Source organism: Bos mutus, chromosome 26, assembly GCF_027580195.1.
Source record: "Bos mutus isolate GX-2022 chromosome 26, NWIPB_WYAK_1.1, whole genome shotgun sequence".
Taxonomy (NCBI): Eukaryota; Metazoa; Chordata; class Mammalia; order Artiodactyla; family Bovidae; genus Bos; species Bos mutus.
In genome coordinates, this window is record NC_091642.1 from 42,744,578 (window position 1) to 42,816,666 (window position 72,089).

Sequence of the window (72,089 nt, forward strand, 5' to 3'; positions counted from 1 at the left end):
ACTGAGTAGAAACTTGCCTGCCTTCACTGTAATTACTCTCCACGACTATGAAAGCAGATCCATGGGGGAGTATAAATTTAAACCTAAGAATTGCTTAAGGAAATATTTTTCACTTTCTTCTATTTAGAATTGCTTTGGCCCAAGAGTTAGTTTGAAGCTAGTATGAATTATAGTCACATCTATACTTCTCATGAGATGAATATATGTAAAAATAAGATCTGGCTATTTGTTTTCATTTATTAGACATTTTTTTCCTTGCATCTTTCTACTTAATGAAAGTGAAATTAAAAAAAAAATTTTTTTAAACAGAGTGGAAATACAAAGAATACAACAGTTCCCAAATTTAGCTGCATACTTGAATCACCTAAGGATCTTAAAAAAAAAAAAACAACAACCTACTGATGTCAGGCTCCGACCCCAAGACATTCTGATGTAATTGGTATGAGGTGTGACCTTGGCTTTGGTGGGTTGAAAAGCTCTCCAGGTGTTTCTAATGTGCAGTCAAGTCTGGGAAACACTGTCCTTGGAAATAGGAAAAGTAAAACATAACATTGAAAGCACGAGGCCTTTCAGTGTTTCAGCTGTAGCCTGGAAGCCTTCGATACCTGATCGGAGTTAACAGAACTGGAAGGTTACAGGGACTCGTAATTGTTGTTGGAATTTACCTGATTTTGACTGGAATCTGGACTGATGATTTGGATTATAGAATTCCATTCAAGAGTTAATAAACTTTTCTATGCTTTGGTGTTTATGTTTGCCCTTTAGTCTTGCAGAATTTTACAAAGGCCAAGGGATTTTTGAAATGGAAATTGAGTACTGAATGTCTTTCACCACTAATGAGACTGCAGTGGTTCATAATAGGTATTCTGTGTTTGGACTTTGCTTATTTCTGTTTTGAACAAAAAGCCATCCTTTACAAGTACAAAAAGAAAACAGCGCCTTCTACTCCCATCTCCATCCCGGTTTCTGTAGCACTCTCACATCAGATGTTCTAGAGAAGAGGCCCCAAACTCTGGAGATTTTGATAAATAGCACCTTTGCTGAAAATCTGAAGACTCAGCTTCTAATAGTCAGGGATGGACATGAGGTTCTCCTGTGATAATTTTCAAGACCAAAGGACTCAGATATGGTAAAGCAGTCTGATACTTACTGAAAGTAAAAGGAAGAAAAGACAGTGGATTTCTCAGCAGATTTAGTACAAGTGGGTTAGAGAGTCCATGGCTGAACGTAAGATGATACAACTGTCTCTGAATGCTGGATGGTGGGCTAGGTGCTGCAAAAACATCAAAGAAATATGAGTAATTCTTCACTCCTCTCTTAGTTTGAAGTGACTTTTCAGCCAATTTGAATAGGGAAAAGTATCATAAATGGTATTCTGTAGATTTGATTTAATTTTTACAATATTGGAGATGAGCAAAATGAGACTGAGAGGAAAATAAATCAATATGAACAAGTAAGGATGTTTAAAATGAGAAAAAGTCATTTCATGTTGGTATGACAATTATCTTCTGGGGATCCTTGGGATTGGTAGGAGTTCTAGGGAAAAAGAGGTGTGGGCTAATGAGTTAACAAACAATGGGCCTGGATTTGTTTTAACAATAGCTGTAACAGATCATATCAATTACCAAGTCCCCAGGGGATGAGAAGATCCTGACCCATAACCAAATGACTGGATGGAATTTTCAGACTGACATGATGCTGATTCCCTTAAACCTTGGACAATCTCTCACAAGCTCCAGGCTGTGAACATGCCCCATGCAGTGGGCAATGGGAAATGGACTTGGAAACGCATCTCCTACCTTCCCTCTGTCTTTTGTGACTGTGTATTAAAGCTGTAAGCCAGGGGCTAACACTCTGGAACTACTTGGCTCCCTTGGTTGGTACTGGTTGCCCAAGTCTGTTTAGCTCCTGAATTCTTGCTGGCTAAAAGGTCTCTCTCTACTTTGTCAAGGTTTGTAAACATGCTCCCCAAACCCTCAGGAACCCTGAAAGAAAAACTTTTGGGGACAATAACTCTTTAGCTATCTGTTAGATAAATGGCTCCTTAACATTGCATTTAGTTAGGAATAAAGTTCTCTTAGCATAATTTTACAATTAGTATAAGCTGTACAGTCTCAGGACAGGCATCACTTGGGACAAGTATTGTGATGAGTGGGGGACTGAGTTAGAGGTTTATTTCTTCTGGACTGAGTTTGTGTGTTTTATTCTTAAGACAAGATGTCTTCAGAAGGTTCCATATCCATCCCCTCGGGCAGTCACTGCAAAAGTGGGGTAGACCTCATACGCTGCATATGCTGCCAAGTCTTGTCCCAGGGTCACCGCTTGCTTGAGCTGGGCTGCAGACACAGATGCAGTTGGGCTGGGGACAGCGTAGCCTGGAGGAGGAGGCAGAGAAAACTTCATGAAGGGGGTTTAGATTTGCTTCCTTTTGGCTTGTTGTATTCTTTTTGAAAGATGACAATTTAGCATGGTTGCTTAAAGCCCAAAATTAATATGTACATTTTAAAAGGTGCCCTCTGAAGACATAATATCTGGACTCATTCATTAGGGAACAGTGTTTCTCCGAGTAGGGTCAACCACCTATGTCAGAATCATTTCACTTTTAGAAAACTAGAAACATTGCGGATAGATCCCAAGAAACAGATACTTCACAGGATGCTGAGATGAGAAAAGCTTGAGGTTCAGAACTTTTTCAGAGGGTCTCAAAACTTATAAAGGAGGGTTGGCAAGGCATGAGGGGTGGGCTCTGTGGGTCCGGTTCTGCTGCAGCCCCACCTCACCTAAACAGAATATTAAAAGCCATTGCTGTACTCAGGATTGTAAGGACTGCGTAGACCAGTAGGATAAATATTTAACATTTTAGCACATTTCTATGTAGCAGCATAAAAGCAAATACCTAGTGTGGCCATATTTTGACCTAACTGGACAGGGCCAAAAATACCTAACCCCACCATCAGTCTGTCTTCGGTGTATGTGGAGGCCTTGATGCTCATCCTGTCAGAGAACCAAGGGATTTGAGTAATAAGGACATAATCATGTACTTTCCTATTACTGCTTTTCTAGCTGATCAGTATTCCCTTTTGAAGAAAAGAGCGTAATGGCTGTTATCTACAAGCAATATTTCCCTGTTAATGTTTTAGATCAAAACCTGGTTCTTTCTGAGACGATTCCCCAAATTGTGAAAGATAACAAGAAAAAGGGAAAAGTGTGCTTAAGCAACAAATGGGAACCTGATTTTTTTTTACTTTTTAAAAAGCCCATTGGTTTCTGTGTTGTGGAAGTCTGCCCAACCCCAGACACATTGATTTCTTTCTGGTGGCTTCTCAGGAAGTGGTGGCAGGAAGCTGGCTGGACTCGTTTTTAAAAAATTGAATCCTCTGCCTGGCTCGTGGCCTTGGGGCAGTAATGCTGACTAATGCACGAGTGGAGTTTGGTACATTTTCCACGGATATGAGAAATGTGTTAAGAATTACTTTCATAACTTTGGAAACAGTATTTCTAAAGTAAGTAAGTAAGTAAAATGTGTGTGTGTGTGTGTGTGTGTGTGTGCGTGCGTCGCGCGCGCATGGGGCATAGATTTTATCTTTAGGGATTTTGAGTTTTCTTTTTCAATTTGGCTAATTTCTAAAGTGCAAGAGTATTTGTGTTCCAAACAGAGTCTTCCCTTGGAGCCTGTTATTCTTTGCTTGACTTCATAGTGAGTTATAAAATATCATCTCAAGTTCTTCGGCATTCCCAAGATGATTCTCCTGCTCTAAATAATTTTTTATTTCTTGTAGGGGCAAATAAAAGTGAGGATAAGAGAAAACGTTTTTGAGTAAAAAGCAAATCCTTTCCAGTGTGAAAGCAAACTTTAAAATTCTTCTGGCAGTGACTCATTTATTTTTACAGTACATGAATTAGATGTCTTTGGGGTCCAGCTCTCTGTAATGCAGGCCTTTAACTTGCTGCAGGTACTGAGAAGCCTGACACGAGTCCCCAGAAGATGGATGAGCCAACACCCTGTTGTGTGGAAAGCGAGCACAAAGCTTATGGCCCCAGCACAGCCCAAGTGGGACCTGGCCCTTGGCAGTGGCTGCCGTTGGCTTGGTAACCTTAAAGGCATGCATCACACATCTTCTCCACATTCTACAGAACAAAGCTGGAATTGAGATCATACTTGTGTGTGAAGTGTGATTAGTTTTAGCTTCACTTGCCAGAATGGAAGACATATTGGCAAGTTTTGAGAAATAAAAGGAAATGAGAGCAGGCTCAGGTGTTATGGATGTGAGGCATATAGCAGTTCTCGTACCCACATGGGATCAGTATATAAATTAATCAATTGATAGGAATGTCCTATTTCTAGGTCTAGTCTGATTTGGGCTTATGGGAAGTATGCCAACAGCGACAAGTCAGAATGATATCTTTCTTTGCAAGATACAAACTTTTATTAGTAAGAGTGGAGTTGCTCAGACTAACTGCTGAAGGAAAATTTCCAAAAGACATTTCTTGTCTGGTCCTCTTTAATCTCTAGAGGATTCATTTTAATTATTAGCATTTGTTGTGGGTACATAATAAATGGGGGAAAGTCTTTTAAATGTGATCCTGAAGGCATGTTGAGCTACAGATAGGCTTAAGGTGATCAGCATATGCCCCAGACCCAAATTATACAACAGATAAAATAGCCTGATTATCCCCTTATTGAAAGGGTCTCTCTCTTTTCTCTCCCTCTCTCTCACATACAGAATTTACTTCAAATAATAAAAAAAAATCTGCTCTACACATTTCTTTCAGAAAGCAAAGTAATAAAAGTAGGACTGAGTAGAACTGAAGATTAGAACTGAGGAGGGAGTCCAAGGATTGCTTCAAAGCTGATGGACCTTGGCCAAGGGCTAATCTTTCCAGTACTTGGTTTCTTCATCTGTACAATGGGCATGATGGTAGAGTCTGTCTCTTGTGGTGTTGTGAGCATTGCTGAGATAGGTGAGTGCCTGGCAAATAGTTAGAGTTCAAATAAATATCAGCTATTCATAGGCAGTTCTAAACTCTCTTACTAAAAGTAAAAACCAAAACAAACCAGAGGCAGAGTGACTGCTTCGTTCTCAATCACACGGATGCTGATAGCTGAGCTAAGACTAGGTGTCCCCACCCCCGCCGCCCAGCTCTATTCTCTCGCCTATACATTAATGGCTCACTAATCAGATTTAGAGTACATCACTGACAACTCTGTGAGTCCGTGGTACCCAAGAGGGTCTCCCAAACACTCTCTGTAGGGTGTCATTTCTGGCGCTATTTTTTTCCAAACCTGGAAACGCAGTAGCAGAAGCGGCGGCAGCAGCTGCGGTCTGGGCATCGGCTCCATCAGTGGGGATGCCCAGGGCCTGCAGGGTGTACTCGGCCGCGTATGTCTTTGCTTCATCCACATAGGCACTTAGCTTCGGAGGTGTGAAAGGATGGCTGGAAAGCAGAGTCAGTCAGGGTGCACATTTGATTAATAAATGTGTGCTGCTGAGACAGATGAAAAGCTAAGGCGCTGTATGCTTTTTAAGATAATCGGATAATGGAAATTTGTGTGGGTACTTATCTTTCTTTTTGCTTTTAAACGTTTTAAGTATCTCTGCATGTCGGAATATTTGTGAACTTATTTAGAACATGGGCGGGATGATACTCCTGGAACATACTCGCAACTCATTATAAACCTTTTCTAACATATATGTGAAACATGATGGTTCCTAAAACGTGTAGAAATGCAGGCTCAAGGTAAAATTCTGAAGGTAATAACCACTAACAGAGAGGTTATGTCTTTCGTCCAAGATTTAAATGGCAGAGGATGGTGTTATAGGTATAAAATGGTAATTTCATATAGTTCAACCCAAATACTACACAGATAAAAACATGGAAAACAAAACAAAACAAAAAAACATGGGCTATAGTTTTCATTTCTATTCCACTTAGTATCCTCAGTTTTCCATTGCTTAATGAGACTACCCAGTCTTCACTATCTCTGAAATTTAGGGGCTTTGAGATACTAGTCTCATAGCTGGCACACATATCCCAAATATACATCTCAACATATGCTTTGAATAAAATGGGTCGGTAGTAAGCTTGAATATTTATCTTCTTTAGATAGGGATACATATACACTACATTTACAAGAGACTCTTATTCTAAAATCTAAATGATGAGAAGTTACCCACATGGCAGGATTCTGGCTGGCCAGGGCAGGAATGGTTATTTTGTATAAGAAGAGTTGTCTTTGATCTTGTCCAATGGCAGAGTGAAGTTGATACACAGGTTGTCCCCAGTTATTTTTCTGACAAATTTCTTCCAATATCTACAAGAGTGGGGGAAAAAAGTGACTTTTCTTTCAAATGTCACATTTGCATTATTTCTCCAGCTTTCAGGTTTTTAAATTGAATCTTCAGAGTTTAAGCAAATATAAGAAGATATAAAATGCCACGTAAAATGGCATCATAAAATTTAAGATGAACTCAATTTGAACTCCATTTAAAATGTTATATCTATTAATTCATAAAAATTATTTTCACACCATTTATTCTAATATGCTTTTAGTTTAGTCCATTAGCTCTAACTTTTTACCAATACTTTACTTTTACGATTTGATATATTCTTTTTTTTTTAAATTGATATTCCAGCACTGTGTAGCTGGATTTACTCATTATTACTGTGAATCCTTCTTTTTATAATGGGTTAGGAGAAGGCAATGGCACCCCACTCCAGTACTCTTGCCTAGAAAATCCCATGGACAGAGGAGCCTGGTAGGCTGCAGTCCATGGGGTCGCTAGAGTCGGACACGACTGAGTGACTTCACTTTCACTTTTCACTTTCATGTGTTGGAGAAGGAAATGGCAGCCCACTCCAGTGTTCCTGCCTGGAGAATCCCAGGGACGGGGAAGCCTGGTGGGCTGCCGTCTATGGGGTCGCACAGAGTTGGACATGAATGAAGCGACTTAGCAGCAGCAGCAGCAGAGAAAATAACCTAAGGATTTATTCCTATTTCATGGCATTTGTCATAGGGTTTTAACTTTACATTTTCACAAAAATAGAGTTAAAAAGTTTGATGGGTATTTCTTGATGGACATGCATAGATGGGCGTTGATAGTTGCCATGTTTTTGTTTGGCAAAACACCACTTCTGGCTATTTTTACAATGATCTGATTTTTAGAAGCTGCCTTCTGTCGTTACTCCAAACCAAATCTTTCCTAACGGCACATATTTTCTTCATCCTGAAACCATTTTTTTGTTGGCCCACAAGCCCTGATGCTCCCACTGGGCAGCAGATTCAGTAAACTGTGCAACATAAGGCATAAATCTGAAAAAATAACTCCCGGGGTAGAACTGTTCCCTAGACTGAGTTCATGGATCTTATCTCATTCGCTCAAACACTCGTCCAGCAGCAATGGCACATTTTCTTGTTTATTAAACTTTTAGGTTGTTTCTATTTCCTCTACTAACTTTTGCTTTTTAGTACTCTTAGCTTTGTAGCATCTTTTTTCATCTACAAAGTGTTCTCTAAGGTTCCAGGGCAATAGCCAGTTACTTGAGCTAGTAGATATTTCGCCTGCTTGTTTATGCCCATCGTGCAGACACGTGTAAAGGATTTTAACTCTAACCCCTGACTTGCAGGGCAGCCCTAGTACCTCTGCTCTTCTTGTTGGAAGTTCATAACCCCTCCAAGAATTTGTCAAGGCTCCATCTAGGCTGGTTGGTGGCGGCATGAGCCTTAATTTCTAAGCCATAGTTGCAGAAATTCAGAGAGATTAATTTTTAAAGCTTTCATTAGTTCATAGAGATGGTTACTGATGGTACTATAAAGCATGACCAATTTCTCACCTGGGTTAATATAAAAGCGGAGATCATTACACATTCTATAGTAGCTCTTAGAACTATTACATAGAATTTATGACAATGATGGGGCTTCATATGAGACATGGGTTCAGTTTCTGGGTCAGGAAGATCCCCTGAAGGAGGGCATGGCAACACATTCTAGTATTCGTGCCTGAGAATCCCATGAACAGAGGAGCTAAGAGGGCTACCATCCATGGTGTCACAAAAAGTCGGACATGGCTGAAGTGACTTAGCATGCAGCATGCACATGGCAATGATTCTTTTTTTTCCGTAAAATGTTTCTGGATACCCCAGTACTTTAATTAGATTGCTTATTTTAGGTTTTAACCCAAGATATATTGGATGACTAGCTCTTGTGTTTTCTCAACAAAGCTCCATCATTGTACTTAACTAGATTTTATTGGAGTTATTTATGTGTCAGGATCCTCTCACTGGATTGCCATATGATTTTTGATGGCAAGAATTATGTTATATTTGCTTTTCCATCTTTAGCTCCTAGCATAATATTTGGTGCATAATGCTGGCCCCTCAAATGGTTTTAAACAGACACATTAATACTGTTTACTACTCTAATGGGCATCCTTAAAAAAAAAAAATTACCTGGGGAGGGTTACAGAAACTATAGATGAGCTCCTTTATATGTATAAGAAAGCTATTAATCCTACCAAAAATAATCAACCAAAAAAAAAAAAAGAAACCATTCAAGATGAGCTTTTAGAAAATCAAGTTTTCTACTCGATTGTAATCATAAGGCTACTTCCATAAATTTGGGGCTTATACCTTTGGGGTGGGAGTCAGAAAGTTTCCTTTAGGATGTGCAAACTGTCAACTCGATATTGATTATTCAGCCAAAGTATCTTTGCAGAGCCCAACACATAATGCACATCCAGAGGGAACAGTCTGAGAGTTAACACAGATCCCGTTTTGTTTTATTTTCAACCCTGCGAGTCAGTTTCCATACTGGAACAACTTTTATAGCTTTAAATTTTCCAATAATAAAAATCATACCCTCATGCAGGAGTATGGAAACTTAAAACTGTGAAATGAAAGCAAAAAAATTTACCATAAAGCCACTGCCCAAATATAATCACTGTAGAAGACTTGATTTGATATGACTGATGGCATATCATAGTTAATATGAGTAATGATACACCATAGATTGCACGGTGTTTTCACTTTAACAGTGTTTCCAAGAAAAGATGTTCTAATGAATCTATTCATTCCCTGTTGTGAGTGCTCTTCATTTGCTAACCAACCTTGCTTTAATTTGTTTTCTTTTAAAGTACTGGTCGATAATTCTTAGTAGTACTCAGAATTTTTGCATTTCAGTGAATGATTATTTAAGATGTCAAATTTTATAATTAAGAAAAACAAGAAAGAGTCTGAAGTAGACCAGTGGTATTCAGTGCCCACTGTAGTCTCACAATATGTTATGTTGATTGGTCACTTTATCCATGTAATAAAACGAAAACAAGACAACAGCCCCAGGTAGGAATCAAGTCAAACCCATTGATGAATGGTGAATGATTGTCTTTGACCCAAGTTATTCAAACTATCCAAGCTGCCTCTGGAATAACACTACATACCTGGGGAGCAAGTTTAATTCCTTGAGGCTTTAAAGTGACAGGATTCATCGGGGTGAGCTCCATCCCAGGTAAAAGGTCATAGAGTTTGTCTTCTCTCTTGTCTCCTTTGACCTGGTATCCCCGGCCCAGGCCTGTGTAAGCCAAATAGCCACGGCCGCCCAGGCCTCTCACTCCCGCAGCCCCTACAGGTACATTCATGTAAATTTCTAGGAATGTAAGAAGGCATTAAACTGAATCAAACCACCAGAAAATCACCCTGAATCTTACTGTAATGGAAAAGTTAGCCCAAGTCACATTGATTATTGCCCTGAAGATGGATAGAAAACTCCAGGATTCTAATGTAATGAAACTCAACATAATACAGCATTTACCATAGGCATCTTTTTTTTTTTTTAACTATATGAAAGAAAGCAATACTATCAAAGCTATGGATAAGTACACATGCCACTTTAAAACTTGGGTATAGAGAATATTTTTGCAATTTCTGTCTTCAGTTAATTTTGTGTTGACATTTTTTTGTAGACTAATAAATGTTGGGAGGTATATATTTTCACATTTCACAGTGTAATATGACCACATGTATTAAAATAAGTCTTGCCTTTGTGTCTTTGACCAGTAAATTAGAAATGAATTCTAGTTTCCCTAATGTTACATTCCTGATGACCTGTTGGAAAACCAATGTTTAGAAAATGTGTTTTAAAATACACCATTTTCTTATATTCTATTAATGTGAGGCTTAAATTTCCGTTGAGTTTCATTAATAGATTACTTTTGATTTTTTGTTTTGCCACATTGCTACTTTGATTTCCTATTAGTGTTGTAAAGAGATAAAAAGTTGATTACCCTTCATCCATGAATATCATTCATTGATTTCTTTCTTGTTATAAGACAGGTATTTTTCCCCTTGGAGTACAGTTTGTTTTTTTCCTACATTACAACTGGTTGACAACTTATACTTAATGTAGGGATTGTTTGATGATGTGATTTTAGATTATAAATGTACAATGGTTTAATGACATAATTTGTCATCAAACATATAAAAAGTTTGTCCTGAATGGATTTCCTTCAGGAAAAGGTTCCTAAAGGTTTCTTTTATATTACAACTTTGGGTGAAGTGATTGTATGATGAGTATGGAACTTTCAAGGCAGTTGAAGACTAGAACTCCTAGGATGGACAATTCAGTTCTCCTGAAAAATAGTAAAACACAGTAAGATAATTGTTTCCACAGTAATCTGGATATGCCCCTTGCTTCTAGTCAAACCCAAGAATAGATTTAAGTACACAGTTTGTTGTTGAATTGCCCAGACTGTTGTCATATTTGGAAGACAGAATTGAGATTCTGTTGGCATTGATTCCTAGCAGAACCATTCTGAAGGATCCCATTAGGCAAAATCAAGACAGTTTCTTGAAAAAATGCTTTCCTTATCTTTGATATTTTTGTGAAATAATTGAGCTCAGAGAACTGCTTGAACATTTGGAATTCTCATAGGATTCAGTAGGAAAGATTTGTTTGGCAATGAGATTGAGAGTTGTTTATTTATTTATTTTTTCTATCTGGACTTTTACTATTTAGTTTCCCATATCCTGGAGAAACAAGTTGATTTCCCTAGTAATGTGGCTTTTTGGAAGGCATTGTACATATTTCTCAGGGGAGGTCAGAGGACAGCATCTCATGTATCTGTTAGAATATATTTATGATAATTTGGGATTTATATGTGGACACGATGGCACTGAGTCACCATCCAATCCCATGTCTTGAGATGTGAGGTGGTTGGTTTCCACTGAACAATACTGCTCTCATGTGAAAGTTTTGTAATGAGTCACATATGTTTGTAATATGGTAGTACAATGACAAGGAAGAAACTAGTAATTGTAGATTTGAATTTTAGTGTGTGCATATTTTATGGGCCTATGCAGTGATCAAATGCATACCTTAAATTCATTTACACTGTATTCTGACCAAGTTTTTCAATAACCAGTTGTAATGTGAAAAAAGATTCCTAGGAAAGGAAAAATATTAATGTAATATTTGATTTTCAATAAGGAATTTTCCAGTTCTTTTCTCCCAGTAGACTCATCCAATTAGACATAACTTAGACACAAGTCTATTGCAATACACATAATTTGAAATTGCAGAGCTTCATCTAAGACAAGAGCTGATTAATGTTACCTCTAACAGAAGGGGCCCGGATAATGGCCCTGTTGCCAAGATGTCCTTTGGTGGTTGGGAAATGAAGGCTGGGAATCGCTGTGTAGGCCTGGGGGGCATAGAAGACAGGCGCTCCAAGGTAGGTGGTGGTGGGATCATAAACATGGCCCAAAGAGTAGGTATACTCTCCCTGCAACATGGCGCCCCTTCCACCCGTTCCTCGGGTGTACCTAACGTAACTGTCCTTGTCCACTGGTTTGGCTAGGGTCACTTCAATGGGGGACCCGTCCAGCACCTGTTGTAGACAGTAAGGAAAAAGCATGTGAGAAGATATGAAGACAACCAGGTGTGGCTGAGTCCTAGTAACACATCTCCTTCTAAGGGTTTGTCTATTTGCTGCTATGTGTACTCTTTCACTTATCTGTTTGAATGGAAAATGTTGCCTGTCACGTCAGTAAAGAAAGGATGTTGCAGCCATCAAGCCATCACGTTACAGCTGCCCCCAGTGGTGACCTCGAAGGAACTCAGGATGGGAAAGAACAGGACACTGGCTCTAGATAGCTGAGGTGCATATCAAAGGAGTGATTTCAGTGAGCCCAGACTCTTGCATCTTCCCATACACTGAAAAGTGCTAAATTCCTTAACTTGAGATATCAGGTTTTCTTTACCAGGTATCTTTTGTTGTTCTAACTACCTGGTCTTTGTTGCAAAACTTCTATATATCTGGCTCCTCTCTTACCTCTTCAGAGTAGTCCTTTATAACTATTGAGAGGCTGTCTCCCAGGCTGCAAGTCCTCAGAATATCCTCAAAATGAAACAGTTCTCAACTTGTAGGTTGTGTAATTTTTCCACTCAACATATGCATCATCTTTTCATAGGTTCTTTTTTTGTGTGCCAGTTGAGTTTTCCCTGAATGGTTTGTTGGTAAATTGCATATAATCTGTCAACAGGCCAATAATTGGCCACTGCCTATTGACATATTAGTTACAAATCTATTAACTGAATACAGTCACTGAGACAGAATTATGTAATATTTTTATGGGATGTATTTTAAAATACATACGTATATAATTACATAATTCTAAGAAATTTTAGGTTAATTATGGGTGGAATATAATCTCCAGTACCTAGCACAGTGCAATGAAGATGAAAGGAGATCAATAAAATATCTTATCAACTGTTCACACTTTGTTATGGGGAGCCTAGTCAGGCCTTTCCAGTTGCCAGCCAGCTAAGTGTCTTACTCTTTGGAGCTACATAACAGCTGAGTTTGTACTGGAAAAGAAGAGAGGCTTAAAAGTAGGACCCTACTTAAGGAAGTGAAATCACTGAGTACTGCATTTGTCCTCTATAGATATTTACTTAAGAAGCAAACTTTTGATCTGCTAAACAAACAGGAATAGCAGGTCAGTACTAAAGTTTCTCAAGTCAAGTGCTACTTAAAACTTGTCTTCAAAAAATTTTTGAAGTGGTTCTTTTCTGATACAATTTTTTTTTACATTTTGCAAACAGATCTGGATGTTGAAAATAATGGCCATGTGTAGATCTACAAGTGTGATTTGCTTTTTAAAGTGTTGTTTGCATACATAAGCGACAAAGATGGCTCTCAACAATTACTTGATACATTGCTATATTTACTATCAAAGAGACAAGGTGTTTTGAGGAGGCATTTGTAGCTTCTTTCAAATAAGAATATTATTTTTTTTTAATAAAGAAAAGAATTATTAAGTGTTCTTGCAAATATTCCCTTTCACAGCAGCTGATGGTTTCATGGGTGATTCAGTGGTTCCTGGATCACTGATGTCTGCTGGACAAAGTTCATGCTTTATGATCACCCTGATCATTTGGGATCAGCCTCTTGTTCCTAGTTACATGTAGGAGATACCCCTCGTCCAAGGTAAGGAGCAATGGCTGCACTTTGCTGGAGCAGCCGTGAAGAGATACCCCACACCCAAAGTAAGAGAAACCCAAGTAAGATGGTGGTTGTTGCAAGAGGGCATCAGAGGGCAGACACACTGAAACCATACTCACAGAAAACTAGTCAATCTAATCACACTAGGACCACAGCCTTGTCTAACTCAATGAAACTAAGTCATGCCCGTGGAGCAACCCAAGATGGGCGGGTCATGGTGGAGAGATCTGACAGAATGTGGCCCACTGGAGAAGGGAATGGCAAACCACTTCAGTGTTCTTGCCTTGAGAACCCCATGAACAGTATGAAAAGGCAAAATGATAGGATACTGAAAGAGAAACTCCCCAGGTCAGTAGGTGCCCAATATGCTACTGGAGATCAGTGGAGAAATAACTCCAGAAAGAATGAAGGGGTAGAGCCAAAGCAAAAAGAATACCCAGCTGTGGATGTGACTGGTGATAGAAGCAAGGTCCAATGCTGTAAAGAGCAATACTGCATAGGAACCTGGAATGTCAGGTCCGTGAATCAAGGCAAATTGGAAGTGGTCAAACAAGTGATGGCAAGAGTGAACGTCGACATTCTAGGAATCAGCGAAATGAAATGGACTGGAATGGGTGAATTTAACTCAGATGACCATTATATCTACTAATGCGGGCAGGAATCCCTCAGAAGAAATGGAGTAGCCATCATGGTCAACAAAAGAGTCTGAAATGCAGTACTTGGATGCAATCTCAAAAATGACAGAATGATCTCTGTTCGTTTCCAAGGCAAACCATTCAATATCACAGTAATCCAAGTCTATGCCCCAACCAGTAATGCTGAAGAAGATGAAGTTGAACGGTTCTATGAAGACCTACAAGACCTTTTACAACTAACACCCAAAAAAGATGTCCTTTTCATTATAGGGGACTGGAATGCAAAAGTAGGAAGTCAAGAAACACCTGGAGTAACAGGCAAATTTGGCCTTGGAATATGGAATGAAGCAGGGCAAAGACTAATAGAGTTTTGCCAAGAAAATGCACTGGTCATAACAAACACCTTCTTCCAAGAACACAAGAGAAGACTCTACACATGGACATCACCAGATGGTCAACACCAAAATCAGATTGATTATATTCTTTGCAGCCAAAGATGGAGCAGCTCTATACAGTCAGCAAAAACAAGACGAGGAGCTGACTGTGGCTCAGACCATAAACTCCTTATTGCTAAATTCAGACTTAAATTGAAGAAAGTAGGGAAAACCACTAGACCATTCAGATATGACCTAAATCAAATCCCTCATGATTATACAGTGGAAGTGAGAAATAGATTTAAGGGCCTAGATCTGATAGATAGAGTGCCTGATGAACTATGGAATGAGGTTCATGACATTGTACAGGAGACAGGGATCAAGACCATCCCCATGGAAAAGAAATGCAAAAAAGCAAAATGGCTATCTGAGGAGGCCTTACAAATAGCTGTGAAAAGAAGAGAAGTGAAAAGCAAAGGAGAAAAGGAAAGATATAAGCATCTGAATGCAGAGTTCCAAGAATAGCAAATAATAGTTCCAAAGAAGAGATAAGAAAGCCTTCTTCAGGGATCAATGCAAAGAAATAGAGGAAAACAACAGAATGGGAAAGACTAGATATCTCTTTAAGAAAACTAGGGATACCAAAGGAACATTTCATGCAAAGATGGGCTCGATAAAGGACAGAAATAGTATGGACCTAACAGCAGCAGAAGATATTAAGAAGAGATGGCAAGAATACGCAGAAGAACTATACAAAAAAGATCTTCACGACCCAGATAATCACAATGGTGTGATCACTGAGCTAGAGCCAGACATCCTGGAATGTGAAGTCAAGTGGGCCTTAGAAAGCATCACTACGAACAAAGCTAGTGGAGGTGATGGAATTCCAGTTGAGCTATTCCAAATCCTGAAAGATGATGCTGTGAAAGTGCTGCACTCAATATGCCAGCAAATTTGGAAAACTCAGCAGTGGCCACAGGACTGGAAAAGGTTAGTTTTCATTCCAATCCCAAAGAAAGGCAATGCCAAAGAATGCTCAAACTACCGCACAATTGCACTCATCTCACACGCTAATAAAGTAATGCTCAAAATACTCCAAGCCAGGCTTCAGCAATATGTGAACTGTGAACTTCCTGATGTTCAAGCTGGTTTTAGAAAAGGCAGAGGAACCAGAGATCAAATTGCCAACATCCACTGGATCATGGAAAAAGCAAGAGAGTTCCAGAAAAACATCTATTTCATCTATTTCTGCTTTATTGACTATGCCAAAGCCTTTGACTGTGTGGATCACAATAAACTGTGAAAAATTCTGAAAGAGATGGGAATACCAGAACACCTGATCTGCCTCCTGAGAAATTTGTATGCAGGTCAGGAAGCAACAGTTAGAACTGGACATGGAACAACAGACTGGTTCCAAATAGGAAAAGGAGTACGTCAAGGCTGCATATTGTCACCCTGTTTATTTAACTTATATGCAGAGCACATCATGAGAAATGCTGGATTGGAAGAAACACAAGCTGGAATCAAGATTGCCGGGAGAAATATCAATAACCTCAGATATGCAGATGACACCGCTCTTATGGCAGAAAGTGAAGAGGAACTAAAAAGACTGTGAAAGTGAAAGTGGAGAGTGAAAAAGTTGGATTAAAGTTCAACATTCAGAAAACGAAGAACATGGCATCCCGTCCCATCACTTCATGGGAAATAGATGGGGAAACAGTGGAAACAGTGTCAGACTTTATTTTTCTGGGCTCCAAAATCACTGCAGATGGTGACTGCAGCCATGAAATTAAAAGACGCTTACTCCTTGGAAGGAAAGTTATGACCAACCTAGATAGCATATTCAAAAGCAGAGACATTACTTTGCCAACAAAGGTTCGTCTAGTCAAGGCTATGGTTTTTCCAGTGGTCATGTATGGATGTGAGAGTTGGACTGTGAAGAAGGCTGAGCACCAAGGAATTGATGCTTTTGAACTGTGGTGTTGGAGAAGACTCTTGAGAGTCCCTTGGACTGCAAGGAGATCCAACCAGTCCATTGTGAAGGAGATCAGCCCTGGGATTTCTTTGGAAGGAATGATGCTAAAGCTGAAACTCCAGTACTTTGGCCACCTCATGTGAAGAGTTGACTCATTGGAAAAGACTCTGATGCTTGGAGGGATTGGGGGCAAGAGGAGAAGGGGACGACAGAGGATGAGATGGGTGGATGGCATCACTGATTCGATGGACATGAGTTTCAGTGAACTTCGGGAGTTGGTGATGCACAGGGAGGCCTGGCGTGCTATGATTCAGGGGGTTGTAAGAGTCGGACACGACTAAGTGACTGATCTGATCAGACCCTACTTTTTAGTAGCAGGAATCAGTATCAAATATCTTAGGTCAAACACACACACACAGAGAATTCAGCTCATATTCTACCATATTATATTGATGTTGATGTAATTAGAAGAAACAGACTTGGAGTATTAAAGAAATACCTTGAATGTAATTCTTTGTCTTTGTTCCTGTCTTAAGAAAGATAAGATACCTAAATAGGTCTGTACTTACAGGCACTTCTATATCAAGAGATGTTTTTAGTGACATGATTCTTTACTGAAAAGTCAGATTTCTTACTGTAGTAGACTTTGTCCTGCATGCCTCTGCTCCTTTACAGTGTTCTAAACCAAGTATTGTATTTTACTTATTTTATTTAGGTGTTTCAAGGTCTAGAACAATACCATATTAACCTGTATAGCCCCAAGCCCAGCGAGATTTCTTCCTCATTGTAGACATTCACAGGTATTTGTAGAATAAATGAATCATCACGTGCAAAGCTCAGTTCATCACCTTTCTGTCCAAATAGGTTTCCCTGCCTGACTTCCCTAACATCATTATCCTGGTTCTCTGTATTGAAAACCTAAAATGACTCATCCTTCTTTCCCACCGCTCTATCCAATCAGTTCCTGGATCCTTTGAATTCACCCTGCATAGTTCTGTGTAGAGCTTTCTCCTACATTCCATTCTCACCCTCATTCAAGCCCTTATTTCTTCCCATTTGAGTGACTTTAATAGTTATTTAACTAGTTCCAATTACATCTCTCTCCCTATTCTATGAAACTTCAATTCTTAACAGGTTGATTTCCCTAAATTGTTAATGGGATCATTACTTCACTGAACAAAAAACTTCAAAGCCTCACCTTGTCTAATAGATTAAATATAAATATCCATATGGATACTTAAAAACTTTCATAGTTCTAGGCAAACTTACTTTTGCTTTTCCCATATCACATTACAGTTAAGTATTATTATAATATTTAATATATATATTTAATAATAACATTGAATGTGAATTTAACTATATAATACATGTATACATTGTTATAAAAATATCCAGCCATAGGTTTCCCTGATAGCTCAGTCGGTAAAGAATCTGCCTGCAGTGCAGGAGACCCAGGTTCGATCCTGGATCAAGAAGATCCCCTAGAGAAGGAAATGTCAACCCACTCCAGTATTCTTGCCTGGAAAGCCCTATGGACAGAGAAGCCTGGCAGGCTACAGTCCATGGGGTAGCAAGAGTCAGACACAATTTAGTGACTAAACCACCATAAATATGCCAGCTGCAAAAATTGGAAACAGTTTGAATACTTTTCCACTATGATGATTCCAATGCAATTATTTAGCATTTAATTTACCATGGTCCCTTCTTTGCAAGCATCATGTATCCTCAGAAATGTTTTCAAAGTGAGAAACTAATCTATCACATTTTTTCAAAGAAATATTATTATGACACTAAATGTAATTATCAATGAAGAAGAAATAATATTTTGCTTCCTAGACATATATTTAAATATGCATTAATATTTTGCTTTCAAGTTTTCTTTTTGTGTTTTGGAGTCAGTAGTTTCCCCTATTGGAGAAGGCAATGGCAAGAGAGTCCCATGGACAGAGGAGCCTGGTGGGCTGCAGTCCATGGGGTTGCAAAGAGTCGGACACGACTGAGCGACTTCACTTTCACTTTTCACTTTCATGCATTGGAGAAGGAAATGGCAACCCACTCCAGTGTTCCTGCCTGGAGAATCCCAGGGACAGGGGATCCTGGTGGGCTGCCGTCTATGGGGTCGCACAGAGTCGGACACGACTGAAGCGACTTAGCAGCAGCAGCAGCAGTCTCCCCTACTATGCAGCCCCCACACCACCCTCCCCCCACAGCAGGATTCACACAGTTCTGTAGACCAGGAATAGCTCAGAAGCCCAGGCCCCACTATGTCTGAAGGCCTTGTGCGGAGACCCTCTATTTGCCCTGTAGATCCACTCCCCATTGGCTGCCAACCTCCAAGCCCCCACAGGGAGTTCTGCACGGCTCCCCTTCAGGGCTCCTGGGCCTTGCAGATTATGATTGAATTTGGTCAACGGGGAGGCCTGGCCAGAGGTTGGTGGGAGAGAGAGCAGCAAGTGTGAGCTATTTCTTCTCTTGGCTCCTTCTCTATGAGGTGACCTTGGCCTAAATATGTCCACTGGCCAAAGTTCATTACTTTTCTCAATAAGATCTGCTCTTTACAATCCTCTCTCCTTTAGGTTTCCTGTTACTTCTCTAGTCCTTTGTCTCCTTGGCTCCAGGAGTGCACGAGCCCCAGGCTCCTGCACAGTCTCTCTTAATTCTCCTGCCCCAGGCTCATATCCTTATAGTTAGTCCCTTTGCCAACTGTCTCCTATTAGGATTTACCAATGTAAGGCCTGGCAGGTGAAACAGCCCTGTGATCATTCTATTCATAGCAAGGCAATCCATCTTTACTGTTCTCCAATTATACTTTGCTCTTTACAAATTCTATGCCTCTGTCTGAGATTACCTCTCCTTTGCCATGTTTTGTTATTTTTTCCTTTTGGAATTCTTCCCAAGTGTCATGGCTTTTTTTAAATATTATCTTTTCACATCTATGAAGATTTTCTGATTCTTTATAACCCACTCCTCTTTGAACATTGTCACCACTTAAGCATTTTTTCTTTAAACACAATTTATCTGACTGGACTTTGCAAAGGTATTTGAGTACTTATCTTAATCCTCAATTGACTTTTAGCCCTTTGATAAGCATCTTTGGTTTGATCCTTTAAGTATTCCAAACAATATTTAGCATGATAAATGGTTTACAGAAGATTTTCAATATTATGGGATTAATAAGTTAATGTTATACTGGTTTCTATATATAAATCATAAGTTAGAATATAATATTACTAGTTGTTTTCCCCAGAGCTTACTCTTGGCAAGGTGAAGAGATTCCAAGCTTTCCAGACTTGGAATATCAAACTATAAGTGCAGAATGATAACCTTGACATCTTGTCAGATCATCAGTCTCCAAAATACTATACTACAAAGGTTATAATTTCTTTGAAATAATGAGAGAAAACTGAAACTGGGAAAATCACCTTGGGATACTCCATTCCAACTCTCTCTTTCTAAAAAAATTGAGGGCCAGTGACTTGTCCAGATCAGCCAAAATTAGAGATAGAATTGGACATATAAGCTCCCTCTCATTGAATTTTCCATCACCCTTTTGTTCATCTTAGATGGATTAAGGCAGCCGTGTCAGAGATGGAGGAAGCCTGAGCGGGATGGACTTGTAGGTCTGTTCTCCTGAATGAAACCTCCACAACACACTTCGGTGGAATCGGTACATAGTTTTTCTTTGTGCTTCATTACCTTCCCATTTAAAGCTTTCATAGCCTCCACTGCATCTTCTCGGTTAGTGAAGTGCACAAACGCATAGTCTCGGATTTTCTTCACCCTTTCCACAGCACCTGGAAGCAGAGTGAAGGTAGCTCTCTTAGCAAACCTGAGACAGTGCTGAACATGATACACTTAAACATTCAGCTTGCAAGAATCTTTTTTTTTTGGAGATTCAGTATTTAAAGAGCCCATTGAGAATATTTCCTGTGTTCAGGTTTAAAATTCTGCATATTCAGCAAAAGATTTTGTTTGTAATTTTTTAATAACACTTATGTTCTGCCTTATTATGTATATATTTATTTATGGATTTGTTTTTCCATTTCCTAGATCTTTGAGGATAGAAGGGTATCTTTTTCAGTATATTATATAAAGGATAGTAATTTATACATGGTAAAATATTTGTTGAGTTGAACTCAATTATTGGTCATCTTATATATTTAGGTAATTACCTTTTTAAATTTTATGGTTCTTTCCTCAGAAAGACATCTTGACTCCTTTGATTTGTACAATAAAATTTTAGAGTTAGAAGAGACTTAGCAATAATTTAATTTTTAATTCGTCTTACCTTTATTTGTTTTCAACTTAAAGATTCTGAATCTAAATCTCTGACAAAGTAAGTGAAATTTATGAACTCACATTGCTAGGAACTAGAACTCAGATCTCTCATCTGCTTATCTCATTTGATCAAAACAAACAAACAAAAATTCTGAAAGTACATCTGAGAACCAAGATAGTTTCTTACCATGCTGGTTTAAAATATCAAAGGTTGGAAACAATGTACATATCCACTAATCCTACTAGAGGAATCTCTTTAATAGAAGTATTCACACATGTGCAAAAGAATCATGCGTAAGAATATTAATAACACTAGTCAGATGAAATAGCAAAATAAAACAACTTAATGTCCATTTTCATGAGAGTGATTAAATCTGGTACATTTGTATTAAATAATACTAAGAAGTCTTTAAAGAGAACAAATAGGCTCGTGTATACTTACATGGAAACCTTCAGAACCTGTTGTTAAATCTAAAAAGTTACAATATAGTAAGTGTAATATTATAGCATTTATATTTATAAAATCCCAACCCACATATATGTTGCACATAAATATGAACATACACACAAAAAGAGAACTGAAACGATCAAGATTGAATTGTTAATAGGTGTTAGCTCAGGAGAAGATCCTGATGCTGGGAGAGATTGAAGGCAAAAGGAGAAGAGGGCAGCAGAGAATGAAATGGTTGGAAAGCATCACCAATTCAATGGACATGAACTTGGACAAACTCCAGGAGATAGTGAGGGACAGAAAGGCCTGGAGTGCAGCAGTCCATGGGATTGCAAAGAATCAGACACAACTTAGTGACTGAACAACAACAGGAATGGGGAAAAAAGTTGGGGAGGATAAAGGGGACTTTCAAATTTTAATTTTCATTCTTTGGTGTTTTTACAAATATTTGCAATATGATATATATTCTTTGTGTAATAAAAAAATAACAAATCAACCTAACCTATTATTATGTAGAGGGACTGCTGTACATGTTGATGGACATGTGTAAAAATAAAGTTCTACCAAGATGGTTGAACTTTAGATTTTACATTTTATTATTAAAATGTCCTTGCTTACTCAATTTTAAAAATAGAACTTTTGCCTAAAGATAGAAACTTGTTTAATATTAATTTGTTAGTTTACCATGCAAATTATCCTTTTTCAGTTAGTCACTTGGGTATATTTTGAGCACTCAGGTTTTCTTCCATCCTTAGTTTCCACGGGCAACCGAGGATGGGACCCTATGCCAGGGAGGATCAGAAAAGGATATGTCTTCTCCTTTTTCCCTCTCACTGTCAAAGTTCAATTATCTACCCTCTTAGATTCAAAGTCATGAAGACAATTTGAGTTTCTACTCTGCTACATGTTTCAATGGCTATAACCTGTCTTCCTTTGGAATAATGATAGGGTGCTAATGTACAAATAATTTTAAAACATTGTGATGCTTCTTTTTCCCCCTCAGTATTTGATTCTTTACTTCTTATTACAGTGGTTGTACAGAACAAAGTTATATGGCTAAGTTGAGAAAATAAAGGTATTTGAGACCATGAACCATGCAGACATGTAATTAACTGCATTGCAAACGTGGTCTCTTTATTCCTTCAGTTTCAGGTTGGAGTAATTATTGTGACTTAACCTCATGCTTTTCTTGGATATTAACAGGTAAAAGATGGGCTAGTGAGGATCTCTACCTTCCCGGTCTTTGCCCCATTCACTCTGCAGTGCCATCCTCCAGCTAGTCTATTGGCTCCCAGAGGCATCTTGGTATTGTCCTTATCTAGTTCCTGCATTTGGAGAAGGCACTGGCGACCCACTCCAGTACTCTTGCCTGGAAACTTCCATGGATGGAGGAGCCTGGTAGGCTGCAGTCCGTGGGATTGCTGAGTTGAACACGACTGAGTGACTTCACTTTCACGCATTGGAGAAGGAAATGGCAACCCACTCCAGTGTTCTAGCCTGGAGAATCCCAGGGATGGGAAAGCCTGGTGGGCTGCTGTCTATGGGGTCACACAGAGTCGGACATGACTGACGTGACTTAGCAGCAGTTCCTGCATAGTATTTTGTGCACAGGGGCTGCTGCTGCTGCTGCTGAGTCGCTTCAGTAGTGTCCGACTCTGCGTGACCCCATAGACGGCAGCCCACCAGGCTCCCCTGTCCCTGGGATTCTCCAGGTAAGAACACTGGAGTGGGTTGCCATTTCCTTCTCCAATGCATGAAAATGAAAAGTGAAAGGGAAGTTGCTCAGTCGTGCCCGACTGTTAGCAACCCCATGGAATGCAGCTATTCAATGAATATTCCTGGAATGAGCAAATATTTTAGTCAATTCATATTCTGTTATCATTCACATTAGTTAGGTGGCATTTCAGATGATAATAGATTTTGGTGTACTCAAATTCTACTTGCAGATATTGAAATCAGCTTGTGTTTTTTGAACAATAATGCTTAGCCACACATGCTTTTAGAAATCATGGTATGTGAAAGTGTAACCTCATTAAAAATGCAGACAGATTAGAAAGTGAGAATTTTTTAAATCATCAAAGCTGGTTTTCTCTACAATGGTGTTTACCATATGGCTTATTTTAATATGTTTCTTCTTGTTTATTGATCAATCATCATTTTGCAGAGGGTGAGGCAATAAAATATCAGTGGTCATCCATAAGACTCTAATACAGGGAATTGGAAAACAACGACTCTGTTCATTATCAGTTTGTCAGCAGCAGTTGAATTACCTGAAGACAAACAAACACATCTGCAGTCCCAAGGTGAGACTTTCAGAAGGTCATATTTCCCAAAGTATGGTCCTCAGACCAGCAGTATCACCTTCCCCAGAACTTAATGGAAATGCAAATGCTTGGGACCCATCCCAGACCTATTGTTGTTCAGTCGCTCAGTTATGTCCTACTCTTTGCAACCCCGTGGACTGCAGCATGCCAGGCTTCCCTGGCCTTCACTGTCTCCTGGAGTTTGCTCAGGTTTATATCCACTGAGGCAGTGATGCTACTGAATATGAAATTCAGGTGGGCGGGGCCAGTAATCTTTTAACAAGCCCTTCAAGTGATTCTGAAGGTAAACTGTTTTAAGAAAATCAGATTTTATGAAATGATTATAATTGGAATTTCAGCAGATACTCTTAGGCTACACTGAGGAAGAACATACATTTTCTGGCTCTAGTTTTTGTTTTAATTATCATTATTTCTCTGAATAGCAATATAATATTTTCAGTTTAATAAGGGTTAAAATAATATATTGATAATTATTTGCAAGAATATTCAGGGTCCTTTGAGGGATCCAACTTTCAATAGAATTTTTTAAAAGTTATTTTTTTGTTTCTCAAGTTTTTCTAGGTAAGTATAAACATCATTTCTACTGTAAAAGAAACTGGTTAGCTCTTTTTTTCCCCAATACAGCAGATGTCTGCTAGTCAACAACCCTCTGCAATTCGTTTTTTTTTTTTTTTTTTTGCAGAGTGCCAGGAAGCAGCAGACACATATCATTATGGAGTCCTAAGAGTTGTGCCACCAGCCTCAGAGAGAGAAACAGACCTGGTATTTATTATTTTCACTATAATTAAAAGGGCCTAGACACTTGTCTCTCTTCAACATATAGACCAGAAAGCTGATAGCCAGTGACTATGAAAGGAAGCAGCCTTTTAGTAGTTTCTCATTCCAGCCTTTCTGCCTCCACTCCATCCCAAAGAGTAATGTTTTAATTACACAAAATATTATTCACTATGGGAAGGAAGAAAGTCAGTGCTAAGTCATGGTGAAACGATGTTTATACATGCATGTATCAGTTTCTATGCTCACAGTTGCATCGACTTCCAGATCTCCAATTTCGTGTCACTTCTCCTAAACAACCTAACCCCAGGAGTTAGGTTGCCATCGCTGTTAAACTCCTTCCACACACACACATCCTACCTGTTAGTTCTTCCCACCGTGCCTGGCACCTAGGAGCTACTGAAGAAATGACAGGTGAGTGAATGAGTGGGTGAATGGAATATGTGTAGGTCATGGGGGTCCTTGAGTTGTTAGGAACAAGCTCTTAACCAGACCTGGATTTAAGTCCAGACCCTGCCACTTTCTGGTTGTATGACCCTGGACAAGCACCTTATCTGCTCTGGGTCCTGGAAATTAATGGAAGTAGTAAGGTAGCCTCCGTCACAGAGTTGTTGGATATGCCATTATACTCAAGTAGCAAGGAAGGCAGAGTTCCTGAAGTGCGGAAAAAGACAAGTCTCTGGTGAATCTCTAAAAAGGGAGAAAAGAGAGCCTTACTAATTACCTTTAGAATAAATCATCAATTTATGCTATTCCACTTGACAGAGCAGTCAGAGTTGAAAACAGGCAACATCACTATGTGATGTGAATATTCTCAGGCAGTTTTAAGGTGATGGTATCATGGCCCATGCTTATCAACAACCTAGGAAATTCTCATTTATGGAAAGATGTCACCATAGTGATAAACTTAGACTAACATGCTCTGAGGCATGCAAATCCCACAAGATGGTCTACCAAAAAAATGGGATCCGTGGCCCTCAAATTGGGAAGTGAGTCATTCTACAGCTCCTCTTTTGGAGACTTTCAAAGCAAATTAGAAGGTTAAGAACTATGATAAGTCCCACAGACAAACAAATTTTTAATTTCACTGAATTTGGTGTTAACAAACTTATTTGACCATGGATCCCTTTTAAGAGTAACATGTATTGATAGTTTATAGAATGAGTGTTCTGCAGAACTGGCTTTGAGAAATACTTGTTTGGACATAGTTTCTTAAAATGCTTTACCTGTCTCAGTGTTGCAGTTCCTATATGAGGAAAAAGAAATAGGGAGTCAATCTCATGGCTTAAAACTGACAATGAAAAATATTGACAAAATGAAGAGTAATAAATTCTCCTCCACCATCCTTTTGCTTTTCTATTCCCTCAAATCAGTTTTCTAGAGCAAACTGTTACTTCCTTTCTTATGTATCTAAAGTCATAATCATATTCCATTAGACCAGTGGTTCTCAACTGGGGGCAATTTGCTCTCCCAGGCACAAAAAAATTCTAGAGACATTTTTGGTTATGAAAATTACAAAACATTACATTCTGGAATGCACAGACAGACCCCCACAGCCAAGAATTATTGGCCAAAAATGTCACAGATATTGAGGTTTAGAAACCTGCATCAGATCTTTAGTTACGGCCATGCATTCATTACCACAGTAAAAATTTATTGAACATCAACTAAGTCCCAGGCACAGAAATAGGAGCTGAGGAGACAACAAAAAAAGAGCTCATGGAACTTATAGTTTGGTGAAGGAAATATGTATTAAGTAATCACACAGCAACATGTAAAATTATAATATTGATAAATGTTATAGAACCTTACGTCCACATTTTCTAATCCAAAGGTAGAAATATAGTTTGAACATTCTGTATGTGATTATGAGAATGATAAGTGAAAGCCATCTTATTTAAAGTTAAGGGAAGTCAGCTCAAGCATCAGATCAGATCAGATCAGTTGCTCAGTCGTGTCTGACTCTTTGCGACCCCATGAATCGCAGCACGCCAGGCCTCCCTGTCCATCAGCAGAAAAACACCAATACAGTATACTAACGCATATATATGGAATTTAGAAAGATGGTAACAATAACCCTGTGTACGAGACAGCAAAAGAGACACTGATGTATAGATCAGTCTTATGGACTCTGTGGGAGAGGGAGAGGGTGGGGATATTTGGGAGAATGGCATTGAAACATGTATAATATCATGTATGAAACGAGTCGCCAGTCCAGGTTCAATGCACGATACTGGATGCTTGGGGCTGGTGCACGGGGACGACCCAGAGGGAGGATATGTGGAGGGAGGAGGGATCAGGATGGGGAACACAGGTATACCTGTGGCGGATTCATTTCGATATTTGGCAAAAGTAATACAATATTGTAAAGTTTAAAAATAAAATAAAATTTAAAAAAATATTTTGAAAAAGTGATCTTGTCTGGCATGTCCTACCTGGTTTAATATTATTGAATTCTTTCTCAATCACCTCTTCTGAGGTAGACAGCATTAGGTTTCTAACGTACAGGATTTTCACTGAGGACATTGTGTCTTCATCAACTTCTACTTCTGGTTCTGCCCAGTCTACTGCAATAGGATGTCCCCATAACTGAATTCTTCCTGTTGAGAAAGATCAGATATGATTAATTACATAGAAATTAGGACATCACCGCAGTTCATACTAAAATGGCCTTTTAAATTGAACCTTGAGATGTTGATTGAGCAAGAACACTAATATTAAAAGAGGTGATGGTTGATCTTTAAAGGTATTTCAAATAAGAGCTAGCTAGAAGCGAGTTCCGGGCTTCCCAGGTGGCGCTAGTGGTAAAGAAACCCGCCTACCAATGCAGGAGACATGAGATGTGGGTTCAGTCCCTGGGTCAAGAAGATACCCTGGAGGAGGAAGTGGCAAGCCACTCCCATATTCTTGCCTGAAAAAATCCCAGGGTCAGGGGAGCCTGGCAGGTTACAGTCCAGAGGGTCACAAAGAGTCGGACACAACTTAGCAACTGAGCACACACACAGAAATGAGTTCTGAATGACAAGTGGCTTATTGTAGTGGTTGGCTATAAAGGGAACTAGAACACGATGTGAAGTGGCACAGAAAGGAGGCAGCAGGTGCCGTGTTCGGATCTTAGAACAGTTCTCACAGGGTGGAGGTAGTCACCGAAGACGGCAAAAAGGGGAGAAAGGGAAAGAATGAATTTGGGGCTCAGACATAGAGTCTGGCTTCATGAAGCATTAGAAAGGTCACTAGAGTCTTTGTGATCAAGTACCACCACAGAACTGTCCAAAAAAATGGCGCATGTGAAAGGCGTGTAGGGCTCAGGTACATTCTCTGTCCCTTACACTCAGAGCTCTGATCAACAGGATTCTCTCCTAGTTCTTTGCCAGAACATAGAAAAAGTTATTATGTTTCCAAATTAGGATAAAGAGCAACGGTAGAGTCTATGATGGGAAACTGAACTCCTCTTAAAAAGGTAGCTGTTATCCTACATAGATTTTTGTATTTCTATAATTGTAATCAATTGAGTGTGTTGAACTCTACTATATGTTTCCCATATTCTGTCTCAAAGTGACGTCTCACAGTAACTCTGTGGGGAGGGGTATGACTTTCTCAGTTTTACAGAAAAGGAAATGAACTTTTGAGAGGATAGGTTGCCCAGATCCACTGTACTTCTCCATGCTCCCTTTTGCTTTTTATTACTCAATCTTGTACCCTATACAGTGAAGTGATAAGAGGAGAGTGAGGATCAACTCAGTTTCTAAGTTTGATTGGAAATATGTTTATTTTTTATTAGTTTTGGAACAAGTTAATCCTGGAAGCAATAAAAAGTGTGAGAAAATAAAATCAGAAATCCTCAGTACTGGTAAGAGTTTAGTTGTTTAAGTATTACATGTTTAAGGCAGTTATTGTCAATGAAAATGTATCTTTTTATCCTTTAAAAAGCAGTCAGTGAAAGCATCTGTGGCATTGACATTCTAAAACCCAAACAAAAGATAGAGGCAGCCCAATGAGTCAGCCAGTCCTGGGGAGGCTGTTTCCTACTCTTCCCGTCCTTCCTTGCATCCTAGAGGATAGTTTCGTCCATCACTCTCTTTCCCCCCTCCCTTCCAATCCCCTTCTGTACCTCCCTCCCTTTTTATACCATTCCCTTCCTTTTCTATGCTTTACATAGACTTTGCTAAAGGTCTTACCCCAAGATCCCTAAGGTTCCCAAGTGACTCTGTTTTCTGTAGCTCAGTGGTTCTTAGTCTTGACCCCACAGTAGAAGAGCTTAAAAAAACATGGGTTCTATTGAATCTGCTGGACTCAGCTCCTTTCTACCTGAAGGGATAGACTCTTCAATTTTCAGAATTTTTTGAGTCAACTGATGTCACCTTGGTAGCTTGAAATGAGCCGCAGTGGGAGTGTTAACACTAAGGAAATCCCAAAATGCTACAACAGAGGCTTTTGATTTTCCCCTGGGAATTGCCTCATCTCTGATCCCAGGATCATTCTTCCAAATTCTGATCTAAGTGGCCTAGTCTTCAGGATTTTGAAAAGCATCTCAGTTAATTCATCCAAAATTGAGAACACTATTCTAGCTCATTGACTTTTGCCTACCAAGACTGAAACCACATTAAGTCATTCACAAGCCTGAAGATGTGGAAAAGGTTAAAATGGATAGAAGTGAGAGGGGATGCAGGAAACAGCGATTTCCATTAACATCCCTGTGAAAATCAGTATTGGAAAGTGATTTCCGAATATGAACTTTGAAGTCAGAAAGGTTCCATAATCAGATCAGTGATCTTGGCTAGGAAACAACCCTTCTAGCTTCACCTTCCTCATCTGTAAAATTGGGATAATAAAAATACCTATTCATTAAGGTTGTTGTGAAGACAAAGAAGATGATGCATGGAAGGGAGAATTTTCACTTTTAAATGATAATTCAATAATGTACTTTCCTCTTGATACTTTTTGGTGGATTTTGGAGATGTATAGTTTATAAAGAATATGCGTTCTTTGAGTCTAATGTAAATAGTGTCAAATTATAAATGATTTTTTTTTTTAGAATCTCCCTTGTCCTTTAGAAGAAAACAGTGTACATTGTAGACGCTTAATAAATGTTTCTATCCTGAGTCATTCCCCAGGTTTTCCCATATCTCCCATGCAATTAAATGGCTAATATCATTAGTTGATGGATATAGCAGTGGATCACAGAATTTGGTGCCACAGTAGAATTACCTTGAAAACTTAAAAATATCAGTGCCTCAAGGCTACTCTCTGCTTCCAGAGAATCTCTGATTAGCGATTGATTTGGATACTGACATTGTTTAAAAACCTCCTCAAGGGATTTCCCTGGTAACTCAGCGGTAAAGAATTCACCAGCCAAAGCAGGGACACGGGTTTGATCCCTGGTCCAGGAAGATTCCCGCATGCCACAGAACGACTAACCCTGTGTGCCACAGCTACTGACTGACCCAGCACTCAGAAGCCTGTGTTCTGCAACTACCGAAGCCTACATGCCTGGAACCCATCCCCTGCAATAAGAGAAACTACCGCAGTGAGAAACCTGGGCATCACAATTAGAGAGTAGACTCCGCTCGCCACAACTGGAGAAGGCCCTCATGCAGCAGTGAAAACCCAGCACAGCCATCAATAAAACACATAAATCTTAACGCCTTCTTAGGTGATTCACATTTGTAGCCCACCATGGACAATCTTTGATTTAAATGACCAAATCTCAAGCTTGAGGTCTCAGGGGCAGTTGCATTCTGGCAACCTGTTATAAATGCAAACGATCAGACCCCACACCAAACCTGGGGTCACAGAGAGTCTGACACAACTTAGCAACTAAAAAACAACAAAACAAACCACATCAGACCTACTGAATCAGGAGCTCTGGTGGTGGGGCCTCCAGCACTGCCCTTTAATAAGCCTCCGAGTGACTCTGATGGAGACTAAAATGGAAAAAGCAGTCTTGGAAGTCTTTTTCAGAGCATCCTCAGAATGCTTTGATAAACTCTGCTCAATGCATCTTCTTTACTCCATATATGCCTCAGCAAAGATGCAGTGTCAGGAGAGAGTTGCTACTGTTGATAAGGTAGGTGGGGGAGAGGGAGAGTCAATACACCACTTTAGACCACAGTTTTCTCTCTGTCTCAAGTCTGGATCAATTAAGAAGGAAACGCTTCTTGTGGTCCTTGCTTATGTTTCTGAAAGATCTCCTTATCCTTTCAAACCAGGCTCTCCTGAGGATTGCCCATTACTGAAATCCTGTTTTGTCATTTAACTGGTGAGGTCCAAATGGGTAATAGATTTTACTCTCAGGCTTTTGTAGAAATAAAACAGTTTGCTCTGACTGGCTTATTTGCTGCATCTTGTTAGTCTGCTGCTGAGGCACTCTGATTTAAATCCAATCTGACTGAAACTCCAATAGCTGAGGCCAATTAAAGGGTCAGGCAAGGAAAGGGAAGCCTCAGATAATGAGGAAATGAGGAGCACCTGGAGAGAGTGGGGCTGCCTCTGTGTTGCTGCATCCTGGCCAGAGAATCATGGGGAAGAGTCAGGATCTTGGGTGGAAGCTTAACATAGAGAATTCTTGCAGCCTGAGTGCTCAGCCCTGACCCAACAAGTCGGCTCAACTCAGGCAAAGACAGAGGCTTTTTCTGTGACTCAGTGTGCTGTTTTCTTTGAAGAAAGGAAGCTGATGGGAAGTTTTAATTCCCCAGGAACACTGGTTGACTTCTGAAAACCCTTTCTCCTATTTTGGATTATCTTTCACTGTCATTCTCCCGCTACCCCTCCCAAATGTTTGTATATATCTGTACAGGTAATAAAAGAGGAAAATAATTAGTGTGGGCTGAAACAGTGTAAGGCTGGTTTCTTCACAAAATGATGGCTAAGCTGGGCCTTAGAATCAGTGAGTCAGGAGAGGGGAAAGGGTAACTCATTCTAGTAGGAGATACAGCATTGGGAATAAAGGACACAAAATGAGCAAGGCGTTGTCTAGGACGTTGAGTTTGTCCTAAGAGAAAGGAGGGGTTTTTATCAGAAAACAGAATGTACAATGTATGTTTAAAAAGAACTGGAACCCTGAGTGAAAGGCCTTGAATGACAGGCTCAGAGGCTTATGGTTTATCTCATATATGCAGCAAGAGAGTTCAAGTAATATTTTTTAATAATTTTTAACTAATAGTATTTTTAACTACTTTTTTCACTGAGTGAGTGACAACATTCAGCCTCTTAACAAAGAGGCTGAATTTCTGCTATGTAAAAGAACTTGTAGAAAGGATGATGGCATATTTTAGGAACACTACTCTGGGGGGAAAGTTCAGGATGGAGTCAGTTGAAGGTGAGATCCATTGAAGAGAAAGCAGAGCTGAGAGAATAATTAGGAGGCCTTGTTAAAAAAAAAAATAATCCAAGGTTGGGCATATATGTGTTAAGCCTACAATGATGGCCCAAGAACACGATGGAAATGAGGGGCTTTTCGATACCAGAATTGTTGGTGTTGAAGAGGACAGTAAAATATTAAGTTCTTGTCACTGAGAGGCTAGGTAAGAAGTGTGAGGAGTTTTAGTGATTCTATGCCCCTTGGTCAGGCACCTTGACCACTGGGTAGTGAATTTATGTTCATTTCTTTTTTATTTTGACTATTCACTTTTTAATGGACGTTTCCAAGTTGAACCTATCCACCTCTCAGGACAAAACATTTTTATTGTTAAATTTTAAATATTGATTTCATCTTCCCTAATCTTTGTAAAATTTCCCTTTCCTATGTTTTCTAATACTAATGTTGTTCAGTCACCCAGCTGTGTCCAACTCTTGGGAATCCCATAGACTACATGTACAAAATTTATGAATATTACTTTAGATATAAAAATATCCACCTCAATAGATTCAGCAATTTGGGGGGCTAGCTCATATTTTTCACTTTAAGCTGCCTTCATAGTATTAAAAAATATTCCTCAAGCTCAGAAGCCATATTTCAATTTTGAAAAATTTTAGAGGGCTAATCCTGTTAGTATTTTTTAAGAATGTGTATAGGGCAGGATACATCTATTGTTGCTGTTTTGCTTTGTTTCAAATTAAGGTGGTCTTCCATAGTGCTTAAGAGAAACATTGATTCCAGTGTGTTCAATCAGTTATTCTTGAAATCCTTATCATTTTAATGTTAATTCATTTCAATACCTTACTTTGTGTAAGTTTTGGCAAATATTTTAAAATAAGCACAGACTTTCAATAATTCTTCCTAAGTTGATCTGACTGAGACAGTGTCTTGGTGGAACTTTCTAAACCTAGGAATTTATGGTCGTTGCCCAGACAGGACCTGCCTTGTATTTATAGCACCGAACTAAGGTGTCCTTTTATGGAAAACTATTATTTCTAATTTCTGAAATTACAAATTATTAGACACTTAGTTCAGTTCAGCTGCTCAGTTGTGTCCAACTCTTTGCGACCGCATGGACTGCAGCACGCCAGGCCTTCCTGTCTATCACCAACTCCAGGAGTTCACTCAAACTCATGCCCATTGAGTCGGTGATGCTACTAGGGGGTTATAATAAAAGTATGCCACTTAATTGTCATTGGGATAATGTTTCACTTGCATATCTATTATTTCTTCATTTTGATGGATAATATACCTTATTTCTAATAAGTTTGATAATGAAAATGATACATAAAGATAACTGTTGATTGATAAATTTACGGAGATTCTTCAGTTTAAAGATTCAGTACAGCGTTGCTATAGCTCGAGCTTCTAGATTTCTCCTATGCATGTGTATTGGATTTAATGCACAGTGAATAGTTTTCAGAACCTAATTTGTGAAAACTCTAGGGAACAGAATTAACTGTGAGAAAAGAAAGATGGAGAGTTTAAAATGTTGCGTAATGAGAGATAAAGAGCAAAGAAACGGATACAGGGTTTTGCTTTCTTTGCTAAGAAGCTCAGCAGCCTGAAGCAGGCAGGAGGGAGTGACGCCTCCTCTCTGAGGATGGTCCTAACCTGGGAGAAGCTTCCTCCGGGCCATGGCAGCTGCCCGGTGATTCTCATATTCCACGAAGGCAAAGCCGCGGTTTTTGGTTTTATCTGCAGCACTTGGATAGACGATGACATCCACGACTCCTTCGGTGACCTTTTTCATCTCTGATAAGATTTCTTCTCTCTTTTTGGTCTTTGGAATTCCCCCGACAAACAATCGGCAGTTGTCCACACTGGCACAGACCCCTAAGAGACGCCCATTTCTGCCAAAAGAGCAGGTGTTTTGATTGGTGAGAATCCTTGTGTGGTTAAGGTTTAAGACAGAAGTTGAACATGTCTGGCCTTGGAACTTTTATTAAGGTCTGTGGATGTGTGACGTTTGGCTACCTTTAGGGTTTAGATTGCTTTTGGAAGGGAACTGCTTTGGGGAAATTCTGCTTAAAAAAAAATTTTTTTTTTAAATTGGAGTACAATTGCTTTACAATATTGTGTTAGTTTCTGCTATACAACAAATCAAATTAACTATATGTGTACACATATCCCCTCCTTCCTGAGCCTTCCGCACACCCTTCCGTGCCACCCCTCTAGGTCATCACGGAGCCTGGAGTTGAGATCCCTGTGCTATATAGCAGCTTTCCATTGCTATCTTAAAAAAGAAAAAAAATTGAAGCTGAGTAGTATCTGCTGTCTTTAGACTCACTGTAAATTCACTAGCTATTGCCAATCCTCAAACCTCCCAAGTATTAATATATCACCAATCTTGAGGCCTTTACACCAGGCCTAACCTACACATGTAACTTGCCTGGCTGCCCTGAAGGTATCTGAGGTTGCAACCCCTGGTGCTCCCTTTCTTTTCCAACCAAATAGAAGCTATTCTGACATCACTATTCAAGATAGGCCATATACAGAACTGATTTTCACATATTATCTTATTTGACTGACACAAGGAGAATGTGAGATGGACAAAATCAGTATTGTTTCCATTTTTCAGTTGAAGAACTTGAGACTCCAAGAAATGAAATGACTTGCTTACAATGTTGCAGGTTTTAAGATATAAAATTGGCCTCTGGACTCAATTCAATCTCCCTTTCTCACACTGTACATGTTGCTTATTGGCAAGATGATGGGTACGTTTGCCAAGATGAGATTGGTTCAACTTTTCCAGGAGCATTTGGCAAAATGCATAAAAAAGTCTTCACTGTGGGAAACCTTTGGCCATATGATGGCCCTCTGTGGTGAGTATCCTCAGAAATAGAGATGAGCACTAGAATTTTGTGTAAAGTTATTCACTGCTACTATTTAAAATCTGTCCCAAATTGGAAATGAGCAAAATATTCCATCATAGAGAGCTGGTTTAATGTATCTCAGTGGAGATGACGTTGATTCTAGGGCTGGGTATTTCCTTATTGTATTCTGTGGTGTGTTTGTCCTCCCTGTTTCTCACCCACTAAATGCCAGGAGCCACCCATTAGGTCATTCGAGACAGCCTCTTCACCTCTCATGTCCCTTAGGGTAGACAATACTGCTCCTGGCTGAGATGCCCTGGGAGATAAAAGACGAGCATTCGTGACACAGAATGCTCTGTAATCAATAAACACAGTAATGTAGGAGAGGCTGTGATAGTGGAAAACACCAGTTCAGCCTGTGCTGTTGGGTTAAAAAAAAAAAAAGACTATAAAATGAGTATATGAGAAAGCCACTTTGATTAAAACTGTATAGAAAGTCTAGAAAGACTATAAAAATTCAACATAGGGCAATGAAGAATGGTTTGAACTTTTATTACTTTTTTTTTTTTTTTTGGCTGTTTTTGTGTGTTGTGTGTAGGCTATGTGACTTTTGTAATAACACAAAGTTATTAAAAATGGGTAAATTTCCCTTAACAGAAACCACTCATTCATTAGGAATAAAAAGTGCTTAAGGAGGAGATTGCTCCTAATTCTTGCTTCTGGTGGTTCTCAGTTGTGTGGCAGATGTTTGACCAGGGTCTATGCTTTGCTGAAGAATCAATAACTGCATATCAGACCTGTGACGGGTCTGTCTCTATTTGGTGAACATTGTCCTAGGAATGTGGTTTTTCATGAGGGGTGAAAGGGTTGATAAAATGAACTTTGTTTTTTTCTTTAAAAAAACAAACCTTTTGCTTCAAGATACTATTTATTTAGAAAATATATTATTGATCATTAAGGAGCTGGTCTTATCAATTACCAGTAGGGGGAGCTTGGAGTCTCCATATCCTGTTTTCAGAGCTGTGTGATTTGTCAGGCAAACCACTCTAGTATTCTTGCCTGGAAAATCCCATGAACAGAGGAGCCTGGTGGGCTGCAGTCCATGGGGTCACAAAGAGTCCAGCATGACTGAGCGACTAACACTTTCACTTTTCCAAGAATTGCTTGGAGATGAAAAACTATGTCTCAAAAGCTGAGGGCATGACTTTAATGTCGCCAGAAGCCAGGCATTTAGAAGATACTCAGTGGATATTTGATGAGGAGGAGGCTGACATGACAATTGTGAGTCTTTTCCAGATAAGAACTTTATCTACCTCCTGAGAGATAGTGGCCTTTATCCTACTCATTAAAATTTAAAGTCACTGTATGCCTTCACCTTGCTTCTGGCATCCAACCTGAACTTTGGAATTTTGGCCACCACTTTTCTCTTTCCAAATACTTTGTCATATTTCTCCTCTTCCTTCTCACCCTCCTCCTGTCATCGCCATAACCATCAGCAGACATTTATAGAGCATCTGACGTGTCAGGCACTGAGCTTTACATGCATTATCTCTTTTTTTTTTTCATTACGCCCCCCATGAGGTACAGATGCTTTTATTTCTATTTTAAAGGTGAAGACATTGCAATTCACAGAGGAGAGTGTTATTTTTCAGTGGATTGTGTTTAATGTTCATACCCTGTTTTCAAAAAGGATTGACAGGCTCTAGTATGTAACAGTATGCTAAGAAGGCCCAGCAAACTCTATTGATTCCCTATACAGCCAATTCTACACCCGTCTCAACTTAAAAGCTCTTTTGGCAATAATCCTTACTGCCAAGACATCCAGATACCATGAGAGATCAAGGAATGGAGAATCCTCTAATTCCTGAGAACATATAACTAATATTAAAAGCTATACTAGGATATAGCTTTTTATAGCCCTTTCTGAAACAATTTGGTATGTATTATTTCATATGATGGATGCCCAGAATAACTCGGTGTGATCATATGATAGTATAACAATGATGCTGAAAGAGGTCAAAGGATTTGTTCCAAAGAATCTGGACTAGACCTCAGATCTCCTGATTCTCATCTCCCAAAATTCTGCACATAGCAGAACTCTTTTGGATCCATGGAGCCATATGTTGGGGGAGCCTCCTTTATGTTTTTCCTAAGACTCTGTTCTAGAATCCAATCCTGAGACGGAATGGCTAGACTACTAGCAGTTGCCAAGTCCAGTAAATCTCACTGTGGCTAAGGGGCTTAAGAAAAATGATCCAGTAGTTGACTGACTTACGGAATTACGGGGATAATGTGGCACTGATTTCGGGCCTATAAGAAGTGAGAGAAAAATAATGGTGGGAAATCTGCTGTCTTTGTACTCATCAAATTTCAGATTCCATCACTTTTAAGGTGTGACTGTGTTACAGGAAGGAATGTCTTCCTTCCTGTGAAAAACAGCATCTCAGAATTAATGTTGCTAATATGTGACTTCTGTTCTGAACACTGAGCTAAACATTTAAAAATCTTGATAACATCCCCATAATAAATCTATGAAATAGTATTATTATTCTTCCCACTTTGTAGATGAGGAAATTGAGGCTCAGAGAGGTCAAGTCACTTTTTGACACTCACCTGAAACCCGTCTGACCCCAAGCTATTCCTTTTTCACTTAGTACACTAATCTTTGCTCTTGGTGACCCTGGGCTTCCTTAAGAAAGGGTTTATGGCACTTCCCTCTAGTTTACGTTTTGGAACTCAAACATTTTCATGAAGTTTAGTCCTATTGCCAATTTATTGATTGTATAGGGTCAGGTGTGTCCTGGAACCTTCTGCTAATTTCATGGCTTCAAATATTACCTTTATTTGGCTGACCCCCAATTTATACTCCAATAGTGACCATTCTCCTGACTCTGGTGTCACACAGTCATCGCCTCAGTATCTCCCCTGGGACATGTAATGTTCATCTCAGGTGTTGCCTGTCCCCAACATAGCACTTCATGTTTTCCTGCTCTTCTCCCAGCCTGTTCCATCTCAGTGACACTATCACCTCCACAGAGACTTGAACCAAAATCCAATTTTCTTCTAAATCCAATACTTAGCCAGTCTTGTCTATTCAACCTCCAAAATATCTCCCACATCTGACTTTTTATCACCTACACCACTAACCAACCCCTTTGTCTAACCACCGCCATTTCCTGCCTAGTTCTAGACACAGTGGCAGCCTTGGAATTGCTTTTCCCTCTTTTAGTCCTTACCCTGGGTACTTAATAGCTGGAGGAATATTTTTAAAAAGTATGACTCTAGTTAAACTCAGTGATTTCCCCTTTTATTAGACTAAAATCCAGATTCTTAAAGATGAAATATGACTCTCCAACGAACTGTATTGCCCTCAACCCTCCTCTCCTCACTCTGTTCTGAACATTGGCTTTTTTTTCTGTTCTCTAAAACATCACGCTTACTGTCATTTTGAGACCTTTTTCACTTGTTGTTCTTTCTTTCTCTGCAATGATCTTCCTCTAGGTCTGACTATCGTGGTGGATTCTTTTCATTCAATCTCAGATCAAATTTTGCTTCCCAGAAGAGTATTTTCATAAATACATCACATTAGAACAGCAACCTCTTCACACAGCTTTATCCCATTTCCTGGTTTTATTTTTTCAAACTCTTTTGAATACATCCAATTGCTTAGTATGACTGGAGGAAAGTGTTCCTTGATACTTCTAATGGTTTGAACAGTGGCCAGCACGTATTTATGAAATGGATAAATGAATGAATTTTGTTTCTTTGAATAGTTTACAGAACTTAGTCTGGCACCTTGTATAGTGTTGGCTAAATAAATGTTTCATTAAATTGATTTCCAAGGAAAAGAACTAACATATTTTTTCCCCCTGATTTTGGCTATCTTTTGCATATACTAAAATATAGATAAACTTGATAGAAGAATAGATAAAAGTACATTGATTCACTTTTAATCTAGAAGAGATAGATCTTACCTGATTTCATAATTATTAAGTTGCTTGATTGCATTCTTGGCTTCCTGTTTATTTGAGAATGTTACAAATGCATAGCCTCTATTGTTGCCATTAAAATCCATCATCATTCTCATTTCATAAATTTTACCAATCTACAAGTAATGAAAAGAGAGAATTCATATTTAAACACACATACACATACACACAATGGTTTGAAGTCTGCCTCTACCACATTTGGTATTTGCATCTCATATAAATGAATGGTTCACATGTTTTCATGCTGGCTTCAAATTTGTCTTCTGACTCATCAGCAAAGTCAAGATAATAAAGAAAACATGTGCAAGTGGCATTTCAGCCTGAGTTGCCAGGATATATATTTTTTTGATAGAGCAAGTGACTGTTCATCACACAATTATCTGGGGATTTATACACCACTTTAGGGACCAGAAAACACATTTGTCATGAGAAGTACAATTTTTTGATAGATTTGTCCTTATTCTCTACATTGACCTCTGAAGTCTCTATAGTTTTATCTTTACTTGGTTGTTCTCTATCTACCCTTAGTGTTTGAAAACCAAAACTAGGAACACTCATTTGGAACATTGCAAAACTGACTTATTTGCTATCTTTCCCCTCACCATGATACAAAGGTGAACGGAGCAGGTGTATTTCAGAGGATGGTCTGGGAAGCCCTGTTTTCTCCATCTGTAGGCGGAAGGCAAATGCTAGTGTTAATGCAACTGATCTGGGGCCAGACCTCCATGGCCACAGGGTGCTCCCTCTGTCCCTCGGTGCAGCTCCTGTGTTGCCTCTAAACTACTCTCTCCTGCTTCCCCAACTATTTTTCATAATCCAGATACAGTAGCTCATCATTGCTGGCTGCTGTAAGAAGGATGGTTGACATAGATGTGAGGGACACGTGCGAGAAGAGGCATTATTCAGCAAATGCTATTATTGCAGTGGTGGCTTCCCCTCAGCTCAGCCTCACCCCATGCCACCCCAGGTATTCAGTGATGGACACCTGTTTCTCCTGCGCTCATTAGAAAAAAATTCAAGCATGGTTCATCTCTGCATTTCAGGGGGCTTTGGCACTTATTTTCACGTTCAGTATATAAGATTCTTACAGGATGAAGTCCTCATAATTTGTGCGTGTGCCAAATAATGTTGTTTGTATAAAATTAAAAGTAGTTCTGAAACAGGCTGAATTACACACATACAAACACATAGATGATTTTGGCATTAGGAAAAGAAATAGCCAAACTCTCATTTTCACTAAATTTTCTAGGAATGTGATTGTTTTAAACACCTACTTGGTAAATTATCAAGAATGTCAATTTTGCATCACTTTGGGTTCAGTAGCAAAATACAATTTAGAGTTAAAACTGAGGAAATTTATTCCTCAATTATGTAATAACCTTGAAAAACCATGTTATTAATCTTGCTTATCACATTCAAATTTTTGCAAAATTTTTTAGAAAGAAATTTTTTCTTTCTGGATCAATATATACAGGTACATGGTTGAGCCATGACAAACATATGCATTTTTTTAAAATTTTACAGTCTTACACTTTATAAAACCATAGTAACATTTAAGTTGAAGCAATATCTTATTTTAGACAGGTTGTTGTAGTGTTATTCTAGACTGACAAATACGTTGAGTTTGCAGTAAGATGGCTTTGCCAGTGGAGATGGGGGATTGAAATACAGATTTAAAAGTCATCAGCAATGGTAGTTTCAGCTGTGAGTAATAGAGAAGAGAGAATTCAAGGCATTGATAATTAGAGGCAAATCACTAATAGCTAGGAAGGTTTTAACTTTGTCCATGATTGAGGAGTGGCAATTGGAAGAGAAACCGTCACTGACCAATAAAAATGAGGGTGAAAGCGAGGTGAAGAGAATAGAATCTTTTTCATTAAAAGATTAAAAAAAATCATCTTCAGACTCACTTTTTCACATAGTGGGATAAGCTCATCTTCAAAAAGGTCTCGGGGGAGTTTTCCAATAAAAATTTCACAGCCCCTTTCTGGGGGTGCAGCATCCCAACCAGGTGGGGGACCACCGTATTTTCTTTGTCCATTTTCCTGCGAATTCCATATGGAGTATAGGAGGGAGGAAAAAGCAATACAATCTTTAGTTTGAGTTCCTCGAGCATTTTCAAAATCATTTCTTAATAAGGAAGATGCTTATTGACAAGTAATAGTAGACTGGTCAGATAAAAATTGAAGTCTCTTCAACGTGGATTTTAACACCATGTTCTTTGCTTCAGGGACTTGCTCCAGATAAGCACAGTGAAAACTTATAAAGTGCTGGACAAATATAAGGGGTCATTATTATTTTTTGATTGCCATTCAAACTCACCAATGCCTGATCATCAAAGAATCTGACCCTAATTTGAATCTGGGGTTTTGATTTAATGTTGAAGTCTATGAGGGTTCTGGAGCTGGACTCTTTGGCTCTGGGATCCACTAGCTGTGGGACTTTGGACAAATGTCTTGACTTCTCAGATCCTGAGTGTTTTTCATCTACAAAGTGGAGACATAATCAGCTTTTGATTAAAGGAGATAATGCATCAAATGTGCATGGCACAGGTCTTGGCATGTGATATATATTCAATAGTTACTAACCCTCTTCTTGCCTGCTTAGATTGAGGTGGTTTCATGAGCAAGGCAATGTGAACCCCTAATTAGAAACATCATGAAGGTTAGCATTGGAACTGGCTAATTTGGGGGGTCCCCAGCGAGGGACTTAAATCTGTCTTTGAAGTTGACAAGACCGATGAGAGGTGTTCACTAATGTTGGATCTTTGTGGGGAGCCAATGCTGTTCTCAGCCCAAATATAATTAGCTTTGATTTTTTCCTTTGTCATAAAAAGACCTTTGGTAAATTCAGTGTCCTTTTTTATTTTTAATTGGAATATAATTGCCTTACAAAGTTGTGTTAGTTCCTGCTATACAGCAGTGTTAATCAGCTATATAATGTTCTTTTCAGGGAGGAGTAGTGCAGGGTTTTCTGCCAGTGCTGTCTTTATTTTTCTGAAAGTTAATGACCCAAAAATAACTTCAGGGGCCCCAAAGTGAAAGATAGGCCTAATCCGCCACTACTGAGCTGACAGTTCATTTGCTAGTGAGGGATAAATTTACTTTTCACTTAGGCATAGCCAGAGCTCTTTGTTATTATACTTGATTGTGATTTTTGGAAAAAGGAAAATGTAAGGAACCCAATGTCCATATTCATTACTAACTTCTACCATGATTACTTAAAACTTTTTTATACCATAAAATGATACATGATGTTGGAAGAAACATGGTAATGTATAAAGTAAAACAGAAAAATTTCTCAACGTGCCACCCTATTTGTAGAAGCAGTTGTTAAGCCTGCCTTTCCAAATACTTTTCTATGTATATTTCTAAAAGACACATTTTAGTTATTTAAGGACTTGTTTTACATGGTAGTTGTTTGTTAAAAATCAAAGTAAAGCAGTTTCTAGTTTCACTGTTAAATCTTTGTGAATACTAACTTGAGACTTTCTCAGTTATTTTATAATTGATAATATAAAAGCTTTTTGGATTACGGTATCTAAATAGTGCCTTTAATTGTAATCATGTTTAAAATCCCTAATAATTTAATCATGTTGCTTTAAATTAAAAAGATGTCATGTGGGTGTTCTACCTTGCCTTGATTACTTTTTGCTTCAAACAAGTAGGTGCTTCTCCTTTTACTAAACATGGAAATATTTGCCTCAAGAGTTCTTCTATTTTTTTTCCTTCCCCTATATTCTTTTAGGATTATTCATTAAAAAAGCTTTCACTGAGAAATCTGAGAAATGAAATGTATTATACTTATAGGAAAAAACTTAAGAATTCAATGAGCTATGTCTCAACCAAGAATTTCCTAAAAAATGAATTTGATATTTTTGGAGACATTTAAGATTTTATTTATTTAACAAATATCTATATAGTGCTTACTACATACAAGTCTCTCTTCTAATTCTCAAATAGTATTATAGGTTATGAACTATGCCTATCCTGATTTTACAGAAGACATTTTACAGAAGCCCACAAAAGATTAAATAATTTGCCAAGATTCTGTGGTTGGGAAGTGGGGAAGTCAGAATTTAAAGCCAGGCAGTCTGGTGTCAGAGTCCATCAGCTTAATTTCTACTATGTTTTGCGTTGTTATATGAAAACCTAGTCACTTATAACAGATTCATACATTCAGTTACTTATTTATGAAAAAAATTGTCATGCCATTAAATTGCAGGCTCTCTGTTGCTTTTAGAATCATTCCAACTTCCAATCATTTTACTACACAAATTTTGGAAAGAACATATCTCACACCTACTTCTTACAGAGAGAAATATTTCTATTGCCCATTCTATAGTCCACCTCCTAGGACTGACTGTTACCATTGAATTGATGCAGATCCCTCTGAGGCCATTTCTATTTATCGTAAGTATCTGGAGATATACTTCCCAATGGATTATTGGAATAAATTTAATATAAACTTGGGAATATTTGTATCTTCGACCTAAGGAAACAAAGTTTCATTGCATAATAGTGAAGTGGCTATTCCAGAATTTCTCATTTGACAAGTTTTGATAGCTTGAAAATAAATAGGCAACCAGCAGATCGACCTTTAGAATTTCCTCCTGAAGTTTCTTGCTATTACTAAAAATGTCACCAAACTGTTTTGTGCATATCATATATTTAGAACTCATGTGATTATGAGCCAAAATGATTGATTAGGAGAGATTATTAATTCTGTTGTTTCTGTAACACCAAGAGTATTTTGGGGAATCACCAAGAATCTGACTGATGCAGAGATGCCATGAAGTTCAGACACTGGGGGAGATTTGTCCTGTGAACAACCCACTGGGCTCAGAATGCACCAGTTAATGGGGGTCCAGGCCAGTTTAAGACAGGCTCTGGGCATTAGTCATGGGGTTAGAATAGCTGTCCACTACTTGGACAGTTGGAAGCTGAATTGCTGGTATTTTAGGCACCATGTTTATAGTTGAGGAATTTAAAATAGATAAAGCACAATTAGAGCTGCTCCTCCCTCTCCTGGCTGATGTCCTTCTTATGGGGTGCATTCTTCCAGCAGCATACATGTATAAATAGTTAGAGATAAAAAATACAGGTTTTTGTTTTCTATGAGAGAATGTTCATTAAACTCTGGGATCTTTTATTTTTCCATTCAAAGATGTGAATGTCACATATAAATAGGTGAAAATCTTCAACTATATAAATTTCAAAATTAAAGACCTAATTCTAACCATAAATCCAGTGGTTTTAATTTAGATACTGAATACTGAGCTTACCCATAACTCAGTTATATGTTAAGAGTATTTGGAAGTCCTTTCTGCCACAGATATTTTAAGCCTTTTCATGAAGGAACCACAGAGTCTTTAAGAAATTTTATATACTGTCTTCTTCACCTTGGTTAAAACCACCCAACCTTTAATACATGATTCTGAGCAATACATCTTAGCTTGAAGGACAAGCAGACCGGGTTAATTTGGGCCACCTGGCATCTGATCTTTGACTACATATGAGAAATCTGGGCAAAACTGCCTTTTTCCTGTAAGAGTCAAAAATGCCCACATACTTGCTTTCCTAGTGTCCCTTGTAGCTGGGATAGTTCTAGTTATAATAAAGTTAAGTTGGGTTCTGGTGCAGAAACAGTCACGGTGCTGACATTAGCATTGACGGTGGATATGTCTTATTACCATTCCAGATTTGTGCATGGTTCTGGTTTCATTTCTAAGAGTTTACCCTTTTTGAAATTATTTTAATATTAGTATTTATTTTTTAAATTGAAACAGTTGATTTCTGATGTTGTGTTATTAATAGTTTCAGGTGTATAACAAAGTGATTCCATTATACGTGTATGTATATTTATATATATATTTTCGTAAAAGCTTACATCTTTTTTACTCTTGAATCTAGTTCTCTAAATCCAAAATTTCTAGAAACCAATACCCTTTTAATAAACTGCTTTTCTGCTTAATCAGCCAGAGTTTACCTCTAATACTTGTCCATAATAGTAACAGCAACTGAAAAAACAACAGCTAACCCTGAGTCAGGATCTGTGCAAATGCTTTCCATGTATTAATTAATTTAACCTTCTCAACAAACATGTGAGGATATTATTATTACTTTCATTTTGTGGGTAAGAAATTCAAGGTGCAGAATGTGTCCAAAGACATACAAACAGTAAGTGACAAAGACAACATTTGAATCCTGAGTCCATACTTGTAGTTTTAGTGTTATTTTTCTTTTTTAAAAATATTAACCTAATATGCTCATTTTACAGAGGAGGAAGCTGAATCCAGAGATATTATGTGACTTCCATAAGGTTGCATTGGTTTAATTTATTGCAGAAAAGATAGACTAAAAGTTCTCTGGTTCTCAATCTGGTGAATGTGGCATATGTACTGTTCAAAATTCGTGATGACCTTTCTTCTCAGGCTTAGCATCTCACAATTTTGCATGTTGTGTGCCATGCTCGCTTTCTTGTTCAGCCTCATCAAACATGGATACCAGATGGTTGGTTGTCTTGATAAATGAGCCCATTCATAAACTAGAAGGACATTAATTAATGAACCCTCATTCAGTCTATTTTCCTGAGTAGTAATTTCAACTCCTTTAACTGGTTCTTTGGAAATTTTATATTCCAAATCTGTAATCATCTTTGTGGTTCCCTTTGGTCCTTTGTTTTTTCTTGCCAAGAGGGAAGAAACTGTGTATATTTCCTTACTAAACTGCTTTCAGATGTTCTCCAACCCATTTTCCAATTGACTATGTATGTATCTATTTCTATTTCCGTTCTCTTAAGTGCTGGAAAATCTCCCCGAGTTTGTGGCGTTTCTAGCCTTCACAAGCATGCCAGTCACCAGTGTCATACCGAGAACCATGGTTCTATGACTAAACTCCTGTGGTCTGTCCTCATGGTTGATGCCTACACCTGGAGAACAGCTCTATAGACTGTCTCTGTTGGAGTTCATACATTACTACCGTGTTTTCCTAGTTGCTGATTTGTGAAATTGAATAAAGGTCTTTACTAGACCTTATCATTATTACCTTCCACCTGTAAAACACCTATACCTCAACATGTGACAGTTCAAGGCAAATCTTAAGGGCCTTAAATAAGAAGCACCGAAAGAATCTCCTTAGTTGTGGTTTTACCTTTGATCTGCTAATGCTGTTATTGTTGTGGAGGACAACAGACAGTGCTATAAGGAATGTTTATTTTGTTAATTCTGTCTGAAAGATAACAGTCTGTTTTGTGTATTATTTGTTTCCCCACACATTTTAAGATCAGTGACTTCAAATTGGTAAAATCTACTTTAGGCTGAGAATTTTTCCAAGGCAGAATTTATCTAACTTATATATGCTGGAAGTTGGCATTACCCTTGTTAGGTATTTTATTTTTTTTACAATCTTTGCAAGGCATACACAATATGAATGCCAGATATTTTTCTTAAAATAGAAAAATAACAATTGTAGTATAAAACTGAATAAGTGGGATGTTGGAATTTGTAGAAACATGGTACCATAGTTAGTAACAAACAGGCAAAGCCAGGGCATGACTATAATACATGAATATAAATTTAGTTTATTATCATACAGCCCAGAGTTTCTCAAAATATCATATGTGAGGTGATATTAGGTAGTTTATAGTCAATGTTTTATTTTAATATTTATGCATTTATTTTATTGCACATTAGGAATGTAAGACTTTTCCCATTTACATAAATTAGAAAAAGTCTACTTTTAAAACTAAACAGTATTTCTGTTCAAATTTTTAAATAAATTTCTAAATGCTATTGTTGGTGGTATGCATTTATGGCAAAAATCACACAGATGCAAATAGATTTTGGCTTTTGAAAATTTATCTATTTGTTTCAGTGTTCAAAGGGCTCTTATATTTGATCTTTAAAAAATGTATGGTTTGTCCATAGAAACGACTGTTAGCAAATTATGAATCATGTTCTTGATGTATCATTTTGGAAGAGTGACTGTTGAAATCCTATCACCTAGGAAGAGTTCTGATTTCAAGTTGTTAATTGTCTTATGAAGGCAGAACTAATTTGTTATCAAATGATGACTTCAATGGTATCTTCTAATATTTCCCCTTTATTTTTAAGGTGTATGTGTGACAACCACCCTTTAGGATTTCAGTATCTCAGTAGTGGAAGTATTTACAAGCAAACAGGTTTTTAAAAATAACTTGTGTTTTGTAAAGCTTCCTAGACATTTTTGGCTAATTCATGGGAATATGAAATTCAAGAATATCCTTATACAAATTTAGAAATCAAAAAATACATATTTTGGAGTGTGTATGTGTGTTTCTGCATAAGAGAACAAGTGAAATGCCAGTTCACTTCTAAGACACTCTGTTTACATTTGCCTGAGGTTCACTGGTGTGGACTGCAAAGCATGTATTATCTTGAGACCAGGATTTACTGCGCTCATGTTCGTTTCTGGCTTTGGGTATGTGTCTTGTCTCACTGCTCCAACCTGCAGGAACCTATAAATTATATCTAAGAAATAGCTAGATGAAAGCTTTGGTGATTCCTTTATCTGTTTGGGGCTTTTATCATTTTGGAATGTGTAATTTATTCAATAGGCCCATCCAACGTTTTATTATAGATACAATTTGCCCTTTTGCATTGACTGACTGATAGTAGCCGAAGATCTGGTTAAATGACATAAAGATATTCACATGCAGATTTGACCTGACGTAGATAAAAAGCATTTGTTTTGGGTTAATTGTTCTATCCTTTTCTAGTTCAACATATGCCAAGGAGAATTCCAAATGCACTTGTTCTTTGAGCATGTGAGAAATCTTATACAGCAATTGTTCTCCTTACCACACCCAGAAGAATTTTTGACAAGCTAAGGGACTCAGCAAGGCACTAAATCTTTCCTCAGGAAATTCTTCATTTAAAAGGGAAAAAGATTAATGAGGTGATTGCAGAGGTCTTGGGAGGGTGTTAGGATGCTTGTGAAATGGAGTCTGATTTTTGCCATATTTAAGCGTGGAAACATATTCATAGAATGTGTTTTGAGTTAATTAATAGGATCCTTAAAGGAAATATAGGGATTTTAAAAATCCAATTGCCTATCCACTTGACACTTCGTCCATTAATTATTCAAGACTTAATGACTTTCTTTTCATTGATTCACTGTCTTAAACTTATGCAAAAAAGAAAGTATCATTTTCTTACGTGGAGTATAATTCCCCACAAATGGAAGGTCATTATTTAAACAAAAGAAGGAAACTGTGATTAAATTCTAGCCAGACATTGTTATCTACTAAAAACTGATCCCTAGTCCTGTTCTCTGTTTTAAAAGATTAGCAGGGGAAGGAGAGGTGTTTAAGATGTACCTCTAAAAACTTTCCTCATCAGAAAACTTAAAAGAGAATTGAAAGTGGAATAATTCTCTCATGATGAAATTCAAGGTTATCGAATGCTCTGTCAATGTATTGCTCAACATCACTTCAGCTCTCTGCCCTGCATCTCTGAAACAATGTTTTAAAAAAGGATCACAGCTACTGAAATCCCACCCAGCTTCATGATTGTATGCTTTTGTGATCTCACTTTTTTCTCTTTAGCTTATGTTAGAGAGTTCTCTTTGCATGTCATAATAAGATTTTAGGTGAAGATTAAGAGCTACTTATTTTTTTGTTGCTGACTGATATTAAACCAACAGGTAACAGTTTTAAAAGTCCTGAAGTTACCTGCAAACAAGGTCTAAAGTTCAAAACTGCCATCAATGCTTCTGTGTGAGTCATGAAATTTACACCATTTTTTAAGCCAACAAAACAGAAACCGTCATGTCCTTCTATTTTAAGGGAAAGCACTATAGTTCATATTTTGCAAATATTTTGAACCTTATATGGAAGACCTCATATGTAACCCACTCCCTATTAGGCGAGTGGAGAAGAAATTCATTGCTGTTTGAAAATAGCTCCTGGAATGTGTTTCTATTCCTTGGGATGCTGAAGTTCCCATCTCATGTCAGGTACATGCACTCTCTGCAAAAGGATTCACAGAGCTGCTCCTTCATCTGGAGTCTTCCACACCAGGCTATGGCATTGCTGGCCAATAAAAGCAAAGCTTCTTAGGAGCTTGAAAATGAAGTTAGCGTATGGGTGGCTGGAGTGGTGACCTTAAGGAATCATGCCTGTGATGATCTAATGGTACCACCCTATTCTTGTGTTTAGTGCCACCTATTTAAGGAATTAGTATTCATGCACTTGACAAATGACATAAGTCCCTGAATAATGGGGACCGGAGCAGGTGGTAAGAACAGGCAACAAAAGAAAAAGGAGGACCCAAGAGCTATATTTTGTCATGGAGTCAAACTTATTTCTGTCCCTAGGATTTTTGTGTGGTGGTTGGAAAAAAATGTCAATACCACAGAGTTTTTCCATCTGCTTCTTGCTGATCTAGTCTAGTTGAAGCCAGTTGTAAACTCTGGGATCCTAAGTTATTTATTTTTATGGCACTGTTTGTAGAAAAAATTGCCACTTCAAAAGTACCCAAGGCCAGGTTCGATGCACGATACTGGATGCTTGGGGCTAGTGCACTGGGACGATCCAGAGGGATGGTATGGGGAGGAAGGAGGGAGGAGGGTTCAGGATGGGGAACACATGTATACCCGTGGCGGATTCATTTTGATATTTGGCAAAACTAATACAATTATGTAAAGTTAAAAAAAAATAAAATAAAATTAAAAAAAAAAGTACCCAAGGAAAGTTACTAAAGCACATTATACCAAACCAAAGAGATAGGGGAGTTAATTTGAGGCACATAAGCAGAGAATGGCCTTCTAATCAGATTAATGTTGATCTAATGCCATCTTTTGTACCTTTTGGCTTGTAGATATTTACTTAGGAATTGAACAAATTAGAAAATTAAAATATATAGTTGCAGTGAAACTCCAAATAAGAGAACACGCATGGAAAGGAAAGTTTGAGAAATTAAAGTCTGAGAATTAAAGTCTGTATTTTGTCCCTAGTTTGAGGAAATTGCTCCTAGGAGCAGACTGATGACTGATTGAAAAAGGAAGAGAAAGATGGAGAGCACTGATTTCTTATTTATCTGCTGTAATCTTACTGAAATTGAGGCACTCTATTGTCTTCACTGCTTACAACTCATTGTGCATTTTACAAATATTTTGGTTAATCAGTGCCCCCCAGGTGGTCCCCTCTGCTAAAGATGCTGCTTTGTTTTTGGATCCTGGCCATGTTTGTTTGCTCTCATCCTTTATGTCTCAACTTCAATGTCATCTTGTCTGAGGAAGGCCTTCTACCATTCTGTCACTTGACCTGATTTATGATATTCATAGCGTTTAACAGGAGAAGGCGATGGCACCCCGCTCCAGTACTCTTGCCTGGAAAATCCCATGGACGGAGGAGCCTGGTAGGCTGCAGTTCATGGGGTCACTAAGGGTCGGACATGACTGAGCGACTTCACTTTCACTTTTCACTCTCATGCATTGGAGAAGGAAATGGCAACTCACTCCAGTGTTCTTGCCTGGAGAATCCCAGGGACAGGGGAGCCTGGTGGGCTGCCGTCTATGGGGTCGCACAGAGTCAGACAGGACTGAAGCGACTCAGCAGCAGTAGCAGCAGCAGCATTTAACATTCTATGCTATTATTTTATTTCTTGCTTATTTTCTGTCTTCCTTTGAGTAATTTTCATGAAGGTAGGCACCATGTCTCTATTTGTGGAGTAAATAAATAAGTGAAGGAATGAGGGTTTAGGCTTGAATTGGTGGGTAGGACAAGGAGGGATGCTCCTACTTCCTTTAAGGAATTTTAAACCCTCATCTGTGTTATAGGGCATTTTCTTTAAGAACTGTGAATTAGAGAGCGGACTTGTGGTTGCCAAGGGGGAGGGGGAGCAGGGGAGGATTGGATTGGGAGTTTTGGGTTAGCAGATGTAAACTATATATATATATATATATATGCAGTGGATAAGCAAGGTCCTATAGTATAGCACAGGGAACTATATTCAATATCCTGCAGTAAACCATAATGGAAAAGTATATGAAAAAAGAATATATATAGGTACACACACACGCGCACACACACACACGTACAACTGAATCACTTTGCTGTACATCAGAAATTAACAAGGCACTGTAAATCAACTGTACTTCAATATTTTAAAAACCTATGGATTCACTTATAGAGTACTAAATGAAGGATAAGAGTTGGGAGTCAGCAAACTTTTTCTGTAAAAGGCCAGATAGTTGATATTTTAGGATTTAAAAAAAAACAACCTTCTAAAATTGTGAGAACCACTCATGTCCTTAAATTACTGCAAAAACAGGCTGTGGCCACATTTGAGTCACAGATCAGTTTGCTGACCTCTGGCTTATGTCTGTACTCAACTGTATAACTCTGGACCTTGTTTTCCAACAGTGAAATGGAAGTGTTGGATTATATCAGTATTAAATATGCATACAGCAAACATATAAAGAATTAGAATCGCCTAGTGAACCCAAGCATCTATCATCCAGCTTCAGTAATGAAGTTTTCTTCATTAAATTTTCCCAGGTTTTCTATTCCTAACTGAATGCTTATAGAAATACTTTCTACTTTATGAGATTTTTTCCTCGAAATAAAAATAATCCATATTCATTATAAAGAGTTTGGAAAATAAAGAAGAGCACAAGAAAGAAAAAGCTTTCCTTATCAGAGATTACCTTTTATTATCTTCTAATATTTGTGTGTGAATAATTTCTTAAAATATGATCTGTAAGCTGATACATACAGGTTTGCTTTGTTATTTTTAACTAAATTTTTAAATTTGGACATTTTCCCATGTCTTTCTTTGAAATCACAGTTTTATATGACCATATAATTTGGAAATATAAGAGTGACATATTTTAAATGACCAGTAATATTTTATTGGACATTTATGATGATATGTCCAATATTTTTAAACATTTTAAATTCCACTATGATGAACATCCTTATGTCTAAATATTAGTCCTTATTCCTTAGATCAAAGACTATGGTCAATTTTAAGGCTCTAAACAGAAATGTGATATCCATTTAATGCAGTCTTATGTTGTCCTTTTAAATTCTAGATAAATTAATTTTCATTGCAATTAGTTGATATGCATTTTAGGCCAGCTGCTATAATTTATACTTCTGTAATCTCAAGGACTAATACTAACACATTGTGTTTCATAATAAGGATTAGGGGAAAAAAGCAAAGGAAATTTTGTTAAAAACAACCACTGCATTAGACAACAGTAGGAAGGACATACCACATAAATATTTGTGTTGTAATAATTTTTAGAAAATAGATGATCTATAGGGTAATTGAACAAAATATTAACAAACACCATATTTTAAATCACTTAAAAATACTATGTAACCAGCGGGTCTTCTTTAAAATATATTCAGACTACTTACGAGTGATCTTTATTAACTATATATTTAGACTTCCCTGTAGCAGAACTGGTGTAAACTGACCCCACATTGGGTAGAAAGTTGTCTGAAAATAATCGTCTATGAAAATGTATTTTTCTAGTTTTAAGGAGAAAATTCTGGAAAAAAGGCGCGTCAGATGTCACAGAGTTGATGACCCACACTAGTAATACATTCTGGAGGAAAGCATCATCGTAATGTTATTTTTTTTCCCCTGTGTGTGTGTCAAATATATGGTAGTTTTGGAAGATCTGGGAAGTACAGTTAAGAGTGGAAAAGTGAAAAAAACTCCATATCTAATTCCATTGCCTAGAGACAAATTTTATTTACAAGTTAACATTTCAGCACACATCTGAAATCTCTCTATGTGGCATAATGAGACTAAGTTGAAAGTTTAGCTTGTCAACATTACACAATTTTTATAGCAATATTTATTGAACCTCTATTTATTAAAATTCTTTTATCATTTAAAGAAATTTGATAAAAATTTTAGTTATCCATTCTAAAGATATCCAATTATTAAAAAGAATATTATAAGGCTTATTTTCAGATCCTCATGAGCACGTTTTATTGCATCAGTGTGGATATAAGAGACTGACTCATGTTATTAAGTAACCTGCAAAATTCTATTTTTGGCAGCTGTATTTGTCTTGCTAGTGATAAGAGAGCACAGATTAGTCACACTGTCTTTTTGGAATTCTTGTTTTGCAAGTATTCAGCATTCAATATCAGAGACTGCAAAGGTACAGCTGAAGCAAATCCTTCAAACCCGAACTTAGTGAATACTGTAATATTTAAAAATATCATTATATAGGTACAACTCCCTGAATTGTATTAATATACTTATTAATGTCTGCGCTTTTGTACAGAGACTTTTTAAAAAGTACATCTGATGTTCTCTTATTTGATGATGATGCTAATGTTTTCTGTAATCCAGAGTAGGAAGACTGAAATACAGAGAAGGCTGAAGGATTTTCCCTAAACTGCAGAGTTTGAAGCTATGTTTCAGTACATGCTGGTTTCCTTTTCTAATTAAACAAGTTTGCTGAACAATAACTAGATTGAGCATATGCTAGAATAACAAAACCTTGACTAAGAGTGGAGTAGGTCCTAGCCAATCTTCTGGGAAGTTAAGGCCGTGAGCTGTTAAGGGACTTGAGTTTGGGGTTAACATATACACACTAGTATATATAAAATAGGTAAACAACCTATTACATAGCACAGGGAGCTATACTCAATATATTGTAGCAACCTACAAATATATATACTTACATATATTTTTATACATAAATCTCAATCACTTTGCTGTATACCTGAAAGTAATACAACATTGTAAAGCAACTATACTTCAATTTAAAAAAGGAACTAAAAGAGAAAAAAATGATTATTCTTGTGTGTGGTAGAGACTGGGTTAAATAACAGGTCTCTGATTTGAAGTCTTGGGTGACTTTCTACACTTTGCATTCAAAATCAGAAAGGATTTTCCAAATCATTCAAAATGATTGAACTGAATCATGTGCATATTTACATCTTGATTAGAGGCTTTCGATCTACATAGCAAAGGTTTCAGAACTTTAGGTTTCTACATCACTAGAAAATTTCTGATCCAGTAATCATTCTGCTATAAATGATTACTTCAAGCAAATCATGTTACAAAGTTTAAGCTCAACAAAGTGCTTTTAGCATGCTCTGGCATACTAATCTCTCAAATAGCAATCTTAAAGATAACATTATAATAGCACTTAGTTCTGTAAATCTTGCTGGAAATTTTAGCCAATTACAGTGGAATTATGGCCCATAAATCTTGGGCAAACTATCGAACTCCTTGAGCTTTGTTTTCCTTATCTGGAAATTGGAGATGATCATAGTAACTACTTTACAGTGTTGTGGTTAGGACTAAATGAATTAATAGGCATAAAGCATTTGGAATATAAGTGCCCAATAACTGTTTACTATTTTGTAATTGCTATTAACTTGTGATCTAAATCCTTATTATTAATGTTTTCTGAATGTAATTGATTATGTAAGACCAAAGTGATAGGCAAATAGGCCATATATTTTTAGGTGTATTTTACTTGAAAACATTTTATATAATAAGGGTAAAATAGCCCTATTATTTTTTCCTTTTTAATGAAAATGTTCTTAAATTATTAGGTTTATGAAAAGGTCTCCATTGCTATTTGAGCCTTTTAAAAATGTACTGTTATTTGCAAGCTTTTTATATTGCTTTAATATGCTAAAATGTTCTATTCTGCGGAGTTTTCTAAATGATTACTTAGTGACATTTTACGTTTCATTTGTAACAGGAGTTAAAGAAGGAATGGAATTCTTCTGGCCTCTGATGTGGATATGAAACTTACTGGACCAGCAAGCAGGAAAAAGAGATAGGGAGACACTGTTTAACAACTTCTCCTACCCCTCCCCATCTGTGAGTTTAGAAAAAATATTGAAGAGTTGAAGAGGAATTTTTGGAATTGATTCAAAGATCTCTGGAGCCCATTGCTGGTATGTTGTGAATCCTAGTGCCCTCTAAGTGGGAGGAATTTTGAGGTGCTTCTCAGCTCACCTAAAGCAGAGGCGGGGAGTAAGGAAAAAGCTCATGGAGCTTGGAAGGTACTCCCTGCAGTTGGGAACACCCAAGGATGGTAGGTCTAACTCACCCCTGGAGTATCTCATGGTGAGCAATAGGCTGGCCATTTGCTTTGATGTTGGTGAGAAGAACTGGTTGCTTCATCTCACCTGCACCTGCAGATTTTACTGGGTCAGAATGTGAGTTTCCAGGGGTCTAGAGTTTGGCCACATGTAGGAATTAGGGTTGAAGTTCCCTCTCCTCCAAGAGGGATGCTAGGAGTGTTAAAAAGAGCTCTGTCGAAGGAGACTGGGTCTCAGGGAAGTAGCCTCTAGCTGGAGGGACCCCTGGCAGTGGAACTCAGGGTGTCTCTGATGACTGTAGAGAGTACCCTAGGAGCTTTACACACCTGCCAGGCCCAGAGAGCAATGCCAAAAGCAGGCAAGCGAAAACTTTGCTGCCCCTCTCCTTTACTTTCATCCCTTTCTTCTGTTTCCGTTGAGTCAGGAATTCTAGTTAGTAAACTGGTGTAGGGAACTATGCTTCTGAGAGCATAAAGAGAAAAAAAATAGAAATTGCCTTCTACCCTGATATGCGTGGGAAAGGGAAATAGCTTTCACTTTGAATGAAGTTAAGTTTTTATTCTACTGGACTAGACATATTCATTATTTAGCGGCTGATCTTTTATTAGCTGAAAGTTACCAGAAAAGTCATGAGACTTGCCCTGAATTTCATCTAGGGGAAATGAAAGAATCAGTGCCCAGAATAAAGTTAAATGGACAATTTATATTGTTTTAAGGTAATTTTCATAAACTTCTGCTTGTTGAGGGTAATTATATATTCACAGTTAAGACATTGATATTAGAAATAGTGTCACACTAGAAATGTTTATATATATTTTCATCATTATATTTCAGATCATTAAAGGTTTGTTTCCACAAGGAGAATACCCTTATGTATGAATATTGACAAGGGTTAAGTGCTTTTCACTATCACTGTTCTTATATGAGTGTTTCAGATACAAAGAAGTTAAAAAGATAAACTGAGTTAAAAATTATTGATTTTATAACATTTATGAGACTGCTGTTTACAAAAGAAAAAACGTTTTTTTTCAGCTAACCATACCTAAGCAAATGTAAAAAATTATTCTAAATATTTCTGGTTTATAGACTGTAAATGCTATTGAATTTTTTCTGTGGCTTATGAAAACCCCTTTATGTAGGAAAAGACTGCATAAAAAATTTCAGTCAGACATTAATTTTGAAGCACATTAAATTTGGAGATAAAGGCATTTAGATTATTAATGATCCTAAAATAGACTTTTATTAAGTATTAAAAACTAATAATGCATTAGTATCCCCCCTTGTCTTAAACTTTTAGGAGTCTTCTGTGACATAATACTTTCTGAAATCTTAAAAAAGACTAAATAAATACTCTTCATTAGGATGAAAAATTAAAAATAACTTTGAGCATTATCTCTTACAAAGTGTGCCACGACTCATAAGGTTATTACAAAGTGTGCTACATTTAGTTTTCAACTGACCTGACAAAGGAACTTGCAATAAAGGACACTACTATATATTTTATTGTTATCCACTTATGACTTTCATTTTCATAATAGCACAAAGTTTTGGTTAAGTCAGGGAAGTATGTAGGAAAAAGATAACAGCTGAGAATTAAAATATTAACACTTTGTTTTACTGTAAAAAGAGCAACATTAAAAAAGAGCACATTATTTCTTCAGATAAGATAATTTATATGTATAATACTAGTTTGCTTTTCAATGTATCATAAACTCTCTAACAGAGGTTATCATAAGGACAATAATATGCAGATAATTCTGAACAACTAGTGACTATGAATAGTTAGCTTTAGGATATTTTTTCTCCTTTCTTTTACAAAAATGCTGGACATGGAGAGAAATTATTATACATCCTAAACGGCTTGAGTAGTTGTTTTGAGAAAACATCCTGGAATAGCTACGCTGACCAAATGGTCAGTTCTTAGATCCTTCATCTACAAGTTGTCATACATCCCTAGTCAGAAATCTCTCTGGAAATCAAAGCAAGTCTCTGGATAGTTTGTTTTCTGCTGATTTCTTGAAACACCAACTTGGTTCTACTTCACTGACTGCTCTCGGTGGTGAATTCCAGATGCCTTTTCTTATTCTAAATTGGCCTTTCAGAACTGTGATAGTCTTCATGACCGTGAGCACTAGTTCAGCCTCCAAATGACAAGGCAAAATTGAGTTGATAACCCAGAGTAGAGAGAATATCACTTGTAAGATCCCCTGCAAGACCAAAAGGATCCAACTTCCTCTGCCCCAGGAAAGGAATGTCCATCTTAAGAGTTACACAACTGACCAGTCACATTTTACACGCTAGGATCACCAATATTCCCACCACTCTGAGTTCAGTGGTGAGCCTCAGCAGATGGCACGAGAAATTCCTACCTGGACCAAGCTATATCCTGTGCGCTGGACCAGTGCGCGAAGAGCTGCTTCCTTCTGGGTTCCGCTCAATCCATCCCCGGATTTGTGATTTGATTCCATTGAGAGTGATTATCAGCAAAAAATCAGGTTAATTAGGGTTGCTCACTGAAACCAAATTTAAGATAAATTAAGTAAATTACTATTACCTAGTCCAAACGTGTCCCTTTCATGAAGGACATCTTCAGGAAACATTCTCTATAAATGAGTCACTAAGGATAGAGTAACTAACAGTCACCCACAAACCAGACCAGTTAAATGTCCTCGTTAAAAAAGAGCTTTTTAAAAATGTTCAATTTTAGTTGAAATTTAGAAGTAAAAATTGAATAATATCTTTTTTTCACACTTAGACGACAGACCAGTATTTCTCAATCCAATTATCCCAGAATGTCACCAAATGCTCAAAAACAAATTCGTTCTTACCAATTAAAAGAATATGTAGAATGGTCCTTGCAAATGTGGGGAAAGAGCACTGTTACCAAATCAAAGCAACTAGAATATGGTATGAAGAGCCTGAAAGCGTCAATTTCATTTATCTGTTTTGTTACCTAGGACATTTACCAACTTATTCTTCAAAGATAAATTTCTAGACCAGAGTGTGCTGGTACCAGATATAGAAAAGCCATGCAAACTACTCTGTAATAAAAGTGTCACGTGGGGTTTAGCAGAGCAAGGACAATGGATCCTTTTGAGTGGTGCTGGAAATGCCTACTGACACCTGGATCACATACGACATGGACCACTCAGGAAAGGATGTGAGCCCTTGTAAAATCTAAGAAATTACAGAAATTTGCATATGTCAGTGTTGATCTATGTGGGCTTCCCTGGCTCAGTGGTAAAGAACTTGCCTGCCGGTGCAAGAGACACGGGTTCGATCTCTGGGTCGGGAAGATTCCTCGGAGAAGGACATGGCAACCCACTCCAGTATTCCAGCCTGGGGAGTCCCATGGACAGAGGAGCTTGGTGGGCTACAGTCCATAGGATTGTGAAGATACGGGCGCGACTGACTGAGCACACATGCTGACCTATGTAGCTACCAATAGAAAACTTCAGCATTTCATTATCTATACTTTCTATTTGGGAACATTATTTGAGCTCCATTCCCAATTTGATGGTTGCTCAAATCTACAGATTCCCAGGGCAAGGACACATCCATGGTGAAGGTCCCAGTTCACAGTGGTGAGAGGCCCTGGAGGTTTTCGTGTTCAGAAAGGAATGAGCGGGAGTGACTCAGTGAAGCTTCTGTGCTGGATTTTCATTCTGCCTGATGTACTCTGCCAGCCAGGACAGAGGAAGCTTGTTTCACACTGATTTGAATCACATGCAAATATTATGCATTTCACGGAAGGCCCTCTAAAAACTTCTCTGTCCTGTGCACTGGGGTTTCCTATATGACTTTGGTTTTCATTTAAAGATTCAGAGTAAATGTACCATTAACAATACAGGGAATGGGTAAAAAATTAGGTGCCAAAAGTGGAGCTGAGATCATCATTTGAGTAAAATGCAGCTTAAGTATTCTATTATTGAAAGTAATAAAATAAAAATGTTCCCCAATTAATAGACCAACATTTTCTAGAATGTAATATAGATCAGTCTTATGGACTCTGTGGGAGACGGAGAGGGTGGGGAGATTTGGGAGAATGGCATTGAAACATGTACAATATCATGTATGAAATGAGTCGCCAGTCCAGGTTCAATGCACCATACTGGATGCTTGGGGCTGGTGCACTGGGACGACCCAGAGGGAGGGTATGGGGAGGGAGGAGGGAGGAGGGTTCAGGATGGGGAACACATGTATACCTGTGGCGGATTCATTTCGATATTTGGCAAAACTAATACAACATTGTAAAGTTTAAAAATAAAATTAAAAAAAAAAGAAAGAAAACTCAATCAATATTCCAGCGAGAATATTCATTAGCTGTTAAAAGGATAGAACAGTTTCTTGTTCTGTATATAAGCATGGCCATTCTTGCCCAGAATTTTCTCATAATTCTTGCCTGCTTCTGACCCAGATCAATTCAGTGCTCAATCATTCATTCTCTCAAGAAGCAATTAGTTAGTGTTGTCTGTATGCCAGCTTCATTTTCGGCCCAGCTTTATGGCATTGTGTGCCATGGACAGTTGACTAAGTTTCTCTGTTTGTTACTTTACAAAAGGAACAGCTTTGTTTGTTTCCATTTTAATTTTGTATCTTGGCTAAGACAAACTGAATGTATTTTCTGATAGTGGTGGTTTGGTGTATATATATATATATATATATATATAGATATATATATGCAGCAATTCAGAATGACTTGTAGCTTTACTGATACATTTATAGTGTAAATAATTTCTATGCATACTACAAAGTAGGCATAAAATGAGACCTATATTTAGTTTATAATTCTAAACTGCTGGTGAAATAGTTATAGAAGTTTCTATGAAACAATATAAATCGTCTCAAAAAATAAAACTACAAAGGCATTTTATATATGTAAAAAAAGGCATTTTGTGCCTTTGGCAGCAACACAGATGAACCTAGAAATTATACTAAGTGAAGTAAGCCAGACAAAGACAAATATCATATGTTATCATTTATATGTGGAATATAAAAAAAATGATACAAGTGAACTTATATTCAAAACAGAAATAGACCCAGAAACGTAGAAAATAAACTTATGGTTACCAAAGGGGAAAAGAGGGGAGAGGGATAAATGAGAAGTTTGGGATTAACATATACACATTACCATATGTAAAATAGATAACCAACAAGAACCTACTCTATAACAAAGAGAACTATACTCAATATTTTGTAAGAACCTGTAAGGGAAAATAATCTGAAAAGAATATATATATTCTCTATATATTCAGTTATATGTATGTGTGGGTGTGTGTATAAAACTGATCACCATGATGTGTATCTGAAACTAATACAGCATTGTAAATCAACTATATCTCAAAAACTTATGTTAAAAATCCCCAAAAGGGATTTTGAAGATTCAGAAAGAAAAAGCTAGTTGTTAAGACTAATTCTAACTTGTTCACTTTTCCCAAACGTTACTAAAGTTGCCTTTTCATCCAGATATTCTCAAATGATCCCACAGTGCTAGATTTAACCCCTAAGAGCAAAGAGGTCATGGATGGACTGGGGTCTGATGAGGTTAGTCTTGTGTGTGTTACAGATGTTAGAAGGCAAAGTCTGTTGTCTTCTAGCCAAGATGTAAGTTTACTTTTTGCTAAACTTCATCTTCTCCATCAGGAAATAACGATTTGTGGTGAAATGACAAGTTTTATCTGCAAAACTTACCTTTAGTTTTGGTTAATTATTAGTAAAGGTGATTAAACATTTGATATCAGAATGGCCTTTTGATCACATATAGGTTCACTCCAATATTATTGAGAAAATCTGTAGAATATCTCAACATAGTATCAAGTCTTTGGAAATTAGGACATGAAAATAAAATTCAAAATTTGGACAAGAGACCCTTGATCTTCAATGTTTATTCCTCAAAAACAATCCCCTTTCAACACTGACCTAAGCTAAGCAGTGAACTCAAATCCAAGATAAATATATTCTTAAGCAAGTCAAACTTTTTTAAAAAAAATTTGTTCAATTTGAAAAAAAGGCTTTGCAATACATTTTCTTTTTTTTTTTTTTTCTCTAATTTTCTTTTATTTTTAAACTTTACATAATTGTATTAGTTTTGCCAAATATCAAAATGAATCCGCCACAGGTATACATGTGTTCCCCATCCCGAACCCTCCTCCCTCCTCCCTTCCCATACCATCCCTCTGGGCCGTCCCAGTGCACCAGCCCCAAGCATCCAGCATCATGCATCGAACCTGGACTGGCAACTCGTTTCCTACATGATATTTTACATGTTTCATTGCCATTCTCCCAAATCTTCCCACCCTCTCCCTCTCCCACAGAGTCCATAAGACTGTTCTATACCTCAGTGTCTCTTTTGCTGTCTCGTACACCGGGTTATTGTTACCATCTTTCTAAATTCCATATATATGCGTTAGTATACTGTATTTATGTTTTTCCTTCTGGCTTACTTCACTCTGTATAATAGGCTCCAGTTTCATCCACCTCATTAGAACTGATTCAAATGTATTCTTTTTAATGGCTGAGTAATACTCCATTGTGTATATGTACCACAGCTTTCTTATCCATTCATCTGCTGATGGACATCTAGGTTGCTTCCATGTCTTGGCTATTATAAACAGTGCTGCATTCTACCTAAAGAAACTAAAGACCTATATATAGAAAACTATAAAACACTGGTGAAAGAAATCAAAGAGGACACTAATAGATGGAGAAATATACCATGTTCATGGATTGGAAGAACCAATATAGTGAAAATGAGTATACTACCCAAAGCAATTTATAGATTCAACGCAATCCCTATCAAGCTACCAACAGTATTCTTCACAGAGCTAGAACAAATAATTTCACAATTTGTATGGAAATACAAAAAACCTCGAATAGCCAAAGCGATCTTGAGAAAGAAGAATGGAACTGGAGGAATCAACCTACCTGACTTCAGGCTCTACTACAAAGCCACAGTTATCAAGACAGTATGGTACTGGCACAAAGACAGAAATATTGATCAATGGAATAAAATAGAAAGCCCAGAGATAAATCCACGTACATATGGACACCTTATCTTCGACAAAGGAGGCAAGAATATACAATGGATTAAAGACAATCTCTTTAACAAGTGGTGCTGGGAAATCTGGTCAACCACTTGTAAAAGAATGAAACTGGACCACTTTCTAACACCATACACAAAAATAAACTCAAAATGGATTAAAGATCTAAACGTAAGACCAGAAACTATAGAACTCCTAGAGGAGAACATAGGCAAAACACTCTCCGACATACATCACAGCAGGATCCTCTATGCAATACATTTTCTAACGCATAGAGTCGGACACGACTGAAGTGACTTAATAGCAGCAGCAGCATATCTTATAAATACATCAGATCTGAGCTTCTGAATTTTGAAAGAGTAATTTCCAGTATAATATATTGAGGCAATAGAATTCAAAACCTATACATAGCAGACATTCAGAGCTAAACAAAAAGCACTGATAAACACGTATCACTTATTCATTCAAAAGTTGTATACTGGGTACATGCACGCATACCAAGTCGGTTCTGTCATGTCAGACACTTTGCGACCCTATGGGCTATAACCCATCAGGCTCCTCTGTACCTACTGTCATCCAAGAATTTTTGAGATACTAGGGATAAAGCAGAGAGCAAAACAAATCCCTCTCTGCCCCAAATCTCATGAAGTTCTATAGTGGGTGTGATAGACAATAGTAGGCAAGACAAATAGGCAAAATATGCACTGTGCTTATTATGTTCATTTCAGAGAAGAAAAAAAGAATGGAAAAGGCATGTGAAGTATATGTGTTGGGAAGGGCATGGAATTTTAGATGGTGTTATCCTGACATAGCGAATCTGGGAAGGGACCTGGCTGAAGGGAGGGAGGTATTTGGGAGAGAGCATTCCAAGAAGAGGGCTTGGCAGGGATGAGGGCCCTGAGGTGCGAGCTTGTTGATGAAACAGTGGAGGCCTAGGTGGAGAGGGTGCAGCTGAGTGAATTAGTAGAGAAATGGGATCTGGTATCAGAGAGATGATGGCGGGCCAGGTTGTGAAGGATCTTGCAGTTCATAGGAAGGAACTTGGCTCTTGTCTCGAGATGTGAAGATGTGACTCATGTTTAATGGAATAGTTCTAACCATCAAGAACACATTGATTTGCATTTCTCTAATAATGAGCAATGTTGAGCATCTTTTCAATGTTGAGCATCAAATGTTGCCGTCTGTAAATCTTCTTTGGAGAAGTGTCTATTTAAGTCTTCTGTCCAGTTTTTGATTGGGTGTTTTGTATATAGTGAGCTGCATGAACTGCTTCTACATTTTGCAGATTAATCCTTTGTCAAAGAGGCTCAAGAGGAAAAGGATATATGTATTTATATAGCTTATTCACTTTGTTGTATAGCAGAAACTAGCTCAGCATTGTAAAGCAATTATACTCCAATTATATATATATATAAAAAAAAAAGGTAAGAAAATACATTGAAGGGAGTCAGACAGGCCTAGGTGAGGGTGAGGCAAGGGAGTCAAAGCAAACAATCTGGTTCTGTTTTCATTTAAAATCTGCCATTTTGTTCACCATGAATTCTTTTCATTGATTTTGATTTTCTTAAAAATATTCCATTAGTTTATCATTTGTCTTAACTACTGAGTTTTATGATGCCTCTTACATTTTGCATTTAAGACAGGGCCTTGCTTCCCTTGCTCTGGTTGGAAAGGTTGAGAGGAGAAGCAAGGAGACCAGTTAGAAACACTATGACATCCAGGTAAGAGAGAATAGTGGCTTGTGGTAGGATGGTGCTAGTGGGTGTGGTGAAAAGTGGTCAAATTTTGGAATATATCTTACAGATGAGTTGTATGCACTGGGAGAGAGAAAAACGAGAGATTGGAGATGATACTGTTCTTTGGCCTGGGCAGCTAGAGAAATGGAGTTGCCATTTTACTGAGATGAGAAATAAGGAGTTTGTGAAAAAAGAACAGGAACTCAGTTGGAGGCAACATTGATTTCAAGATGCCCATTAGGTAGCCATGTGAAGAGGTTCAATGCACAGTTAGATATATAAGTCAGAATGTTATAGGAGATTTATAGACAGACGATACCAATTTGGCTACAATCTGCCTAGAGATGATGCTTAAGCTGTGAAATTGTATGAGATCAGTAGGGACCGGGTGTTAGAAAACAGGTCAAAAGACTAATCTCTGGGGTACTGCAACTTTTGGAAGCCAGGGATCAAAGAGGAATCAGCAAAGGGAAATGAGATGAAATAGTCAGACAGGTAGAAGGTGAACCAGGTGAGAGAGAAGAATTGGAAGCCAAGGAAGAAACAGAAAGGATTTTGAGATCAAGTGCCTGGTCAGGTGTGCCAAGAAAGCAACTAAGATGAAGCCTGAATAGGGATACAGATCCTGAAGCTAGAGCTCCTGGATTCCATTCTGCCTCTTACTCTGTGCCCTGGAAAATTTCCTTAACTTCTTGGTCACTCAGAATCTTCCACTCAGGGAGCAATGGTCTTTCTCTGGGGATCACTGGGTGAGTATTACATGAGTAAAGATTTTGGGAGGGCTTCGGAAGAGTTCCTGGAATGCAGTAAGTGCTGGATTCGTGTTGGGCACGGATAAGTAAAAATAGAAAAGGAAAAAAAAAGAAGAGGCAATCACCCCAACTTCTCAGAGATTGTAAGAAATTGTAAGAAATTCCAGAGGTTCATGGGACAGTTGGTTACCTAGATGAGAACAGAGAAGAAAGGGGCAAAGAAATGGAAGCTGGATAGAGAGAGAGATTATATGGGAAATATTAGGAAAGAATAAGGGAAAGAATCATGGATCCCCCTCCCCACAGCATCAGTTTGCTTATTTGTGAATCAGGATAAAAGGCAGGTTGTGACATTGCTGTTGTGGAGATGAAATGAGAAAACATCTATGAAGTGTTGAATTAGATCAGCACACTAGGTACTCCCACCTGCCTTTCTGTTGCTGCTAATTACTCATGTTGGAAGGGAGAAGCAGAGGATGGGAACAGCAAAGAGATTGCTGAAAGGTCTTTCTCAACATGACAGCACTTTCTTATCCTCCTTCCTTGTTTATTATGAAAATGAGGTGAAGGAGGGGCTAATAGTATGAAAAACCAGAGGTCTGTTCCAGCTCTGCCAACTTTCATTAATCTGCCCTCAAGCCCCCTCATCCTGTTTTTTCTTAGCAAAGGAAGACTTTGTTCAAGCGTATGCTCACCACCAAACCTGCTGCATAAATATGCTGCCCTCTTTTATTCTTCCATTCAGTGGAAACTGAGTCTCAGTTTCCTAATATTTAAAATTTAGCATAGTATGAGTTCCTACTTCATAGGGTTGTTTTTAAGGATTAAGTATTTTTAATGTATTCATATTTAAAATGGCTACTGACGTTTAAAAACTGCCCAGAAAGTGTTTGCTATTTTATTATTTAATTGTGATTATAATTAATCTCTAATTGCAAGGGGTAGAGTTGCAAAACCACTTTCTGGGAGAATAAAGTCCCAAGTCCTTAGGATGATACATCATATATTCAGGACCAGCTCCCAGATTCCCCTTCCAGTGTCACTCAGAGACCCTGCTGCTGGGTATTCCCTTGTTTTCTTATACTGATACTTCTGAGCTCTCTGTTTCAAATGCTCTTTCTTTCTCTTCCCTTCTCTTTCCTACCATTCCCTTCTTGCATTTCACCTGACTGCATCTGCCCTGTTCAACCTTCCAGACTACTGAAATATTGTCTGCCCTGTGGTGATTTCTTTGATCCTCTCTATTGATAATGTTAGATTCCACATTCTTAATTCTCTCATGAAAGCTGGTACCTGCTTCGGTTGTTGGAGATAGTACTATAATTATTTGCTTACTTAACTAAATTGTGAACGTCCTGAACATAAGGAGTATGTTGTATTCATCTTTGTCCAGAAGGTTTAGCCTGACTGTATGCCTAGTGCTTAGTAAATGCCTGTGGAACAAAAGAAGGACTTTGCATGGACATTTTATAAACTGTAGTGACTTGCACTGATCGGAAGTAAAATGAGTCTGCATCTAATTTCCTAATACTTATTATTATGCTTGTTCCAGTCACTTCCTGAAAGTTCTATCCTAGAATGAATTTGCTTTATGTAGGAATTGATTTGCAGGTTTCTCTGCATTTATGAATGAGTCATCATATCTGGGAGAATACAGTTTTATAAAATTAGAAAGATGGTAACAATAATCCTGTATGCGAGACAGCAAAAGAGACACAGATATATAGAACAGTCTTTTGGACTCTGTGGGAGAGGGAGAGGGTGGGATGATTTGGGAGAATGGCATTAAAACATGTACAATATCATGTAAGAAACGAATCGCCAGTCCAGGTTCGATGCAGGATACAGGATGCTTGGGGGTGGTGCACTGGGATGACCCAGAGGGATGGTACGGGGAGGGAGGTGGGAGGGGGGGTTCAGGATGGGGAACACATGTACACCCGTGGCGGATTCATGTTGATGTATGGCAAAACCAATACAATATTGTAAAGTAATTAGCCTCCAATTAAAATAAATAAATTTATATTAAAAAAAAGTTTGAGTGCAAAGTGATTGAAAAATAAGAGCGTATGTTTGGATTTAATTTTATTCTCAGGCATTTCTGGTTTTATATTTGCAATGTTAGTGCCTATTTGAAAAACATAAAGTGAACCTGGAAGTTATTGGGGGATCAAGGTTTCTGCCTGCCTGAAAGTCACAGGTGGATTGGAATGAGCAATCACCTCATCATTTGGCTGAAACTGATTGATAGAAATTTCCAGAGTTCACTATTGGACAAGATCAGAGCTGCTGTTCCTGACCTTTGACCTTGATGGCCTCGAATGCCACTGGGTCCAACTCAGGGAAGGCAGCAGGGAGCAGAGATAAGAAATAAGCTGGAAGAAAGAAACAGGTAAGAGGGGAAGATCATGACTTTTCCAGATCTAGAGCTGTCAGAAATACACTGTACGACGCTCTTGTTTCTCCTTGTATGCTGCTTCTGAATTAGAACCCTAATCTGTAAAGAAAAGCATACATAAAAGTTGAACATAAAAATTGGGCTCACATAGAGAACCTAGTTGTTGAAGGAAAAATATGAGAATATGAGGGGAATTTAGGTGATATTTGTATCTAGATTCGCCTGAAGTTATAACAATATGGGAAGATCTTAGTGCCCTGGTGGCTACCAGGGAAACAGAGAAAGTGGGAAAATACGTTTTTTGTTTGTTTGCTTTTAAAGTCTCTCAAAACAGTAAACTGAACAAGGCATGAGACAAAGGTAAGAGACGTGCATGATGGAAAAGCACACTTACAGGACGAAGAAAGAATGGCTCAGCAAAAGCTGAAATGGTAGCTGTGAGTGAGAGGCAGAGAGGAACAAAAAGCAGGTGAAGGACAAAGACAGAACTCAAGTTAGAAGATTTCTTGGTGAAAAACTAAATGAAGTAATTATCCTCAACTTTAACCAAGAGGCCGACAAATACTTGATATCTGTTGCAAACGTATAATTGCAGGCATTGGGCTAGACGATTTAGAGTTAGCAAATGGAGTAGTTTTGTTCATTTATTTCTATCTTATTTGTTTTGTGTTTTGCCTTTTTTCTGAAGAGAATGGATAGAAATAGTGTTAAACGGTTCTTTGTGACTGAGGATTCAGGGGGTCCTATACTAGCAGTGTGCCATGTGCACGTCAGATTGACGGGAGCTTCACTTGCTGCTGGACCTCTCCAAACCAAATCCAGTCTTCCCCCAAAGTCTTATTGTTGCATGATGTAGGTCTTGTGGCTCAGATGGTAAAGAATCTGCCTGCAATGGGGGAGACATGGGTTCGACCCCTGGATTGGGAAGATCCACTGGAGAAGGAAATGACAACCCACTCTAGGATTGTTGCCTGGAAAGTCTCACGGACAGAGGAGCCTGGTGGGCTATAGTCCATGGGGTCACAAAGAGTCTGACATGACTGAGCTACTAACACACCAGGTTGGACATAACTCTTAGGCAACATGCAAGTTGTACAAATGATTTTATCATGAATTTCAGCCTTCTAGTATCCCCTGGGAATCTTACACAGGAGTTTCAAATTGTACTGAAATGGTTTGTGAAGGATTTATGACCAAAGTTTACATATTTGCCTAATGAGATTCAGTAAAAATTACTCTGTATTGCTTGATAAAATAATTTAAATGAACTCTAAACATCTCTTTGGAAAAGTGTTTACAATTAGTCTTAAGCTCATTTTGGAAGTGAATTAATGTGATAGCTCTTTATTTGGCCATGAATCATGAATGGTAACAAAATTAATGCAGAATATGCATACATAAAATTCCAGAGTGTAGCCACAACAGCATCTCACAAAGTCCTAATACTTGGCATCTTATTTTTAAAAACAACATATATAAACAAAAAAATCAAATTAACCAGAATGCCTTCTATTTTTTTCAGGCATTAGTAATGACTTATGCATTAAGTTGGGCATGGTCAGTTTGAGCTTAGGCAAAGCTTAACATAAAATAATAAAAACTTGTTCATAGTAGTTATATTAATTTTACTGGTAAATACTGACAAAATCCTCCTTTTAGAGCAGCCTGCACATTTTTAGAGAAAGACAAGTTTGCGTTTAAATTTCAGTTCTGCACCATGATTTTCATTCTTCTGAGACACTATTTCCTATTTTAAGAAAAGAATAGGAACATAGGTACTTACATGTTTTTCTTTCCTTTGTTTTTTTAAACACAGGATTAAATAAATCAGATCATGGATATGAGAGCATCTTACAATGTGCCTGGCATACAGAAGACACTTAATAAGCATTCCTTATTTGTTCCTTATCTGCTGGTTTGGCTGACTTTTTAGCCATCATGGTCTGTGGCTCTCTGAATGGTTATTCTCCTTTCTAGAAACTGAGGGGAAGAGAAGTGCAGTTTTAAATGTACTATATTATCTTGACTTCTTTCTTCCTGCTTTCTTACTTCCTCTTCTTAATAATCTAGTTGTTTCATTTACTGGCCTTCATGTATCAGTAGGAAAAATCTTCAGGGTCCTCAGTGTGTGTGTGCTAGTGTGTGTGTGTATGTGTGATGTCTTACAGAGCACATTGCAGCCAAAGAGGGAGAAGCTCTATAAAGTCAGCAAAAACAAGACCAGGAGCTGACTGTGGCTCAGGTCATGAACTCCTTATTGCCAAATTCAGACTTAAATTGAACAAAGTAGGGAAAACCACTAGACCATTCAGGTATAACCGAAATCAAATCCCTTATGATTATACAGTGAAAGTGAGAAATAGATTTAAGGGCCTAGATCTGATAGATATAGTACCTGATGAACTATGGACTGAGGTTCTTGACACTGTACAGGAAACAGGGATCAAGACCATCCCCATGGAAAAGAAATGCAAAAAAGCAAAATGGCTGTCTGGGGAGGCCTTATGAATAGCTGTGAAAAGAAGAGAAGCAAAAAGCAAAGGAGAAAAGGAAAGATATAAGCATCTGAATGCAGAGTTCCAAAGAATACCACGAAGAGATAAGAAAGCCTTCCTCTAGGATCAGTGCAAAGAAATAGAGGAAAACAACAGAATGGGAAAGACTAGAGATCTCTTCACTCCAGTACTCTTGCTTGGAAAATCCCATGGACGGACGAGCCTAGTAGGCTGCAGTCCATGGGGTCGCGAAGAGTTGGAACGACTGAGCGACTTCACTTTCACTTTTCACTTTCATGCATTGGAGAAGGACATGGCAACCCACTCCAGTGTTCTTGCCTGGAGAATCCCAGACATGGCAGAGCCTGGTGGGCTCCTGTCTATGGGGTCACACAGAGTCGGACACGACTGAAGCAACTTAGCAGCAGCAGCAGGGATCTCTTCAAGAAAATTGGAGATACCAAGGGAACATTTCATGCAAAGTTGGGCTCGATAAAGGACAGAAATGGTATGCACCTAACAGAAGCAGAAGATATTAAGAAGAGGTGGCGGAGGAGGAGCTAAGATGGCAGAGGAGTAGGACGAGAACACTTTCTCCCCGACAAATTCATCAAAAGAACATTTAAATGCCGAGTAAATTCAACAAAACAACATCTGAATGCCGGCAGAGGACATCAGGCACCCAGGAGAGCAACCCAAGTCTTCAAAAGGAGGTAGGAAAAAATATAAAAGACAAAAAAAGGGACAAAAGAGGGAGGGACGGAGTTCCGTCCCAGGAAGGGAGTCTTAAAAAGAGAGAAGTTTCCAAACACCAGGAAACCTTCTCACTGCTGAATCTGTGCCGAGCCTTGGAAGCACAGAGGGCAACATAACAGGGAGGAAAAATAAATAAACAATTAAAACCCGCACATTGCGAGCCCTATGGTAACTCCCCCAGTGGAGAAGCAGCGCAGATGCCTGCATCTGCCATTAGCAAGCAGGGGCTGGGCAGGGAGGCATGGCGGGGGCTGCATTGCTTAGAGTAAGAATCTGGCCTGAATACCCTGAGCGCTATCTGAGCGAAATTATTTGGGCTAGCAAACCAGACTGTGGGATATCTACCACGTGAAAAGCCAGCCCCAACCTAAGACACCGCCAGGCCCGCGCACGGAACAAAGGACTGAACAGAGATAGCCGGCTGCAGACCTTCCCCCTCCGGTGATAGGCAGCCAGAGCCGGAAGGGGACAATTGCAGCCCCAGATAGACATTATCTATAAAACTGTAAGCAGGCTTCTTTGCTAACTAAAACTTCTTGGGGATCTGGACGATCAACATCTGCCTGAGAAGGTGTGCCGGTGCACACCTAGATAACCGAGCGGCGGGGAGGCGATAAGTCGCAGCAATCGCGCGTGCAAAACACCTCATCACCTGAGCTGCTCGGACCTGGGAAGGGCACAAAACGCAGGCCCAACCGAGAGTCTGCGCCTCTGAGGACTACCCGAGTGCCTGAACCTGAGCAGCTTGGACCTGGGAAGTACAGGCAGCCCAGGGCTAGCCACGGATGGTTCCCGGTGGAGCAACCTAGAGCCTGAGCAGTGTGGGCAGGGAGGCTACACGCACTGTGAGCGGGGGCAGACCCAGTGTGGCTGAGGCACTGCGAACACACGCCAGTGTTATTTGTTTGCAGCATCCCTCCCTCCCTCCCCTCAGCGCGACTGAACAAGTGAGCCTAAAAAAAAAACTAAAAAAAAAACTGTCCTCCACGGTCCCCTTTGTGTCAGGGCGGAAACCAGACACTGAAGAGACCAGCAAACAGAAGAAGCTATAACAGAGGGAAACGCCCTGGAAGCTACAGGCAATAGATTAAAACCCTGTGGTTACTACCAACTACATAGGAAGGGGCCTATAGATCTTGATAAATATAAGTCGGACCAAGGAACTAGCCAAAAATGAACTGAACCCACAATACTCACAACAAAACCGGAGAAAGTCCTAGATATAGTTTTACTATTTGTACGATCATTCTTTCTTTTTTTTTTTTTAAATTATTTTTTTATTTAAAAAAATTTTTAAGTCCTCTATTATTCCTTTAATTTCCACTTTTATAACCAATTACTTTGCAAAAAAAAAAAAAAAGAAGACCCTATTTTTTTAAAGCAAACTTCATATATATATATATATTTTTTTTGACCTTTTTTTTTTTTTCCCCTTCTTTTCTTTAACATTGTATTTTTGAAATTCCAAACTCTACTCTAGATTTTTAATTTTAGCTTTTTGGTATTTGTTATCAATTTTGTACCTATAGTTTTTTTTTAATAATTTCTGTGACCTTTTTATTTTTTATTTTTCTTTTCTCTGTTTCTTTTCTTCTTTTAAATAACATTGTATATCTGAAATTCCAAACTCTACTCTAGATTTTTAATTTATGCTTTTTGGTATTTGTTTTCAATTTTGTACCTGTTTTTTTTTTTTTTTTTTTGTAATTTATGTGACTTTGTTCTTTTTTTTTTTTTTTCTCTCCCTTTTTTTTTCTTCTTTTTTTAACATTGTATTTTGAAATTCCAAACTCTACTCTAGATTTTTAACTTTTGCTTTTTGGTATTAGTTATCAATTTTGTACCTATATTTTCTTTATAATTTTCGAACCTTGTTTGTTTTTGTTTGTTTTGTTTTTTCTCTCTTTCTTTTCCTTCTTCTTTTCTTTAACATCGTATTTTTGAAATTCCAAACTCTACTCTAGATTTTTAATTTTTGCTTTTATGTGTTTGTTACCAATTTTGTACCTTTAAGAACCCAATCTTCAGTACCCATTTTTCACTAGGGAGCGGGATTACTGGCTTAACTGTGCTCTCTCCCTTTGGACTCTCCTTTTTCTCCACCAGGTCGCCTGTGTCTCCTCCCTAACCCCTCTCTACTCTACCCAACTCTGTGAATTTCTGTGTGTTCCAGACAGTGGAGAACACTTAGGGAACTGATTACTGGCTGGATCTGTCTCCCTCCTTTTCATTCCCCCCATTTATCCTCCTGGCCACCTCTGCCACCTTCCTCCTTCTTCTCTTCTCTGTATAACTCTGTGAACAACTCTGAGCGGGCCAGTTGTGGAATGCACATAAGGAAGAGATTACTGAATAGCCCACTCTGTCCT

General features: G+C 38.2%; 1 protein-coding gene across 2 annotated transcripts; it reads right to left on the bottom strand.

The window, feature by feature from the left end:
• Positions 1–2,223: 2,223 nt before the first annotated feature.
• Positions 2,224–57,011, bottom strand: A1CF (APOBEC1 complementation factor). 2 transcript variants are annotated; one of them, XM_005904630.3, is made up of 11 exons: positions 56,913–57,011; positions 40,380–40,514; positions 38,455–38,585; positions 33,279–33,517; positions 26,743–26,907; positions 20,177–20,274; positions 11,606–11,879; positions 9,435–9,616; positions 6,177–6,313; positions 5,285–5,436; positions 2,224–2,375 (listed from the first exon to the last, which is right to left on the bottom strand). In XM_005904630.3, the coding sequence occupies exons 1-11, from the start codon at positions 57,009–57,011 to the stop codon at positions 2,224–2,226; spliced, it is 1,764 nt and encodes a 587-aa protein (XP_005904692.1). The 2 variants fall into 2 exon arrangements, with proteins under 2 accessions (XP_005904692.1, XP_005904691.1); XM_005904629.3 differs by having other exon boundaries at positions 9,435–9,640.
• Positions 57,012–72,089: the final 15,078 nt, after the last annotated feature.

What these genes read in the sequence shown, in the direction of transcription:
- A1CF (XM_005904629.3), bottom strand. Translation starts at nt 57,011, where the DNA reads ATGGAATCAAATCACAAATCCGGGGATGGATTGAGCGGAACCCAGAAG. An exon ending in CTTAATAATTATGAAATCAG is followed by an intron (nt 33,518 to 38,454) that starts GTAAGATCTATC and finishes CTCTTTTGGCAG; the next exon opens with AAATGGGCGTCTCTTAGGGG. An exon ending in ATTCAATAATATTAAACCAG is followed by an intron (nt 20,275 to 26,742) that starts GTAGGACATGCC and finishes CTCTGCTTCCAG; the next exon opens with GTGCTGTGGAAAGGGTGAAG.